Here is a 72089-nt window from a genome sequence, read left to right on the forward strand (position 1 = left end):
ACTTTCATGAAGAAACAAACCAAAATTATGCCACTAACCAAGTCATTTGGCCACCCCAAGTTGGTGACCCAAAACTGCCAACACCAAAAATTGCCCAGAATTCTGGGTTGAGTCCAATCCGGCAACTATGGTTCAAATGGCTATAACTTGAGCTAAAAAAGTCTAATTGGAGTGATTCAAAAAGGAGAATAAACTTAAGACAATAGGAAACATTTTCTATGAAGGAAGTTTTACCAAATTCTAACAGTAAAGTGACCAATGGAATAGTGCAACTTAGGACACCAAAACTGAAAAATTGCAAATTTGCCTAAAAGACTTAGAATTTGAGTAAACAACCAAATCCAACAAATTTAGTGACCAAAATGTGGTATGTGGGTGAAGTTGAAGTTCCCATACCTATTAAGCCTTAGAAAGTCAACAAATTGACTTGAATAGTACCATGAATAGTAACTCCCAAATGAAAATTTTCAAGAATGTTAGTTTAAGCATATTTGGGCTAGAATTAAGTATTTATGAATTAATTATTGGATTTACTATGAAATAAGGTACTGAAACATTATAAATTTTGTGTTTCAGCTGAAAAAGACCCGAAAGGCTTAGAGGCGATTAAGTCCAGGTTTGTGCACAATAACTTTAAATTATTGTTTTCCCACTGAAAACTTGATTTATATGTGTAACAGCCCGATCCTTCTCCAGTTAGTATTGTCCGCTTTGGCCCATGGGCCTCACGGATTTGTCCCTTGGGAGGTTTCATTCCCAAAAGCGTGCTGACTAGGTGAGGAAGGCTCCCACATATATGGCCTAAATCTTTCCTTCCCGTTTCCGATGTGGGACACGAAGTTTCCACCCCAGTGCGTAGCTGGTTGAACAAGCATGTCCCAACCCCATCCCTGGGTCGTGACAAGCCCACCAGCTTCCGCTGGGTGCATCCTCGCACCACACACCGTACTAGAGGGAGTCCAGCTCTGATACCAAATTGTAACAGCCCGATCCTTCTCCAGTTAGTATTGTCCGCTTTGGCCCATGGGCCTCACGGATTTGTCCCTTGGGAGGTTTCATTCCCAAAAGCGCGCTGACTAGGTGAGGAAGGCTCCCACATATATGGCCCAAATCTTTCCTTCCCGTTTCCGATGTGGGACACGAAGTTTTCACTCCAGTGCGTAGCTGGTTGAACAAGCACGTCCCAACCCCATCCCTGGGTCGTGACAAGATGTAATTACAAATGTAATGGCCCGGCCCACTAGTGATATTGTCCGCTCTGGGCCGAAGCCCTCACGGTTTTAAAACGCGTCAATAGGGGTTAGGAACCTCCATCTTATGAACCCAGCATCTCTCCCGTGTTTTGCCGATGTGGGATTTGCCTAGGGTGTTACAATCCACCCCCCTTATGGGACTTAGCGTCCTCGCTGAGGTTTGCCCCACCATCATTCAAGGTTGCACGCGGAGTGGCTCTGATACCACAAATGTAATGGCCCGGCCCACTAGTGATATTGTCCGCTCTGGGCCGAAGCCCTCACGGTTTTAAAATGCGACAATAGGGGTTAGGAACCTCCATCTTATGAACCCAGCATCTCTCCCGTGTTTTGCCGATGTGGGATTTGCCTAGGGTGTTACAGTATGCATTGTGTTAATTATGGGTTTTGAGAACTATGGTGTTGCCACTTGTTGATGGAAATTTGATTTTGAAAATTGATTGTGTTTGTGCACGAAAATTTTTAAATTATAATTTTCATAATGGAAATTGATTTGTTATACATTGTGAATGTTTTTTTTTTTTGTTCATTATGAATTTTGATAATGTTGTGTTGCCTATTTTACAATGAAAATTTGGAATGAAAATTAATTATTGGTTTGTATGAAATATTTGAACAATATGATTTTGAATTTAATTATGGCTTTGAAAATCTTATTTGAAAAATAGTGTATTGCCTACTTTGCAAATGAAAAGTTTGGAATGAAATATGATTTCTGAATTGTATGAAATATTTGAATAACTTGATTTAAATTGTTTTTAATTCACACTTGGCATGGCAATACTAATATGTTCCTCCTCCACTTGTGGGGTGACTATGATATTTGATCATTTTCCTCCCTCTCTGGCTTCCCAGTCTGAGGGGTGAGTGTGGATGAGTACTCATTAGCTAGCTAGCCACCTCCCTCATTGATTTCGATTAGTGAGGGTGTTTGGCTTGTCGTGATGTACACACGACATGTTCGAAAATTTTGTGTCATGGCCTAAGTTGTGTTATTGTTTGGCAGCACTATGTTTATTGAATTATTTGATTAAAGTTGTGTTATATTAAGCTTTGAAAATTATGATTTGTTATAAATGTGATTTGAGAAAAAAAAATTGTGAAATGCGATTATGAGATTTTTGAATGATGATTTGTTCATAAATATTTTATATTATGCATTTTACGCTTTGTGTGCACCATCAGTATTTATATACTCAGATAGCTTTAACTTGTCATGAGATAGAAAAAGACATAGCGCAGAGCGAGTACTCTGATTAGAGAGGAGCATAATTGAAGAATTTTTGTACGGGTATTTGTCTATACCCTGGTAATTTAGTTTGATGTAAATATGATAGTATGCATATGTATCTCTGTAATTTGAGCAGTTGTATAGATAAAATTGTAATAATATTATTTTTGAGATTTTGCATCTGTAAATTAGTTTATGATTGTAAGTTAATGATTTAAAATGCAAAGTGCATGAGTTGTGAAATGTTTTGAAATATTAATTCTTGATTTGAAATTTGGATTTTGAGTTGAAGTGTTGCCATTGTTGTTGATTTGAAGTTTGGTGGTTTGCAAATGGAGTTGTGATTGAGAAATTTATTGGGAGTGTTTCTAATTTCAGGTTTTGAAGAACTGTTTTCTCAAAATATAGAAGGCACTCTGCCGAAATTTTTATAAAAATTGCGGAGATTTTAAATATCCAAAAATTTGATTTTATGTTTGGACTCTAAATGAAGGTTTTTAAAATTGGAAAAATATTTTACCACCAATTCCAAAATGAACGAAAATTGTTTTAAAATCCCTTGTAGTATATTTAATGGGTTACCGGTAGGTGAAGTACGGTAATTTATTAGGTGTACTGTAACACTCCTCACCCGACTACAGTGTAGCCGAGCAAGGCGTGCTACAATCGGTGCCGAAGCACCCTAACTTATCTTACTTTATTTTTTTAATAATTTTGAACTCGTTTAATTTAATATTAATTATTTTTCGATGGAGAAACCAGTGGAGTTTCCCCTATTTTATTATCGTTTCGCGTATTTCAATATTAACCTGTTTGAAATTCAACAATATTTTAAAATAAAAAAAAATATCATCCATGCTAATCATAATTATCTCATCAATCATTCTCATAGTTTTCTCATATTTCAAATCTCATCCATACATTTTAATTTCATAATCATTTCCATACTCATATCATCATTTGAAAAATCATTATGTAATTCAAATCTATACTCACTTGTACAAATTCATTCATGCTCCATTCTTATAGCAAAATTCTCAAATTTGCATTAATTTACATCATATGCAATAATTAAATAGATCCTTAATTTACATGATATACAAACTAATTACAATTTGCTAATTTATATTACAATATAAGAAATAAATAACATACACAAAATACATGATATGCTTAATGTGAGCCCTATCTACATGCATTGCTGAGGAGGTGACAACCTTGAACGCTCTGCAGATCGATCAGAACTCCAAAATCTCTGTTTAGTATTCGCTGGGCTTTAACTTCAGTACCTGCGCGAGGAAACAATTCCATCGCTCTAAGCATTGCTGCTTAGTGGTGCAATAATATAACAAGGAAATAATATACAAATAATTATAGAAACAAAATTCGGATAATTAAGATTTATTTATACTTCACATGCGATTTCTAAAATTTAATATATTTTATCCTAATTGAGTTTTCTTTGGAAGTGTTTATTTTGCAATGTACAGTAATAATGTACCAAGAAAAATGATCTAAAAATAATAAATTTATGCTTATATTATTATATAAGTCACATTTGCAATATTTATTTATGTTATAATTTTCTTTGCTAATCTTTTAGCATTTTCTTAATACTTGCTAGGTTGTCTCAGATTATCTCATAATAAGTAAATTTTAATATCGGTCCAGTTCATTTCGATTCTTTCTAATAAATAACTATTCCAATTTATTTTAGGTCATCATACTCATTTATTTTATTTAATTTCTAATATTTTTAATTACTAGTATTCTTAACTTATTTCAATAAATTTCACTGCCCAAGTAACCTATGACAGGCTGACTAAACTGGATAACGGGTCGTTGGCACTGGACACCGCGGTGTCTCGGGCCGTCATACAATGGGATGCAGAACGTCAACCACGTATGCAGTCAATATGGCTAAAAAGCCATGATAACACACATGAATGTTGGCATAAAGCCATGAATGCGGGCATAAAGCCATGAATACGGGCACAAAGCCATGAATACAGGCATAAAGCCTTTCGCAGTACTGCTAAAACAATACCCTATTGGCATGCCAAACTATCCAATCTGACACACATGTCTAGGCAATACAAGGGCACATAATATCATTAAATATTAATATATTGTGTTTTATGAGTTTATTATTTCATGATAAATTTCAATTATAATTCATACATTCATTTGATCATTTATATGATCACAATTCACATTAATTATCCTTTTTATATCATTGTGCTCAAAATACTTCTCCTCTCTACAATAATGAGAACTAATGTCTTATTCATACATTAATATGGTTCATTTATTCATTCATTATGTTATTCATATTGATCACAACTCTAAACAATGGTTCACATGTTCCATTGTATTCAAAACATTTTTCCTTTCTCATTTATACATTCAAGAATCTACTTATGTAATTACAAATTTTATATTTCAAGTTGAGTTACTAATATTTTATGAATTCCATTTGTGATGGGCATATAAGCCCTAACTATCTATTCACATCAATTAGGTGACTTATTTTTCATGTTTCAAGTAATCCATAAACATTTCATGGATTTCAAATTTATGGCCTTAATTCCTTTTTAACAATTTTGACTAGGATGCATAGTCTACATTTGTCATACAATTCTAAGCATTTAAGCTTAGAATTGGTTCTAGGTTTTCATCTTAATTTACTAATCATTTTGATTACTATTCACCTTAATAGTCAACCAAAATGTTGACTTTTTCATACTTAGTGGATATATTAATTCTAATTACACCAAGATCCCACATTTTGAGTTTTACATTTGCTAGTATTAATTGCCAATTGCAATTTAAAGTCCCCTAGATGCATTTCTAATTTCAAATTTTGAATTTCAAGTTTTGGTGTCACTATTCACCTCATTGGTCAACAAAAATGTTGACTTTTGGATAGAAAATAGGTACATTGGTTTTAGCACCCCCAATGTACCACATTTTACATTTAAAACTTGTTGGAATTAACCACCAAATCCATTTCCAAACCTAAAACCAAGAGAGCAGAATTTTCAGTTTTTGTGACCCAACTTTACTGTTCCATTGGGTCCTGTTTCAGTGGGAATTTGAGGAAATGGTAAACATGAAAGTTGTTCCTTATTTTGTCTAGCTAAATTTCCTTTTTTGAATCACTCCATTTGGAGTTTTGTAGCTCCAGATATGGTCCAAAAACCACAGCTGGCCGGATTTCAATTCTGCAGAATTTACCAAATCTACAGTACCATGAACAGTGACTGCCACTGTCTTGTTGGATAGGTTTTGGTCATAATTTGGGGTAGGTTTCTTCATGAAAGTTGTTTTTCTATGTCTTAACTTGTTGCTGTAAACATTTCAGGTCAATTGACCATTTCTACAGTGAGTTATGGCCAAATGAACAGTTACTGTTCATTTGGTCATTTTGCAGTTTCTGGGTGCAGGGTATCCGGATTGGGGCCAACTTTTGGTCCTCTTGCTTTAGTCTTTTGGGCATGGTTTCTTCAGAAAAAATGTGCCATTATAAGTCTAGTTTCATGTCCAATTGGCCAAACACCAATTGGACCTACACAGCCAAAGTTATGGCTGTCTAAGTGGGTTGGAATCACAGCCACCCTACTGGTTACCCTAGGCAGCATACCAAACCAGTTTGCAATGCTATAATTCAATCTAAGTCATGGTCAATTTACCTCAAATAGTCACTAATTGACCATTAAAATGTTCATTCACCATTACCTAAGCAAGGTCTAAGTTTCTCTCTAAAACCCTAACCCTAATTGACCAAGCCTCCAATTCATGCATCCCACTCCTAATTTGCTATACTAATCATATAATTTATAAGAGGGGCAGCAATATGTCACTTTAAACCAAAGATTTCTCCTAACCCTAACTCATGTCAAGGCTGCCAAAACTTCATGGAATATAACCATGCTTCATTAATTCAATTTTTGTCAAATTTTTAACTTAACTTAGCTCAAATTCATGATTAGAAAGATGTAAAAGCAAAGGTTATGGCACTAACCTCTTTGGTGATTTTCTAAGCTTGTTCACACCTCACTTTCTTCCACTTTCTCTTCTTCTAATTGCTACCCAAGTCTTGCTCTAGTGGTAAGGGAAATTTTTAGTGAAGGGAGGACAAGGTTTTGAGGTGGTTTGAAGTGGGAAATGAAGCTTAAGGGAGCTTTAATGGTGGAACCTCTTCTCTCTCTCTCTCTCAACGTTTTTTAGGCTGCCCAAAGGTTGAAGATGCAGATTGGTTTTTCAAATTTTTGGTCACTTTTATCTTTTTTAATGAGTTTAACAAATTGTGATTGGTGGATAGGTTTTTAATGACATCATATGATGTCATTATTAGGTATTTTCTTTCATTTTTTTTCTTTTCATCTCTACTCATTTTCAATTTAATTTTTAGTAATGTTTATTCACATTTTGTGTCATAATAATTATTTACTTAACTGGACAAGTTGGCCAAAAATTGTCTCTGAAGGCGAAATGACCAAAATGCCCTCCGTTTGGCTTAACGGGTCAAAATTGTCTGTACCGATTGGAAAATTTTTCTAAATATTTTCTTGGCATTCTAATGCCATAGGAACCTCAATGACCCTTCTCTGGAGTCCCAAAAATTATTTTATGAATTTTTCCCTGGGTCTAGGGCTCCTCGTTGCGAGAACCGCAACTTCCCTCTGGTTACCCATCGCTTGGGCACCGGCTCGTTTAACTTGGTTGTATTTTATTTCTAAAATTTTTCCTAAATTTTTCTTATTAATATTTGAGTTAATTATGGTTTCTGACTTTAGTTTAAATATTTTTCCGGACGTTCTAGCTGTCTGGACCGACACCGGTCACCGGAACAGTAGAATGTACGGAGTTGCTACCGGGAGGGTGTTACATGTACTACAGGAACATGTTACATCTTACGAGGTGTAGGGTGTGACATGTTTTAGTGGTATCTGAGCAAGGTTTTAAAATAAATTTTGAACTGTGAATTTGAAATATTTTGTCAGTAAATACAACTGCTCAAATGTTTGATATATATGACATATTTACATCATGAATATGCACTAACGGAGGTCAACCCCCCTTTGTTTGTTATCAGAGAGTAGAAAATTTCTGGAAAACGGAATGGAAGAGGGAGATCATTCCATAGAGCAATCTGTTGAGGCTGAGGTCGAAGGAGAAGCCCCAGCACTCTAGAATGTGAGTGGGTCAGCCGCTCTAGCTCTTCCTCAAGCACCGCAGTTCCCTGTTCAGTTTGCACAGCAGATGGCTGCGTTTTTTCAACAAATGGCGGGAAATGTGCCACCTCAAGCTCAGACACAAGCACCTATAGCACAATCACAGCCTTCGGCTCGGCAATATGAGAAATTAAGGAAATTTGGGGCTACAAAATTCAAAGGAACAATGGTTAGAGAGGATGGAACAGGTTTTCAGAAAACTACTGTGTGCTGAAGAGTTGAAGTTCAAATATTCAGTATCACTTCTCCAAGGGGATGCATATGAGTGGTGGAAGACCATCCCCTACAGTCTGGTAGAGCCACCAGTCCTCACATGGACAGACTTTTTAAGGGAATTTCAGCAAAAGTGGGTCCCCGATACTTATGTAGACATGAAGCTGTAAGAGTTTTTAAGGTTGAAGCAAGGGGATAGAACTATAGTAGAGTATGTGCGGGACTTTTCAAGGTTAAGCCATTACGGTGGAAGCTTAGTCTCCACCCCCAGAAACCGGTGTAAAAGGTTTGAGGCTGGGTTGAGGCCTGGCTTGAGAATGTAAGTGGTAGGGTTCTGACACCAGAATTTTTCTGAATTGATTTCACAAGCCCTGGAACTGGAAAGGATAGAATCATAATGGGTAGTGAAAAAGAGTACACAAAAGAAAGAGAAAACTGAAAAGGTAACTGGTCAAGCTACAGAGAGTGGCTCTAGGAAAAGAAAACATTTTGGAGGATCTAGTTCGCGGGAATTGGGTAGAGGTAGATCTTCTAGACAGAAACCATCCCAATCTGATCAGCATACTCAACAGACAAGCAGAAAAACGCTGTTGGATTGACTTTGTGAGACTTGTGGTAAACCACATAGTGGAGTATGTTATAGAGCTATAGGAGCATGTTTCAATTGTGGAGGGACTGGTCATTTTGCTAAGGATTGTGTAAGTCCACGTCGTTATGGATCATTTACCACGGCAGAAGGATAAGCCCAAGTCTCTACCCCGAAGAGTTTACCAATTATTGGTAGAGGTAGAGGCAGAGGTAGGGGTAGTACACTTGGAAGTCAGAGTATTGTGAATCAACTAGGACAAGGTGATGCTCCAGTGAGAGTATACACTATGCAACAGAGGAACAAGGATGAAACTTCTGACATGGTTCCTGGTATTTTCTCGATTCTTAACTAAGATATGAATATGTATAACAAAAAAAAAAAATTTATGTTAGTGACTAGTCTTTTTAAAATTAAATTTGGAAGAGTTTGTCAGTGAAAAGTATTTACTAGCACACAAGAATTTGTAAAGTTAATTAATAAGCCTAATTATGTAAGGGAAGAGAACCTAAAAGTAAGTTATAGTAATATAGCTACCTTAGATACGGGTAAGGGTATTACTGCTGATAGATGTCAGTGGGTACCATAATCAAAATAAGTTCAAGATATTAGTGAATTTAGAAGAAATAAGATATAGGGAAGTTTTTCTATTAGGATGTATCGTAGTAACTATGCAATATTCTTGATGTTTGTGCTGTAAGCTGCAGATTATAGTACTGACTTGGGATTTATTGTGTAGAGCTACGTACTACCCAATAGTATACAAGGATAAGAATAGTTACAAATGATATCTGTTTTGGTACAGTTATGATAAGATAAAGTTTTCTTATTGGAAAGGAGTTTGAAAATCCTAACCTGGGATTTAAAACTCTAAAGTTAGAATATTGAAAGGTTATAGTTCAATATAAAAGAAAATAATGACTACACATCATTGCAAAATAAGCTATAGAATATCGCTAGATAAGAATAAATAGAATAGTAAGAAATGAGAAAAATACTAGATGAGGAATTGCTACCAAGGCAAGCAATTTACTTAAGATGCGTAATGATATTCCGAACTATTTTATCAATAAAGAAATAAGTTAAACCAAAGCAAACAAGATAGTGCAAAATGACACATAGGCCTTGGTCATAAATGGAGATGGTAAGATAATGGTTATGGACCTATGGCCAAGAAAGAAAAGACTACAAAAGAAAATAATTGCTAAAACAACAACAAGAAAAGACTAAAATATCCTAAACTAAACTGAAAGTTACATCAAATGATTAAGAGATTTGATAAGAAAAGAGTAAAACTAAGTTCTCACCCATAGGATCACACGAGGTTCTAGAAAAGTGGATCCACTAGCACATAGATTTGCTTACCTCTGAAATTGAAATGAATTTGAATCTAACTTATGACAGAAACTCATAAGGAACATGACACACGAGGTAAGCAATCGATGAGTAAATAGTGTTGGTTAAAGTGCTATGGACCATTATTCCGATTATAAAGTTATGTAGAAATGTGAGAAAAATATGAGAAAATAACATGAATAACTATTTGAGGACAGACAGTGGACATAATTTCGAGGACAAAATTATTTTAAGCAGGGGAGAATTGTAACACCCCTATTTGTATAGCTAGGTATATTTCACTGTTCCGGTGACCGGAGTCGGTCCGGACAAATAAGGAGATTAGAACCACACTTAAGACAACTAGATAAGCCATAAACACAAATAATTAGTAATTGTCAATTAGTTAAGTATAAATAAGAAAAACAAAACACAAGAAGTTAAACGAGCCAAGAGTCACAACGATGGGTGACCTTCTCGGGAACGACTGCGAAGTCAATTTGAACTCAAATGTCGAACCGTAAAATGTGACGCCGCAGTCCTTAGGACCATTACAAACACAGTGGAAAAGAGAAAATCATGGAAAAAGGTTGTTAAGCCAGCCAAATAATTAGGTCAGGGGGCCGGAAGAAATATTGAATTATTTACAAACCGGGTTGAACCGGCGAGAGGCAATTTAGTTAATTGACCCCGAGAGCTGACTCCTGACCTAACTATCAAATAAAATCAGAGAAAAGAAAATTTTGAAGTCGGGAATTAAATTAAAGAACTAATAGAAAAATTTAAAAAAAGAAAGAAAATGAAAAAGGTGTAGGGAGATGACATCATGCATGACATCATGCATGATGCCATAAATATTATAATTAATAAATTTAATTATATAGATTTTTGGTCTTCCATAAGATAAAGACATAAAGAAAAGAAAAGAAAAAAAAATAAAACAAAGTCTTCTTCTACCCAAGGTTGCCGCCTCTCTATTCTCTCCCTCACAAAACCTCCATTCAAGCTCTATTGTGAGCTTGAAGAACCAAAAATCCCACCATAAAAAATTAGTCTACCATAGATAAAACTTTTTTGGGCAACTAGAAAAGAAAAGAAAACTTGAAGGAAAGGAAGAAGAAAATTATGCACACAAGGTTAGTAAACTAAACTTGATTTGTTAGTTGATTTAGTTATGTTTATAGCTTAACTAACTTAAAAATATGCTTAAAATGAAATGAAACAAATTGTTGAGGGACTAAACTGAAATTTCAGCCAGCATGATGGGGAGTGTGTTTTGCATGGTTTGATGGATTTGAATGAGTATATGAATCCCAATTAGCTTAGTGATTATAGTTAAAAGCATTAAATGTTGTTAAATGCAACAGTTTAGTAAGTTAGGGTTTTGGGACTTAGGGTTTAGAGACCAAAAATGTGAGAAACTTGTAAATGATGTCTTTGACCTAATTTGAAGTGAGAAATGGTCATTTGGGACCAAATGAAGTGTGTTGGAATGGTTGGAGTTAAGGTCAAATTCGGACTCAATCTGGTCATGCTACTGGTAGCATGACCAAGTCAAATTTGAAGGACCAAAAATGAAATTTTACAAGTCCAATTGGTATGAGACCAATTGAGAATGAAAATAGACACTAAATGACACAATTTTCATTTAGGAAGCATGCCCAAAAAGTGACCAAAACCTAGTGAATAAATTGACTAAATTCTGAAAATCTCAGTCTGTCCCCATACAAACTGACCAAATGAACAATATTTGTTCATTTGGTCATAACTTTAGCTAGATAGGTCAAAATGAGCTGAAATTTTACCAGTGGTTAGATGAGATATAGACCTAAAACTTTCATGAAGAAAACAAACCACAATTATGCCATTAACCAAGTCATTTGGCCACCCCAATTCGGTGACCCAAAACTGCCAGCACCAAAAATTGCCCAGAATTCTGGGTTGAGTCCAATCCGGCAGCCATGGTTCAAATGGCTATAACTTGAGCTACAAAACTTTAATTGGAGTGATTCAAAAAGGAGAATAAACTTAAGACAATAGGAAACATTTTCTATGGAGGAAGTTTTGCCAAATTCTAACAGTAAAGTGACCAATGGAACAGTGCAACTTAGGACACCAAAACTGAAAAATTGCAAATTTGCCTAAAAGACTCAGATTAAACAACCAAATCCAACAAATTAAGTGACCAAAATGTGGTATGTGGGTGAAGTTCAAGTTCCCATACCTATTAAGCCTTAGAAATTCAACAAATTGACTTGAATAGTATCATGAATAGTAACTCCAAAATGAAAATTTTCAAGAATGTTAGTTTAAACATATTTGGGCAAGAATTAAGTATTTATGAATTAATTATTGAATTTACTATGAAATAAGATACTAAAACATTATAAATTTTGTGTTTCAGCTGAAAAAGACCCGAAAAGCTAAGAGGCGATTAAGTCCAGGTTTGTGCACAATAACTTTAAATTATTGTTTTCTCACTAAAAGCTTGATTTGTATGCATTGTGTTAATTATGGGTTTTGAGAACTATGGTGTTGCCACTTGTTAATGGAAATTTGATTTTGAAAATTGATTGTGTTTGTGCAAGAAAATTTTTAAATTATAATTTTCATAATGGAAATTGATTTGTTATACATTGTGAATGTTTTTTTTTTATTCATTATGAATTTTGATAATGCTGTGTTGCCTATTTTACAATGAAAATTTGGAATGATAATTAATTATTGATTTGTATGAAATATTTGAACAATATGGTTTTGAATTTAGTTATGGCTTTCAAAATCTTTTTTGAAAAATAGTGTGTTGCCTACTTTGCAAATGAAAAGTTTGGAATGAAATATAATTTGTGAATTGTATGAAATATTTGAATAACTTGATTTAAATTGTTTTTAATTCACACTTGGCATGGCAATACTAATATGTTCCTCCTCCACTTGTGGGGTGACTATGATATTTGATCATTTTCCTCCCTCTCTGGCTTCCTAGTCTGAGGGGTGAGTGTGAATGAGTACTCATTAGCTAGCTAGCCAGCTCCCTCATTGATTTCGATAAGTGAGGGTGTTTGCCTTGTCGTGATGTACACACGGCATGTTCGAAAATTTTGTGTCATGGCCTAAGTTGTGTTATTGTTTGGCAACACTATGATTATTGAATTATTTGATCAAAGTTGTGTTATATTAAGCTTTGAAAATTATGATTTGTTATAAATGTGATTTGAGAAAAAAAAATTTTGTGAAATGCGATTATGAGATTTTTGAATGATGATTTGTTCATAAATGTTTTATATTATGTGTTTTCTGCTTTATTGTGCACCACTGAATATTTATATACTCAGCGATAGCTTTAACTTGCTGTCGCAGATAGAAAAAAAGACATAGCAGCAGAGCGAGCTGCTACAGTTAGAGAGGAGCATAATTGAAGAATTTTTGTACGGATATTTGTCTATACCCTGGTAGTTTAGTTTGATGTAAATATGATAGTATGCATATGTATCTCTGTAATTTGAGCAGTTGTATAGATAAAATTGTAATAATATTATTTTTGAGATTTTGCATCTGTAAATTAGTTTATGATTGTAAATTAATGATTTAAAATGCAAAGTGCATGAGTTATGAAATGTTTTGAAATATTAATTCTTGATTTGAAATTTGGATTTTGAGTTGAAGTGTTGCATTGTTGTTGATTTGAAGTTTGGTGGTTGCAAATGGAGTTGTGATTGAGAAATTTATTGGGAGTGTCTCTAATTTCAGGTTTTGAAGAACTATTTTCTCAAAATACAAATGGTACTCTACCGAAATTTTTATAAAAATTGTGGAGATTTTAAATATCCAAAAATTTGATTTTATGTTTGGACTCTAAATGAAGGTCTTTAAAATTTGAAAAAAATTTTACCCACAAATTCCAAAATGAATGAAAATTGTTTTAAAATCCATTGTAGTATATTTAATGGGTTACCTATAGGTGAAGTACAGTAATTCATTAGATGTACTACGGAAACATGTTACATCTTATGAGGAGTAGGGTGTGACAAATAAACTATAAATGAACTGAGAATGTCTAGGGTAATCAAATCACTAATCGTTTGATATCAAGCACCAGTCCTCCGCAACGACGCTAAAAACTTGTTTGCTGATTTTTCAACCACCGCAAGTGCACGGATCACTAACAAGTAATAAAGTGATGAGTAGAGTATAGTTCTCACGAGGACCGTGTTGAGTACCAAACTATAGTGATTTTAATTATCTAGACGATCAAATTATAGAGAAATAATAATTATATCTAAATTGAAAGAAATAAAATCTAAATAATTAACTAAAATAAAATACTAATGGACAAAGGCATTCTATAGCTAGGGGTTCACACTTCAATCAATTATAAAATCAATATAATTCATTCAATAATTGGGAGATTATTACTTTGATGGAAATTAATCCTAGGTAATCTTAAGTCCTCTCTCAAGGCACTCAAGGTGTATTTTAAGTAACCTAAACCCTACTTTCGTGGTGATTAAATTAATTAAAACCCTTTAAGATCCTTGATTAATTTTGGACTCCACAGAGGTCATCAGCCTATCTCTAGGTCAGATTTCCTAAGTTCAAAATCCCAATTTTCTAGTATTAACCTTCACATTTTAGTCGTTTAATTAATATTTGTAATCAATACTAAGTGGGTACCAATACATAGCATGCATTAAGATCACAAGAGATTGAATCAAAAAATAAAATACCCAATGTATTAAATAAAATCAAACCAGATCCATAATGAAATTGAGAGTCCTACACCCTAACCCTAGAATAAAGAACCTACTCACCCATGGTGAGCTTTACAATCAAGTTTATAAAAAGATAAAAAGAAGAAATGCGAAGAAAATAGAGTGAAAGAACCCAGAAAGAGAGTTGCAGCCTTGGACTTTTAGAACTTCAGTTGAAAATCCCTTCTAGCAATCTTGCAGATCTTGTTTCTCCTTTGCTTCCCTTGAAGTTGAGGTGCATCCTTGAATGTAAATCGGCTCTTGAATGTTAATTCTCTCTCCCTTCAATTCTTGACTTGTTATATTTATATCTGGTGTAAAAATCCTAATTTCAGAGTCCTAGAAGCATTAGGAGTCCATCCGGGTCAAGTTGGAATCAAGAAAAGTCGTATCTGAATTGCTATCAGGGGACTTTACACAGGCTGTGTAGTGATACACGCCTCATGCAAATTTCTGCCACTTCATTTTTTCACATTTCTTCAGTCCAGAGAGTTGCACGGGGTCCAGGAAGTTACATGGGGTAGGTTACATGTTACGCTGGTTTTACAACCCCGCAAGTGCATGGATCACTAACAAGTAATAAAGTGATGAGTAGAGTATCGTTCCCACGAGGAATTTGATTAGTAAATACCAATCTACACAATAATTTTGACTATCTAGGCTATCGAATACTTAGGGAATGAAATTTGTTAACCTTAAACACTAGAATGGTAAACTTAAAATGAAATGATTTATTTGAAACAATTCTGAAATTAAGATTTCACACTTGAATCTTACTAGGGATGTTATCTCATTTATTTACTAAATTGAGGATCATTTTCCTTAATGGAAATCAGTTCTAAGTTATCCTAAATTCTCTCTCAAGGCATCTAGGGTGTATTCTAATTAACTCAAACCCGACTTTCATGGTGATCAAATTAATTAAAATCCTTTAAGATCTTTGACCAATTTTGAAGTTCCATAAAGGTATCAGCCTATGTCTAGGTTAGAATTTCTAGGTTCAAGATCTTGATTTTCTAATATTAATCTTCACCTTTCAGTCCTTCAATTAACATCTACAATCATGGCTAAGTGGGTATCAGCACATAGCATGCATTAAGATCACAAGAAATTAAATCAAGAAACGAATCTCAAATCCAATAAATAAAACTTAGTGTTCATCCATAATAATAATTACAAGCATTACTCTCCCAAATTGTAACACCCCTATTTGCCTAGACTAGTAAATTATACTGTTCCATTAGAATTACATTTAAAACACCTAGATAAACCCTGAACACAAATAATTAGTAATTGTCAAATAGTTAAGTATAAAGAAGAAAAACAAAGCATAAGAAGTTAAATGAGCCAAGAGTCAAAGTGATGGATGACCTTCTCGAGAATGACTGCGAGGTCAGTCTAAGCTCAAATTTTGAACCGTAAAATGTAACGCTACTGTCCTTAGGACTATTGCTAACATAGTGGAAAAGAGAAAATCACATAAAAGAGTTGTTAAGCAGGTCAAATAATTAGGTCAGAGATCCAAAAAAAATATCGAATAACTTGCAAACCGGATTGAACCGGTGAGGGGCAATTTGGTCAATTCACCTATAGAGCTGACTTCTGATCTAACTGTCCAATAAAATTGGAGAAAAGAAAATTTTGGGATCAAGAATTAAATTAAAGAACTAAGGAAAAAAAAAAGAGAAGAAATTGAAAAAGTTTTATTACATCATGTGAGGACATCAATTATGATGTCAAAATTAATTTACTTTTTCCTACAAATTTGGACTAAGTCAAATGGCTAATTTAAAGAGATAAATGACATACAAAAAAAACAAAAGAAAATCATTTCTTCTTCAAAAAAAAAGTCCCCATCTCTCTGTCACTTCTCTCTCCCAAAAACTCCATTGAAACCCCATTTCCAAGCTTGCATAACTTGATTTTAACCTCCCAAAGTGAACCCTAAACCATAAAAACCTTGCTATCTCAACTAGACAAGAGGATTGAACAAGAACAACGGAGGAGAAAAGGAAAGAATTGAGGAAGTGGAACATCAAAGTTGAGGTTAGTAGTTTAATTTGAAATTCTAGTTTAATACTTGTGCTTTTAGTTCACTTAATTTAGAAATCAACTTAAAATCAAACAAAAATAATTGTTGAGGGACCAAACATGAAATTCATCCAGCTAGCGTTAGGGTTTGATATGAATGAGTTTGATAGATTTGAATGGTTATTTGAAGTGAATTAAGTGTAAAAATCATGAATATACACTTTAAATTTGCATTAGAGTTGAAATGTATGTAATTAGGGTTTGGAGATTTTGAAAAATTGAAGAAATATTTGAGAATTGGACAAATGATGTTATTGACCTTATTTGAGTTTAGAAATGGTCAATTGTGACCATTTGGTGTGTATGAATTATTGGAACCAAGTTCCAATTCGGATTAGTGAAGTTCAATCTGCAGGCAGCTTAACCTAGGTCCCTTTTAGGGACCAAAACTGAAAATTACCAACCCAATTGGTGTGAGGCCAATTGGGAATGAAATTAGAAATAAAATGGCACATTTTTCATTTGGGAATCATGCCCAGAAAGTGACCATAACTTAGTGAACAATTAGGCCAAATCCGAAATTGGCAAATTGACCTAAACAAAAATGACTAAATAAACAGTGATTACATAAATGACCATAACTTGGTCTAGGAAGGTCCAAATGACCTAAATTTTATACCGATCGAAATATGAGACATAGCCCTACAACTTTCATGAAGAAAACAAACTCAAATTTTGACTATAACATGTTTGAAAAGCCACCTGTAATCAACCTACAAAAACTGTCATTATCCAGTGAATGCCCAGAATTCTGGGTAAAACCAAATCCGATCAGCTATGTTCAAATGGCTATAACTTAGGCTACAAAACTCCAAATGGAGTGATTCAAAAAGGGAAATAAATTTAAGACAATAAGGAACAACTTCTATGAAGAAAACTTAGCCAAATTTCTACAGCAACGTGACCAATGGAACAGTACAAAACAGAACATCAAATCTGAAAAATTGAAATTTGTACTTAGGAGACCTAAAATTTGAAGGAACAACTAAAACCAACAAAATTGGTAACCAAAATGTGGTATATGGGTATAATTGGATTTTCTATACCTATTAAGCATTAGAAAGTCAATAAATTGACTTGAATAGTGCCATAAATAATAACCCCAACATGAAAATTTCTAAGAACGTAAGTTTAAGCATATTGGGGCGATAATTGAGCATATATGAATTTAATTATTGGATTTATTATGAGACAAGATACTAAAACACTATCAATTGTGTGTTTCAGCTGAAATTATGTAATTATTTTCTAAGTGAAAATTTGGCTTGTTATGCTTTATGAAAACGCTGTATTATTTATAAATTGTGTTGCCACTTTGTGACTGCAAAAAAAAATGATTTTTTACTGAAATTGTTTGGGATCTTTCCTAAATTATTTCAGTACATTGTTTTGAATTGATTTGTGTTCACACTTAGCATGACAGTACCACATTATTCCTCCTCCATCTATGGGGTTGAGATCATTTATTTTTCTTCCTCTCTGGCTTACCAGTTGAGGTTGTAGATTGGAAGAGTACTCATTATCTAGCTAGCCACCTTCCTATTTGATTTCGATTAGTGGGGTTGTTGATCGCTTTGTCATGGTGTACAACGCGGCATTAATCGGAAATTTTGTGTCATGGCTTAAGTTGTGTATGAATTGGCAACACTGTATTTATTAAATTGTTTGAACAAAATTGTGCTATAATGGGTTTTGATAATTTGCGAAATATTTAAATTTTGATTTATCAATGAATGTTTTATGTAATACATTTCGAATTTTTATTGTGCACCACTGAGTATTTTTATACTTAGTGATAGCTTATTTTGCTGTCGCAGATAAGAGCAAGGAGAAAGCAGCAGAGTGAGCTGCTATTGAGATAGAGGACTACATAGACCTCTTTGTACGGGTGTTTATTTACACCCTTCCAGTTATTTTGATGTAAATATTATAAAATCACATGTATTAATGTAAAGTTGAGCAGTTGTATAGTAAACTGTAATAATATTATTTTGAATTTTCTTTTTGTAAATTAAGACCTGTATATGTAAATTAAATTTTAAATGCAATGTGAATGAAATTATGAAATATTTTGAGATGACAAACTTTGATTGAATTGTGGAATTGATTTGAGTTATATTGAACTGAGTTATTTTGGTGGTTGGGAGTTGTGAAAACAATTATTGGCAGTGTTTTCTATAGGTAAAAATTTTTTAGTTTTTACAAATACAACCGGCACTCTGCCGAAATTTTTTTTTCCAAAGTTTGTGGAAAAATACAAATGGATAAAAATTTTAACTAGTTTTGAAACTTCAATTAAATGTTTTTAACTTCTACCAAAAATGCTCATCACTTCCAAAAAGTAAGAAAATGATTTTAAAATCCCTTGTAGTGTACTTAATGAGTTATCGGAAGGTGAAGTTCTGTAATTCAATAGGTATTCTACGGGATCATGTTATGCCTCACAGAGGGGTAAGGTGTGACACAAATCCAAAATAAGAAACTACTCACTCATGGTGAGTTCAGCAAACATCATGATAAAAGGTAAAAATAGTAAAAAGAAAATCATGTAGAAGAAATAAAATAATAAAAATCTGTCTAGGGAGATGAAACGAAGGAACCGAAGAGAGTTTGCAGCTTTGATCTTGTAGAGCTTCAGCAGGAAAACTCCTTTTGGTACTGATGTTTCTCTCCTCGAGATGGCTGGAGAGAGTGCAGAGTGTGGATTTCTTTCCTTCAAAACTCCTCAAAAGTGCTGTCAAAGGATAAAAGAGAGCCTCCCTTTTCTAATTTTTTTCTTTTCTATTTATAATGGTTGCTCTAGGGTTAGGTCATTTTGAGTCCAAAAGGCTTTAAGAGTCTCATTTGAATAAGAAAACAAGAGCGGGAATTCGAGTTATAAAACTGACTATCGCATAGTACATGGCCCATGTGTCACTACACTTGCTAGAGTGGAACTGCGGAGTCTTGCATTGGCACAGAGAGTTACACGGGTCTGCGCCAACTACACGGGCCTGGTTACACGGGCCATGTACTATTGTTCCCATAAGGTTCTTTAAGCTTGTCCCTGACAGAGACTTACATGGGTCCCTATAGATTATGCGGGTCTAATTACATGACCCGTGTACTTTTGTTTCTCCATTGTCTATCTGGCTTTCTTCTGGCAGAAGGTTACACGGGTCTGAGGCTTGGCTTACACGACTCGTGTACTTTGTATCAATAGCAATACTCAGTCTCTTGACCTCTCTAAGCTTCCTTTTGCACTCTTATACTGTGGGGCTTCACCCAAACACCTGAAATGATGCAAAAAACATGGAATTAAGGGCTTGATAATAGAAATTACAAAAACTAATGAAATCAACTACTATACATGAAAATACTTGCCTAAATGCTATGAGATAGTATACAAATATGCTTAAAAACATCTATACAATTCAAGTGTATCATTACATGGCCCGTGTAATGTTTCTAGCCCTGTATTCTTTATTTTTTGACCTCTAAATCTCTTCCAAACCCATCTTTGATTCTAGAACCACATAAAGTACCTGATAAAATATAAAAATTAATGAACTGAGTTGGATTAACATGTTTTCTAAGATAATAATGAAAACACATAAAAATAAACATATAAAGAGACTAAATGCTAACAAAATGCAATGAATGTTAACCTTAAATGTCTATATAATTTGATGTAATCACAAAGTAAATGACATGTTGGAAATATTATATTTTGCTTAAACCACTAGTGAGAAAAATTTTTACTTAGTAAATCTGGATTGTTCATATGCACTTTAAATATAGTCCTTCTTACAGGTTGTGTGAATTACAGTTAACGCTCTTGGTTCAACCGTCATGCTGCTGGATCGGGGGTTGTTACATACATTGATTTAGACCCTATGGCTGAGACTATAACAGTTGCTCCATTATCAATCCAAAGTCTAACATCATGTGCCTCCAAGCACTCACTGATTGTTAGTTCCTGCATATCAAAACATATCTGAGTACTTGCACTAGCATTTAAAATCCAAGCTATAGATAAACTATGAGTATTATCTGAATCTAAATAACAAGATATGGACAAACCTTTTGAAGGCTTATCCTTCTTGTCCTTCAAAGACGCCAAATACTCAGGGCAATTCCTTTTCCAATGCCCTTCATTCTGATAGTGGAAATACTTTTCCTTATCAAAAACAACTCAGATTTCTTTTTTTTTTTTTGTGATTGGTTTTTGGCCACCCTTGTCACACTTTACCCTTCTGTAAGATATGACATGATCCCGTAGTATACCTAATAAATTATCAAACTTCACCTACCAATAATCTTTTAATAATACTATAAGGGATTTTAACAAAACAAATTCATTTTTAAGTTTAAATATGGTGGTAAAAGAATTATTTAAGTGTTTTCAATTTAAGTGCATGCCATAAAACTTATTTAGAAATAAATAAATATTTTTAAAATTTTACAAAAAATTCGCGTGATTGTGGCTGTAATTTTATTAAATCACAATTTTAAAACCTGTTGAATTCACCTGTGGCAATTATATAACATAATTAAAAAAAAATCATTATTCAAAAATTTTCTTTCTTTCATCCACGAACCAAAAAGTATGAAGCTTTTACGTTTACAATACAAGAAACATTTGATTATGAATTGACATCCATTGAAATTAAGGAAATTAGTATCACAAAACTTAGAAATGATCAAAGTCACAAGAATAATATTATAATAATTTACATTTGATTAAGGTCTCAAAAATAATATTACAAAGCTCTGTACAACTGCTCGAATGAAATTACATACATATAGCTACATAATTACATCAAAACTTATGTACAAGGGTATACCTATGATATACCCAGAGACAACTCCAACTCAGCTTCAAGTCACAGCTTCACGTAGGCTCACTCAACTGCTCTATCTTTTCTTTCACCTGCGACAGCATACAAAGCTATCGTTAAGCGGTGAACTCAGTGGTGTTTAACTAATAATTTAAAACTAAATACAAAACATGCTCTGTCAAATCATAACAAAGAGCTTGAAATATTCAAATTCTTCGTAATTCATAAAACCAAGGTTAATATTTTCAATCATGCAAATCATTTGTTTGAATGGCATTTTGATCAAGTAATCACAATTTACCAAATCATAATCAAGCATTTAAAATATTCACATTTTTCTTAAACCATGAAAGCAATAAAATATTTTTAACCATTAACAAATATTTGTTTCATTCACCTTTTATCAAGTATGCATAATTTAAGGGACTTGTCAACAATTCACACTGTTGGGCCCATGACACAAAATTTCTAATAGATGTCATGTTGTACACCATGACAAAGCACACTGCCCCCAATAACCGAGGCTAAAAGGAGGCACCAAAGGCTAGCTAGCTAATGAGTACTCATCCGAACTCAACCTCAACTGGCAAGCCAGAGAGGGAGGAAACTCAGCCCTAACAAGTGGAGGAGATCACATTAAATATCATCTCATTAGACAAGCTAATGAGGAATACAAATCACATTGCCATGTCAACTGTGGTTTCAAAACATATTTAAAATAATTTCCATTTATAAAACGCATTTACAAATCAATAAACATATTTAATTATTATAAATTCATGCACATGATTAGCAACACATCAAGTTCACAAAAACACTTTAAAACGCATTCAAATACCGGCCCACCCCCTTACGACATTGAAATTAAGGGCCAACATTTGCCTTTCCATAATATAAATTCATTTCACAATTCACAATCTTCAAAACAATGTAAATAATTCTTAGATGCATAAGAAAAATCATATTTGACTCATAAAAATTCATTCAACAAATTAACGTTCTCAATTGCAAAGGAAAATCATAACTCATTCATATAAAATTCATTCAAATCAATTACAAATTTAAAAACATAGGAAAAGGCTAGTTGTGCACAAATCTTTAATGAATCTTCTTTTTCTTTACTTATTTCTCCTTGTCCTTTAAAGCCTCTTTTTCGACTAAACATACACAAGTAGAATGTCTCAACACTTATTCCAACTATTGCCAATAACTAATCAATTAAATGTCTAATGAATCCCTAAGTTAACTTTGTAATTTCAATGAGTTTTGAGTTCTGGGCAGTTTTGTACCCTGACTTTTGAACCCAATTTCAACCTAGTTTCAGCCATAATTTGATGAGGTGTTCTTCATGAAAATTGTTTCTCTATGTCTTAATTTTATTTTAATTTTTGAATCACTCAATTTGGAGTTCTGGATCTCTAGTTATGGCTAAATTACTAAACACTATTCTAGGTGTCATATTCTAAAATTCTAGATTTTCCAGATTTGTATCTTAAATTTATATTCAATATCTGGGCATCTTAAGCTAATAATTTGGCCTAGTTCCTAAAACAATGTTTTAGGTCTCTGTCTTAGGTTTCCAAATCATTTTGAATCACTTTATTTGGAGTTATGTAGAGGAAGTTATGATCTGTTAACCATTCAGAGGTTACAGGATACTTTTGTTAAAGTGCAGGATTTCCATATTTGGCATTCCTGACTTACCCCAACATTCCCCCTACTTTGCCCTAAGAACTGGATTTAGGTCCAAACATTACATTTTTAATTTTATGTTTTATGAGTATTTTGGCTTTAGAATCACCTAATTTTCATTTAGATAGCTCTAGTTATGGCCATTTTGCCAAAACTATTTGGATGCCTAATCCTTCACATTTTCCAGGTTTAGTCCAGAATCTAGATAGGTTTTCTGGACCAATTTTCTCTTGCAATTTAGTTGAGTTAGGGTCATAATTTGGCTTTAAGTTCTCCATTTGAATTGTCTCCTATGTCTTAGAATTCCATAAGTTTAAGAATCACCTAAATTAGAGTTTCCTAGAGTTCCTAAAGTGAATTATGCCTAATTGAATAAGTACTGTTCATATAGTCATTTTCTCTAGGTCCAGAATTGGTAATCCGAATTCAAGCCTAATTTGAGGTATACTATGGTCATTTTCTGGGCAGATTCTCTCATAAAAGTTAGAGCATTATGTCTTAGATTTTATTTCCCATTAGTTTCACACCAATTGGAGTTGTGTAGCTCAACTTATGAGCAATTAAGTGCATTAGACACAAGCTGTCCAGCTTACAACACATTAACACCTCACCATTCCATTAATTTCTTTCATCAAATCAACACCAAATCACCTTAATTGCACATCAATGACCTTAATTTGGTATCAAAAACCCTAATTGCACTTCATAGTACCAAAACCCTAATTTTTCCAAAACCTTAATTGTTCATTTTCCAAATTCATACAATTTCATGCTAAATCAACACACAAATCTTGTATACACCTGCACACAAGCTTGAATTCAAGTTTAATTTCATCAAATCACTCAAAACCCTAGGTTACCCAAGCTGACTGAATTTCACTCTTCAATATTCAAACATGATTTCATTCATTTTCGTGTATATTGCATTTTCTTGCGATTTGCTGGATTCCGGGATACTAGTTTGACCTAGCCGGACGACCTAGTTCCCTCGATTTTCGGATTTCAGTCAAAACTACAAACTTGTAGATCTATGTCTTATGGAACACGTGGCAAAACTTCAGGTCATTCTGAGTTATGTAGGCCAAGTTATGGTCATTTTACTATTGCTGGTCAAATTGCATCAAAATTGGTCACTTTAGGTCATTTTAGGTCATTTTAGGTTCAGCCAGTTTTTGGACCGAACTTGTGAAAGTTGTTTGACTTGCTTATGGTCATTTCTGGGCTTTGGTGTCTTCATAGGAATTTTAGACATGGGTCTTAACTATTCATGGTTAAAATTTCAGGTCAATTGGACCTGTTTTGAGTGAGTTATGGCCTAAACACTAATTGCTGCCCAAATGGTCAATTTTCAGGCCTCATTTGCACTTAATCCGGATTTGGTCATTTTTCAAGCTACCTTGCAAGCAGAATTTTGGCAAGCTTCCTTCATGAAAGTTGGCACATTTTGTGCCTAGTTTCACCTGCAATTGGTCTCATACCAATTGGAGCCACACACTTAAAGTTATAGGCCTAAAATACAAACTGCCTTATTGCAATTCTTGCATACATATCAAACATCACTTTTAACACTCACCAAACTTAACATTCAAACTAATTCTGGTTGTACCATGACCTCAACATAATTCACAACACATTATAGGTCATTTTGGCAGCTTACAATTACATTCAATGTGCACCAACAAGTGCAGAATTTGCCCAACTCAATTTACAACAATTTAACTCCATAACCAAGCTCATTCACATATACAACCTTCACACCACTATACATACATTCAAACTGCCATAACAACCAACACATTTTAACATCATTATTCCATAAACCAAGCATGAATTCCAGCATTCTTCAAGAGTTAACAAACTGCCACAATGGTACACTTACATTCCATTACTTTCCAAGCTTTAAATCTCATTTTACATTTACATATACTAAGTATACATTACCCAAACAATTTCCTACACAATATACATTTAATCAATCATTTAATTCACCATTTACAAGCACAATTAAACTGCCTTCAAGGTGTTTCCATGGCTGCCAAAAGTGCACATTCCCATTCAACATCAAAACTCAAAAATTTCTCCATAAATCAAACACCCATAACACCCTTACAAACTTTAACAAAGCAACAATCAAAAACTCAAACTTACCTATGGATGAGACTTCTTAAATCTTCACCAAAACTTGCTCTTCTTGCTGCCAATCTACTGCCCAAGTGGTGTAGACTAACTTTGATGAAGGAAGGTAGAAGGAAAGAAGCTTGAATCTCATATGCATGGAGCTTCAACCATGCGTCAATGGAGTTTTTTGGGAGCAAATTTTCTGCTGGTTCTAAGGTTGAAGATGAAGATGTATATTCTGCCCAAATGAAGCTTTAGTGGTCCACTTAAATGAGTTAGTGGACCACTATGTAAGAATTAAATCATTGTTTATTCTAAGGTTCCATTTTTTCACATTTAACTCCCAATTTTTGCTATTTACATTAGGTACCACCAATTTAATTTTTCATGACATTTTCCAAGTGTAATATTATTTATTTTTAATGGACATTTAGGTCAAAAGACAACTCGGGGTGTCAAATGACCACAATGCTCCTGTTCGGGTTGCATTCCCGATTTTTCGGTAACACCGGGTTTTGTCCGTTTTTCGATTTCTCGCTTTTCTTTGTACTAATTATTTAATTTTTTTTTTGATATTTCTAATGATATTTCTACTCCAATTGATGTCTCTTTAACTCCTAAAAATATTTTTCAGGGTTTCCCGTGGTCCAGGGCTAGTCAACGGTCCACGCCGTGACTTCCTAGTGCGGTCACCCATCGCTAGGGTTCTCGGCTGGCTTAACTTAGTTGCATTTATTTACTATTATTTTTCCTTTATTTTTCTTGTATTTTCTTTTCTTGTATTTCATTATTTAATGTCTCCTCACTCATATCGAAGTGTAGTTCTAGGCATTCTAGCTGTCCAGACAACACTGGTCACCAGAACAGTAGAACGCACTACCAAACTTAGGAGTGTTACAAAATATCATTAGAAATATCAAAGAAAAATCAATTAATCAGTACAAAGAAAAACGAAAAATCGAGAAAACGACAAAATTCGGTGTTATCGAAAAATCAGGAATGCAATCCGAATAGGGGCATTGTGGTCATTTGACACCCCGAGTTGCCTTTTGACATAAATTTCCATTAAAAATAAATGATATTAAACTTTGAAAATACCATGAAAATTAAAATGGTGGTCCATTAGGTAAATAGTGAAAAAAATTGAGGTAAATGTGAGAATTTAAAAACTTGGAATAAGTAACCATTTTATTTCTTTAGTGCTCCACTAACCTTAACTTTGGGACACCTTAAGGGACACTTGGAATGCTGAAAACCCATCTTCAGCCTCACTTTGCAAAACTAGTTGAAACCTTTCTCCCAAGGTCCATCCATGGCGTCCACACTCCAAGTTCACCATGTTCTAGCCATTTTTTCCACTAAGTTCCTTCATTAACTTTGCTCCTCACCTTGCAAGGGAGAGTTTGATAGCAATTTTAAGAAGTTTAGTGAGATTTTGATCAAGCTTCAAAAGTGGTAAGTGAGTGTTTTTAATTCTTGTTTCATTAAAAGTGTAACCAAGGTTGTGGGTAGTTGATTTATGAAAGAATTTTTAAAGTTTGATGTTTTAATAGAGATGTACATTTTGGCAGCCATGGAAATTCAGTATATGTAGCTTGCTTTTACTTGTTTATGGTTGTTTAAGATGTTGTTATTGATGGCAGTATGGATATGTGTATAATGGTTTGGAATTGGGTATGTAAATGGGGTATGTTCATGTGGTTAAATGATGTAAATGGACTTTGAAAAATTATGTATTATAGTGTGCATATTGAGAATGGTTATAGGCTATCCAAAATGACCAAAAATGTTTTGTTAAAGGTGTTAATGGTAAGGTACAAACCAAAATTGGCATGAAGGAAGTAAGTTGGTAAGTGTTGAATATGTAATTGGTAAATGATGAGGAGTGTGTAGTAGGGCAGTGTATATTTTGGCTTAGAACCTTAAGTGTGTGACTCCAATTGGTATGAGACCAATTGAGGTGAAACTAGGCATAAAATGTGCCAACTTTCATGAAGGAAGCTTACCTAAATTCTGCCTAGAAGGTAACTTGAAAAATGACCAAATCCGGATTAGTGACTTGAAAGCCTGAAAATTGACCAATTGGGCAGTAGTTAGTATTTTGACCATAACTTACTCAAAACAGGTCCAATTGACCTGAAATTTTTACCATGAATATTTTAGACATAGATTTACAATTCTTATGAAGACACCAAAGCCCAGAAATGGCCAGAACCAAGCCAAATAGCTTGCACAAGTTCAGATCCAAAAACTGGCCAAACCAAAAGTGACCTAAAAATGACCTAAAGTTACCATTTTGGTGCATTCTGTCTAGCATTGGTAAATTGACCATAACTTGGTCTACACAACTCAGAATGACTTGAAATTTTACCCCGCGTGCAATAAGACATAGACCTACAAGTTTGTAGTATGGACTGAAACCCGAAAACTGAGGGAACTAGGTCATCCAGCTAGGTCAAATTAGTATACTGAAATCCAGCAAATTGCAATAAAATACAAAATACTTGAAAGTGAATTTGGTAACATGTACCAACACTAAAAGGCTATAAAATATGACATATTGGTAACATTAAACCAAATCCACTTAGAGTGCATCAAGGGTCAACATTTTAGATTGACTAAGAAAAATAATAAAATTCAATAAATTAATTATTAAGCCTTTTTGTTAGAGACAATTTAAATGAGTACTAAAATACTTCAAATTGTATGTTTCAGTTAGCAAAGACTCAGGGAAGGGAAAGGAAACACTGAGTCAGAGCCAAGAGGCATTTATCAGAGGTTTGTGCACAACTAGTTTTTAACTGATTTTGTTCTGAATATTTCATATGATTAAATGACATATTTTTCTTATGTATTATGTTTAACAAGCATTAGATTTAATTCAATGATTATTGAAATTGTTATAGTATGTATGAATTTAGCTTTGTGAAATGGTATTTTCACAAGTATTAAGCATTTTTGTGAATTGAATAAATTATGTTTTGGAAAATTGTGATAGAACATGTTTTGAATTGTGATGGGCAATTTGCATGGAAAAATACAAATTTATTATTTGAATTGTGATGAGCATAAAAATTATTGAATATTGGAATTGACTTTGAATCGAATTGTATTGTGATTTATGCTCACTAAAAGGATTGTGATATCATTTTATATCTCACTATAGATGCTTAACTAGGTTATTACCCATCTCTCTCATTTGTTGAGAAGACAATGGAGTTAGTTGTATTTTGATTACCATGGTACATGCACAGGCTTAGATTCTCCTCTTATTAGAGTTTAGATCTAAGTTTTATGTTATGGCCCTTTCAAAAGATTCATTATTGTGAAGTGTACTGTGCACGCTGATTCGACCTCCCCGACCATAGGGAGTTAGAATCACCCTGAAGATGGCCCTTGCGGATTAGTTTTACATAGTTAGTGAGACAAAGAATGGTTTTTGAGATAAAGAATGGCTTTTGAGATAAATTTCGCAAAGGTGTTTTGCGGTCACCTGGACGAACACTCACCGAAGTGGGAAAGAGTGAGGAGTCGCCACTCTAATTTTGAGGGAAATTAAAGAAAACCATTTGTGAAAATAAATTAAAATGAAACCACTTCAAAAATAGAGATTCTAGGTTCGGGGTCCGTAAACGGGTGGGGAAGGTGTTAGGCACCCCACCTCGTCCCTCAATGAGGGTGAGCAGATTTAACCTTACGCTTTTTATAAATTAAAATCGATAGTTAGGGGGGTGTTCGAATGGAGATGTTAATCCTCTTGAGAAAAGGGAATATTTGATTTTTCACTAATTCGGATTACCCAGATATATAAGTAAATGAGACAACCTTAGTGAATTGGTGTTGTGTTGCGGTTTTCATTTGTGGGATTACTTTGCGTGTTTATTAAAATTTGGTCATGACAATCGGATAAGAACTCTCCTCCGATCTCTATGTATTTAGTAAAATTTGATTCGAGAATCGGATAAGAACTCTCCTCCGATCTCTTTTAAATATTTATTAAAATTTTGGTTGAGAATTGGATAAGAACTCTCCTCCGATCTCTTTTACTTGTATGGGAGTCGGATAAGGACTTTTTCGACCTCTTAAAATCTGATTATATCTACACATCATAAGAGCCTAAGACTAAGGGTTCTGGCATTCAAAGATGCCGGGGACCTGAATAAGGCTTCTTTTAACTCATTGATACCTCGTGACTAGATAGGGGATACCAGACTGAATTTTACCGACCTCCTATGTGATCGCCTTCCAATACCTTTCAGCAGGCAACATTTGCTCTATTTCATTTACTATTCCGAAAATCAATTTTACTCCGACCTCCCCCACCTTTACCCAGTCATATTCTCAAGCTAGTCTAGTGGTTTGACTTCATAACTCTCTGATTTATTATCCAAATGTTTATTTTTAAAAAAAAAATTGTTATGTTAAGACAATGTTACCAACATTTTATCAAACTACCTGTACCTTACCCGTAAACAGAACACCTACATTAGGAAATAATAAAAGACCAAGAACAAATAAATAACATGAACTGATATCAAAGATAAACTCTAAAATAACCACCCACGTGGGACCTTCTAACATAAAACAAACTTTAACGAAAATTACGAGCGTAAAAAGAAAATAAAGAAGAACACTGGATAAGGCAACGGTTCAAACACTCACCTGCAGGAAGTTGAACCTATTGAACTAACTATGGAGTCACGAATGTTGCAAAGTAATGCTTGCCTTGAAATGACGAATGCCTAGTTAGTATATAATCGAACTGGAATGATAATGAATGAGATTGAACTCAGAAAATAAAAGTGGGTATAAAGGTGGTGAAAACAGAACTGAAACTTAAGAAAGGGTATCACAGAGCAATGAACAAACTGAAAATCAAGAGTTCCAGTGTCCAACACTTCTTTAAAGAAAATACTTTAGAAAACCGGTTTCTAAACTCTTTCTAGCTTAAAAATAGTAGAGTAGCAAAACTGAATTAATTTTCAGAGCCTTTCCACTATAATCACCACCCTTTTCTTCGTCCTCCCCTTCAACAATTTTCATGCAAGTATTTATAGGGAACGGATGTTCCTAATGAAGGGTCAGGATTCCCTTTGAGGGAAATGTAAGGTTTGGATTTTAAAGGACACGATCTGATGGTTGGGAATTAAAGAGAATCAAAACGAACGACCAAGATCCTTTTCTGCATATTTATCCTTTCTCCTTTCTAATCTGACGGCTCAGAATTTTCTTGTCAAGAGCGATCTGAAGGCTGAGAATAAAGGGCGCCGGTCTTATCGTCTTGTTCTTTGACCCAAGGGCTCTGGACTTGTCCTTACAAGCAAGATCAACGGTGGAGATTGGGATGTACAGCACTGTCATGACATACTGTGGCACCTGTCAATAATGTGGGCGATTCTGTGGCATGCGGTGGAGATTTCGTCTGCAACGCTTTAACTGCCTCGGCTCTGATTATGACGACAGTTAGTGAAAGTTGTCTTATTCTCTTTGTTTTCTAACCTCCCCTCCCTTCCGATCTTTCTAACACGATCCTTTTCCGATCTCTCATGCTGGGCTCCCCTCTTCCGACCTCTCCTACTCCGGTCTTCTCCTTTGTCTGGGTCGGTTCAGTCAAGGCATTTATTCTTTCAATTTCCCAGGCGTCTGCTTCATTTTCTGCTAGCCATAAATGCTCAGACCTTCTCTATATATATACCCTCATCAGTAAATCCTCCCGCATTCCATTTTCTCCTCTTTCTCACTTTTCCTGTTCTAACTGCTCCGGTAACAATCCCGACCATGATAGCTGCTTTTGATCTTTTCCCAGCTGTTCACCTTGTTCACCGATTGACAATTTTCGACCCTGGTGATCAGAAAATCATTATGGCTATATTTGATGACAGTGAGAGAACCGAACTAATTCACCGATCCAGATCGAGAATATCGATTGCGTTGACCCCGAATCGATCGACCGATGAACCGATTTCGGGTGAGAAGACTGCTAATTTCCCTCCGATCTTTGGTGACTACCCTTCGAAGTTCATTTGGCTTCTCACCACATTGGGTGTCCCGACAGCGGCACAGTTCCGAGCAATAATATTGATGGTGATCTCTCTTATCCTCATGAGAGTCATAGTCACCCCATATGAGCTGTACATCTATCCGATGTCAATGTCCGGTCTCCTGATCAAACACATCTTTTGATTCAGCCACGAGACTAGACTTTGACATAGGCCTTCGCTAGATAGGATGTACTACCGATCTCTAGAGATCGTCCAAATGATGTAATTTCCCCTTTAATGTAATCCGATCTCTAAAGATCGCCCAAATGATGTATTCTTCCTTTTAATGTAATCCGATCTCTAGAGATCACTCAAATGATGTATTCTCCCTTTTTTTTTAATGACTGAATGAGATCGGAAAGTATCTAAGTTGCATGAGCGCCTGATTGTCTGAACATATTAGAACAACTTGAAAGCAATTATTAACCTATGTATGAGAGATCGGTAAAACTTTGTAGACATGAGATCGGCCTAAACTGAGAACAAACACTGAACGGAACTTAAGATTATTAAAACTGGAAACCTGATCTGAACACTTAAGATCGGAAGCACCATTAAGCTGGATTAAAACTTTAACTTTATTGAACAGCTATCCACAATATTTATGAATGGAGAATCGGATGGCATGAAGAGTTAATGTTGGTCCAATTTCATTTGACAAGAGAGATCGGAAATGTGATTGACCGGCCAAAAAACTTGGTAATTGATTCGAGAGATCGGATAGGATTTAAATGATATGGAGACTTAGTACTAATTTGATTCCTTTTGCAGAGAGATCGGAAATGTGATTAACTGGAAAAGAGAGGCTTGGTGCTGGGGATCGATTTCAAAGTTTATTGACTCCGGGGATCGGCCAAAATATGGTGTCAACAGCTGCCCCTCTTTACATAATTTCTATTAAAGGGAAAAATTTTCCCGTGTAGGAATTATGTAAAGATTCAGACCCCTATTTTAGGCGATTGGGTATTGAAATGTTGAGACTCAAAACTAAAGCCCACTTAGGTTAGCGACCTAGAGATTGGTAACAGGAATTTAAAATGCTAGAAAATTAAAATCAACTTGGATCAAGGAACCAGAGGTTGATAACAAGAAATTTAAAATGTTGAAAAATTAAAGTCAACTTAGATCAAGGAACTAGAGGTTGATAAACAGGGAATTTAATGCTGGAAAATTAAAACCAACTTAGATCAAGAAACCAGAAGTTGATTAACAGGAAATTTAAAATGCTTGAAAATTAAAATCAACTTAGATCAAGGAACCAGAGGTTGATTAACAGGAAATTTAAATGCTGAAAATTAAAATCAACTTAGATCAAGGAACGAGAGGTTGATTAACAGGAAATTTAAATGCTGAAAAATTAAAATCAACTTAGATCAAGGAACCAGAGGTTGATTAACAGATTAAAATCAACTTAGATCAAGGACCCAAAGGTTGATTAACAGGAAATTTAAATGCTGAAAAATTAAAATCAACTTAGATCAAGGAACCAGAGGTTGATTAATAGGAAATTTAAATGCTGAAAAATTAAAATCAACTTAGATCAAGGAACCAGAGGTTGATTAACAGGAAATTTAAAATGCTTGAAAATTAAAATCAACTTAGATCAAGGAACCAGAGGTTGATTAACAGGAAATTTAAATGCTGAAAAATTGAAATCAACTTAGATCAAGGAACCAGAGGTTGATTAACAGGAAATTTAAATGCTGAAAAATTAAAATCAACTTAGATCAAGGAACCAGAGGTTGATTAACAAGAAATTTAAATGCTAAAAAATTAAAATCAACTTAGATCAAGGAACCAGAGGTTGATTAACAGGAAATTTAAAATGCTTGAAAATTAAAATCAACTTAGATCAAGGAACTAGAGGTTGATTAATTGGAAATTTAAATGCTGAAAATTAAAATCAACTTACAAAGCAAGTCTAATCTCGACACGAGAAGTTCCTCCACGACGAAGTGTACTTAACAGAATTGCGAAGATAGACGATTAATGGAGGATGACTTGCAAGACTTAACCCATCGTCCTTGGTTACTTACTTCCCACAGTTCCCCTTCTGCCCTTGACTTCCTTATTTTGCGAAAAGTGCCCTTGCGGGTTTTCACTTTCCCTTTTGTCCATCTGACTAGAAGCGCCCTTCCAGGTTTTCACTTCTAGTGTTTTTTTTTTTTTTTTTTTGGGGGGGGGGGGGCATTCCCTGCAAATCTCATAGTAAAGTACATGAGGTTATCAATATTCAAATCCTAATCTTATGGCAAAACTTTAATAGATTAATAGAGCAGAGAAAACAGTATTAGAATGTGAGTATATGAGAAAGATAAAACAAAAAGACAAATTAAAATGTGAAGAAGATAGATTGAAGTGAAAGAATGACTTTATTAAGGCTTTAAGAAACAAAGGTATAGTTTCAAAGAAAAAGGGTACAAGGATAGATCTTACATATTCCTTGTAGTTAGCTTTGAAGTCTCTTAACTGCCATTATTTCGAGTATTCTGTTAATGAAGATTCATGCCTTGACGGTTTATTTCCATCCTCGGTTTTATGCCCCCTTCCTTATTTCTCCTTTTTTGGTTCTTGGGATGCCCTTTCGGGTTTTCACCCCTAGATTTTTTTTTTTTTTTTTTTTAGGCTTGCTCTTTCAAAACGCCCTTTCGGGTTTTCATCCCTCACTCATTTTACAGAAAGCGCCCTTCCAGGGTTTTCGCCTTCTTTAGCACATTTTGCTAGGAGCGCCCTTTCGGGTTTTCACCCCTACTCTCCTTTTTTTTTTTTTTTTTAGGCATAGTATCTTTTGACGGTGTTGGCATTCACAGGTCTTGGAAATTCTTCACCGTCCATATGGGTCAAGATCAAGGCCCCACCAGAAAATGCTTTTTTAACCACATAGGGTCCCTCATAGGTTGGTGACCATTTACCCCGGGGATCATTTTGATTCGGAAGCAGCTTCTTCAGGACTAGGTCCCCTGGTTGAAATCCACGTGGGCGAACACCTTTGTTAAATGCCCTGGCCATTCTTCTTTGGTATAACTGCCCATAACATGCCGCTGCTAGCCTTTTCTCATCTAGCAAATTTAATTGGCCCAACCTTGACTGGATCCATTCCGACTCATCAATCCCTGATTCTTTCAGAATTCTTAGAGAAGGAATTTCTACCTCATTAGGTAGTACAGCTTCCATCCCATAAACCAGTGAGTATGGGGTTGCCCCAGTTGATGTCCTTACAGAAGTCCGGTATGCGTGAAGGGCGTAGGGAAGCATATCATGCCAATTCTTATAAGTGACTGTCATTTTCCGGATTATTCTCTTGAGATTTTTGTTTGTAGCTTCCACTACTCCGTTCATCTGGGGATGGTATGGTGATGAATTGAGATGTCGGATTTTGTATTGATCACATAATCTTTGGATCTTCGGACCATTCAAATTCTTGGAGTTGTCAGTGACGATTTCATTGGGGAGGCCATACTGGCAGATAATATTATTTCTGAGGAATTCGAGAAATGTGTTCTGCGTAATGTGAGCATATGATGTCTGTAATGGCCCGGCCCACTAGTAATATTGTCCGCTCTGGACTGAAGCCCTCATGGTTTTAAAACGCGTCAATAGGGGTTAGGAACCTCCATCTTATGAACCCAGCATCTCTCCCATGTTTTGTCGATGTGGGATTTGCCTAGGGTGTTACAATCCACCCCCCTTATGGGACTCAGCGTCCTTGCTGAGGTTTGCCCCACCATCGCTCAAGGTTGCACGCGGAGCGGCTCTGATACCACAAATGTAATGGCCCGGCCCACTAGTGATATTGTCCGCTCTGGGCCAAAACCCTCACGGTTTTAAAACGCTTCAATAGGGGTTAGGAACCTCCATCTTATGAATCAGCATCTCTCCCGTGTTTTGTCGATGTGGGATTTGCCTAGGGTGTTACAATGTCGCTTCGACCCATTTAGAGAAATAATCGATAGCCACCAGGATAAATCTATGCCCATTGGATGCCTTAGGGTTGATGGGACCAATCACATCGATGCCCCACATTGCGAAAGGCCATGGTGAGACGAGGTTGAACAATTGGTGAGGCGGAACATTTATCGGATCCGCATAGATTTGACACTTATGGCACTTTCGGAAATACTCGACGCAATCCTTTTCCATGGTAGTCCAAAAATATCCCCGTCTCATGATTTGCTTAGCCATCATATGCCCATTGGCATGGGTTGCACAATTTCCCTCATGAGTCTCGAAAAGGATCCTCTTCGCTTCTTTTGCATCCACACATCTCAACAATTCGCCTTTGGAGCTCCTTTTGTATAGAATTTCTCCACTGGGGAAGTATCCCAATGCTAATCTCCGAATCATCCTCTTTTCGTTTTTGCTCGCCCCTGAGGGGAATTCTCTGGTTCTGATGTAAAGCAAGATGTCATGATACTAAGGTTTACCATCAGGTTCTTCCTCGATCATGAAGCAGTATGCCGGCTCACTCCTTGCTTTAATCTTTAATACCTGAGTCGTCTGTCCTTCTTCCATTTGAGCCATAACAGCTAGGGTGGCTAAGGCATCTTCAAATTGATTCTTGTCTCAACCAAGGTGAGTGAAAGAGATTTCTTCAAATTTCTTAATCAGCTCCAGTAAGTACTTCTGATATGGGATTAACTTCGGATCCTTAGTTTGCCATTCTCCCTTGACTTGATAAATGATCAGGGCTGAGTCTCCATATACATCTAACTTCCTGACTTTCATTTCGATGGCAGCCTGTAGACCCATCACACAAGCTTCATATTCTGCGACGTTGTTGGTGCAGTCAAATCTCAACTTGATAGCTATCGGGAAGTGTTTCCCATCCTGGGATACCAATACAGCTCCGATTCCACTACTGGACAAATTGACAGCTCCGTCGAAATACATTTCCCATACATTAGCTAGCTCTTTTTCTCCACCGTCTACTTCGTTAATATGCTCATCAAGGAACTCAAAATCCAGAGCTTCATAATCCTGGATAGGGTTTTCTGCTAGGAGATCAGCGATCACGCTACCTTTCACTGCTTTCTGGGTCGTTAAGACAATGTCATATTGGTAGAGTATGACCTGCCATTTGGCTATCCTCCCTGGCACGAATGGGCTTTCGAATACATACTTAATAGGATCCATCCTGGAGATGAGCCATGTCTTATGATTCAACATGTAGTGTTTGAGGCGATTTGCTGTCCAGGCTAACGCGCAACAAGTTTTCTCTAGGAAATAGTATCTCGACTCGTAATCATTGAACTTCTTACTCAAGTAGTAGATGGCCCTCTCTTTTTGGCTGGTATCATCATGTTGCCCCAAAACACATTCCATTGAGCTTTGTTAGACTGCCATATACAGAATCAGCGGCCTTCCTACCACCGACGGAACCAATATTGGTGGGTTTGACAGGTACTGCTTGATTTTCTCGAAAGCCTCTTGATAGACTGAATCCCATCGAGTAGTGTTGTTCTTTCGGAGTAGTCTAAAAATTGGCTCGGCTTTTGCAGTGAGGTTACAAATAAATCTCGAGATGTAGTTCAACTTCCCCAGGAAACTGCGCACCTCCCTTTCTGTTTTTGGGGATGGCATCTCTTGAATAGCTAGAACTTTGTCTGGATCTATTTCTATTCCCTTCTCACTCACTATGAATCCTAACAATTTCCCAGATCTAGCTCCGAATATGCATTTGGCAAGTTTTAGTTTCAACTGATATTTCCTGAGTCTCTCGAATACTTTCCTCATCACCTGCACATGGCTTTCTCCTCCCCTGGACTTGATGATCATATCATCCACGTATACCTCCACTTCTTTATGCATCATATCGTGGAATAATGTGACCATAGCACGCTGGTAGGTGGCGCTAGCATTCTTTAGCCCAAAAGGCATGACCCGGTAACAAAATACCCCCCATTGAGTGATAAAAGCAGTTTTTTCCTTGTCTTCCTCATCCATTGGGATTTGGTTGTACCCAGATGCCCCATCGATACACGAACACCTGCCCAATCCCGCAGCATTGTCTACTAACACATCTATGTGAGGGAGAGGGAAATCACCTTTCAAGCTTGCCTTATTAAGATCCCTGTAATCAATGCACACCCTGACTCTCCCGTCCTTTTTCATCACGGGGACAACGTTAGCTATCCATTGGGGAAATTTGACCACTTCTAGAAACCCAGCATCATACTGCTTTTTGACTTCATCCCTGACTTTGAGCAGTGTGTCAGGGTTCATTCTTCTTAGTTTCTGCTTTATTGGGATTGCCCCGAGAATTAAGGGAATTTTGTGCGTCACTATATGAGGGTCTAAGCCAGTCATATCGTCATAGCTCCATGAAAATACATCCAGGAATTCTTTGAGCAAACTGATCATATCTTCTAATTCTTCACTCTCCATAACCTTAAGTTCCCTTTTTACTTCTTCCATGCCTAAGTTTACGGTGTGCGTTTCGTCCCCACAAGGCACTAGGGAAGGTTCATCTCTTTCATCCCTTTCTTTTGTGAGTTCCACCTCAGAATCACTTGAAGTAATGGCAGTTATGGGGATTTCAAAATTAACCAGAGGAATTTCTGAGTCTATTGAATTATTAGGTGTTAATTGATGAATGGTCCTAAAGAAACGAAAATGGAATATATTATAAGAATGGATTTCAAAAAGGAAAGAAAAAGAGAATTGGATATAAAATGCGCTATTAATTCATTAATATTTATATCATAAGAAAAGGGTCCATTTACAGTATTACACTTGCCACCATGGACAAAATGATCAAGTGTAGATAACCAAAGATACTTTACTCGAAATTGAGTACAGGGATGTCCTCTGCTGTCCAGTTGTCTAGTTCTTGCCCTTCAGCCATTGGCGAGACTAGAGCTTCATACAAGGAATCGAGATGGATGATGTCAATGGATGGTTCATCGGGTGATTCTTCGATTTCCGCCAGGTTTTCAATAACCGGCTTGGTGAAGACCTCTGTGATTTTCGGGACTACTTTCATTTTTTGATTTTCTGATCAAACCTTTGATCCTGAAGCATACTCCTCATCTAGAATCGTCCATCCATGAGGGCGTCTTCCTCATAACCCAAACCGCAATGGCCAACCTTCTGGATAGCCGGTATAGGTTCAACAATCCCTTGCAATGCGGCGCCTAACCCCTTACCCTCTTCATACCCATTCCTCAACATCACCTTGGCTACCATAGCCATAGCCCCTTCATTTCTTGAGATGGTTTCTTGTAATTCGAGAGCCTGGAAAGAGCTTTCCAATAACTCCTCACAGCTTTCACATAAGGAAGTGATTGCGGCTTGGTAACCAGCATGGCTTCCTCCCCTTTCACGGTGATAATTTTGTCGTCCATAATGTATTTGATTTTTTGGTGCAAAGTCGAAGGAACGGCATTCGCTGAATGGATCCAAGGCCTCCCCAGCAACATAGTGTACGCAGGTTTGATGTTCATCACTTGGAATGTGACGTTGAAGGTGCATGCGCCAATTTGGAGGGGCAAGTCAATGTCTCCCAGCACTTCTCTTCTTGTACCGTCAAAGGCTCTTACCACCATAGCACTTTGATGTATATTTGAACTGTCAATCGGCAGCCTAACCAAGGTGGCATTAGGCAGTACATTGAGCATGGATCCATTATCAATAAGGACCTTGGCCACTATACAACCTTTACACTTAACTGTCACATGTAGGGCCTTAGTGTGCGCTAAGCCTGCAGGGTCTATCTCTTCTTCTGAGAAAGTGACAAAACTGGATGCCTAAATTTGTCCTACTATCTTCTCGAACTGCTCCGGTGTGATGTCAGGGTTCACGAAGGCCTGATCCAGAATTTTCTGTAGGGCTTAACGGTGCACCTCTGAGGTCAGAATTAGGGACAATAGTGAAATTCGAGCAGGCGTCTTCCTTAACTGTTCCACCACATCGTACTCACTTTGCTTCATTATTTGAAGCAATAGTTCCTCCTATTCTTTTGGACTGGCAGGTTCTTCCTTCTCCGCTTTCTCAGCCTCTTCTTCCGTATTTTCCTGTGGCTCTCCCATTTTTGCTTTCCCTCTCTTCTTTTCCTTTTCTTCATTCCTGTAACACCTCCCACTTCTGGTTATAAACTCAACTTCTTGCTCATGTGAGGAGAACTTTGTGATAGTGACTGGCTGAGGGTTAGATTGAGGAGTAGTATTATCAGAAGGTCCTGTGTAGGTCATCTTGAAGTGCTCGTGAGGAGCGAAGCACGGTTTAGAAGGTACTGAAGGTGAGGCAAGTCTAGGAGCCGGTGTACTGCTTGATGCTCCTTGAGTGAAGACTTGGAAATTATAGTTCCAAAGTACGGCATGGGTGTTTGTGATGGGCAGCTAAGGCGGGGTTCGGATAATTATTACTGGTGATGACGAAGCTGGGGCTGAAAAGGTGATTCTGTGTTTAGAGGTGGAGGCATTTTGGCCGAATCAGGCTGTGTTTACTCCCCCCTCCATCTTTGACCTCGTTTGGCATCTTAAGACTTTGAGGGACAGTAATTTCTGAACCTCTTGCTTAAATTCTTCACAATTTTGCAGCTCGTGGTTAACTACCCTTCCATGATAGGGGCATTCCGCCTTATCCTCAGGTTCTGGTGCTTGAGGGTAGAGGTAACCTTCCTTCACTGCCATTCTAAAAATTTCCTCAAAGTGAGGAATCAGTTCATCTACCTCCGGGTTGACCCTTCTCCTTCTAACTCTATCATGTTCACACCGTTGCCCGTACCATGATTGGGCAATGGGTTTGAGGTAACATTGGGGAGGGAACCATTCCCTTCAATCTTCAACCACCCATTCCTGATTAGGGCATGCACTCTCCCTCTGAGTGCCCCGCAATTGTCAGTCGAGTGTCCCTGTGCCCCTCCATGATACTCACACCCAGCAGTGGCATCATACCACCTAGGGCACGGCCGCTGAATTGGGTCAAGGGGAATTGGCATTATTTGGTTTATACCGATAAGGTATCGGTATATTTCGCTAAGTGGCAAGGGAAGAGGTGGATCAGGATTTCTTGGTGGTCTCGGATTATTTTGAGGTGGTTTGGGTTGAGTAGGTGGAGGAGGTGGTCTGGGTTGGTAGTTTGTCGATGGTGGATACTGTGGGCGTGGGTGAGGATAATTTGGGAAAGGGGGTGGAATGTTTGCAATGGTTTGGCTATGAGGGGGAGGATATGCCCAGTAGTTATTCTAAGGAAGTGGGGAGTGATTGTTCTGCCGGGTGATTGAATGCACATCACCCTCCTTCTTTTTGCCAAAGCTGGCATTTTTCTTGGCAGGGTTCTCAGTCAACTCCTGCAGTCGTCCCATTCTTAAGTTGACTTCTATTCTCTCACCATCTTGGATGATGTCCGAGAAACTATTGGAAGTGTTTCCAATCATCAGATTGAAGTATGGAGCCTTTAATGTCTCAATTAACAGGGAGTAAAGCTCGTTATCAGTAATCGGAGGATATACTTCTGCCGCTTTCTCTCTCCATCTCTGGGCATATTCTTTGAAGCTTTCCCTGTCCCTCTGCACTAAGTTTTGGAGATCTCTCATTGTAGGGGCCACGTCGCAGTTGAACTTGTATTGCTTCAGGAAAGCATCTGCTAAATCTTTCCAGGAGCGCAATTTGCTCCTGTCCAACTAAATACACCATCTCAGGGCGGCCCCGGAGAGACTCTCATGAAAGAAGTGAACTAGGAGTCGATCGTCCTCTGCCAGGGTGGACATTTTGGCAATATAAGTGGCCAAGTGAATGCGAGGGTCTGAATTCCCAGTGTATTTGTCGAAGTCCGGGACCTTGAACTTAGGCGGCCCCACCACATCAACTGAACCATACATGTTCAGTCCCTCTATTGCTCTTAGTCTCTCTTCTAAAGCGGATAGCTTCTCATTTTCTCTCTTCTTATTTTCTCCTCCCACTGCAAGAGATACTCCCCCAGTTGGGAAATGAGGGGTGGAATGAATTGGAGGGATCAGGACTGAAGGGTATGGTTCGGTATTCGAAAGAGCCGGATAATAGGAGAAAGGTGGGTCATTATTCAGTGGAGCCGAATTGACGGTGATTGTCGGATCCGAGATCGATGGCTGAAAGGTGAAAGAGGTTGAAGCATGATGAGAATCAATCGTTGTAGGAGGTGGAGGAGGTAGTGGTAAGTTAGGCTCTGAAGTAGGCTTATTATGGGACATTTCCCTCATTAGTCTCATGAGCTCCGAGACTTGGTCTTTCAATTCGGAAACCTGTCCTTGTAGGTTCTGGACTTGTTCCTGGTCTTCTATTAGCCATCTTGTTCGTGATCTTGTTAAGTACACTCGTCTGGGGTTGAACTGCATGTCTGGTCAGGCTTGTTTTGTTTAAAGCAATATTGATTTTCTGCAGGAAGTAAAAAAAAGGAAAATTTTCAATGAATTTTGAATTAAAAATTAAAAGGGTCCTGGTGTGGACAAAGGATACAGTGGCATCTAAAAGCCAAGAGTGAAATCTGCAGAAGAATAATTGCATCAGTTTTATCATAGCATCGTTCGATAGTCCGATGGTGAATGACTGGATTGAATGCGCATTTATGGTACTTGTCCATATGGCTCATCCAATTTTTCGCATAACCCTAGCGAGAGAGTTCCTACGGGAGTCATACTATTCATTCACAATTTTGCTAAACAATGGCCCAAAGTTGTTCCATTAATTGAATAATTCATACATGGCATACTTTACATTGGCCTAGGCTCAGGAAGGTTCTTTATAATGTAATGACACTTCCTGAGATATTCATAGAGCCTTTCTTCTTATGTCAGCGAGGTCGAACATTTTCAGGGCATATTCGGATTCAGGTAAGAGTTCTTGTTTCCCTGGTGCTATCATTCTCTCCAGCTGGTTAACATTCTCTTTTAGCTCTTGATAGAGAGCGGCTTGTCTTTCTTTTTCCTTTCTTTCTTTAGCACATTCTTTCAGAATATCGTTGATAAGCTGTGCCTGCTCCTTCAGTTCAAGCTTCTTCTTTTTGCTTTCTTGTTTATACTCTTCCATGAGTATCTCCTAATATTTCATTTTCTCCTAAAGCTTGCTATTCTGTACTTCTGCTTCTTTCACTGTAGCCTGGAGAGAGCTCTTTTCCCTTTCCCATCGTATTTCTTGCTCTTCAAACCCTATCTTTTCGGTCTTCGCCTCTATGAGCCTTCTCACTTTTCTTTTGAGGATCTGCTGTTGGTCCTCTAACTGTTTTATTTGCTCTTGTAATTGCGAGTTTTCGGTGTTTGCCTTTTATAGGGAGTCGGCCAAATGAGTGCTAGCTTCTTTTGAAAAGATGTCTTGACAGAGGTCGCTGCCTTCGAATTTGGTTGGATCCGTAGTTAGGTGTCCTTGATCCCTGCCAACCCTCCATTTAAGATAATTGCCCGTGACACTTAGACCTTTAGGCGACCTTTCCATCATAGTGATTTTTTCCCAGGATCTGCGAGCTATTTTCAATCCTTCCTCATCATTGAGCTCATGGTAGAAATGACCTCGGTGGTATTCTTCAATGTAGATTCTGAATTGTGTTGAGCCGAACTGTCTCATTACTAATGCTGGAGTGTAACTTGTGTATCCAGTCACTCCGATTAGGGATACTGATTGATTACCCTCGGTGCTGACCAAAATGGATTGACCCGACGTCCACAATTTCCTCCAATAGTAGTCATGGCTATTGAAGCTCAAAATCCATTCTTACCACTGCGGCTCATCCTTTGGGCTGATTACTAATCTGGTCATCTTCTCGATGAGAGGCTGGTCAAGATACCATGTTAACCTTTTTGTCTCCACAGGACACATATGACTGATGATCCAGAGGTGCAACAATTGAGAACAGCACTTAATGGATCCCTTGCCTTGTTGTCTGCAGTAAGTAAGGGTCAACAAAGTCTCTACAAGAATTGCCGGTACCGGGTTGACTTTCTGTTTTTCTACTGTCCAGAATATTTCCACAATGTTGCAGGTTATAATTCCTAGAGGCCCAGGGAATAATATCAAGCCATAAATCCCCAAAGCAAGTGCTAATAAAGCTTGCTCCCATTGTTCATTATGGATGTATTGATCTAACCACTTCTTGAGGTAAGTCCAATACCATCCATGCGTGTTTCCTTTGACCGTTTCTCTTGCCTTTGCTTCTTCTGGGGGAATTCCTAACATATGTGCGAACCGTTTCTAGGTCTGCCTATGCTCAAGGTGTAGGTAGATCCGATTCTACGCTGCATAAGGAATTTCTAGCAATGCCTGATATTCTTCCATAGTGGGAGCAGTATCGATATCGTTGAAAGAGAACACCCCATACTTAGGATTCCAAACTGACAGCATGGCCTTTAATGCCGGGACTTGGACTTTGACTCGTATCAAGGTTGCAATCCTCCCATATTTCTCCTCAAATTATGCCTTGACTTGATCGGGAAATGACCTCCAACCATTAGATAGACCCTCGAGACTGTTCATTCTGACCTTAACTTTGCTCAGGTCCAATGGAGGTAATAAGCTAGTATCACTTTGTGAGGGCACTGAACTATGAGGCGGTTCGGGCCATGGTTTAGCATTCTGTTCTAGTCTAAGAACTTCTTCTGCCGACTGACTCGAGGATGCCATGTTAAAAATAATGCTTATCCTTTTACAGACCTTAATTTGGTGATGCCTGTGAGAAAAACTTGTTAACAGGATAAATTCAGGTAGTCTTTAATTATATTATTGGCAGAGTGACACCTACACATTTATCAAAGTAGGAAAGTGTGTAGGTTTTTTTAATAGTATGATTCAAGATTACCCTCTAAAATAAGAACAAAATAAAACACAAGCAGAATAGAGTAAGAGTAAGTATGCCCCTTTTGTCCTAAAATAAAGAGAGTCCTAGTACCGGCTAGGTGCTACCTAATTGGATAGTTCTATCTTATAAGGTAGCTTGCTACGGCTTCCAGCCATCGTGATAGTTTAGCTCAAGGTTTATTTTTCTAAAAGCCGCAGGTTCCCAAATTGCCCCTACTGTAAATAGTAGAGCCCCATTCTATCCCCCATGATACTGTCGGGAAAGTTCCACGGGTATCACAGTAAATAGAACGATTCAATCTGAGCAGAAGCCTTCATGGATACTAACAGGGTAAAACCCACGGGTACCACTACATGACCCCCTCCTATTTTCCTAAAAGGGTAAGAAAGCCCGGGTATAGGGCTGGAGTGTGTGAGGACATCGTGTAAGTGTTCAGTGTGTGAAGGGACACCTTTACCTCTTCCCAATATGGGGGAGTTTTTTAAGATGAAAAATGTTGTAGAATATAAAACAAAAATAAACAAAGCGGTTAGCGGAAATAACAAACACCAATAGATTAAGGTTTTCGAATTTCGTAAATTAAACCCATCTAACTATAATTCTAGTTTATAGGAGCATAAAATTAAATCTGCTTTTGGACCTCTGGGCCGGGGTTGAAGGAAAAATGACATCCCCAGTGGAGCCGCCAAGCTGTCGCAAAGGTGTTTTACGGTCGCCTGGACGAACACTCACCGAAGTGGGAAAGAGTGAGGAGTCGCCACTTTAATTTTGAGAGAAATTAAAGAAAACCATTTGTGAAAATAAATTAAAATGAAACCACTTCAAAAACAGAGATTCTAGGTTCGGGGTCCGTAAACGGGTGGGGAAGGTGCTAGGCACCCCACCTCATCTCTCAATGAGGGTGAGCATATTTAACCTTATGCTTTTTATAAATTAAAATCGATAGTTAGGGGGGTGTTCGAATGGAGATGCTAATCCTCTTGATAAAAGGGAATATTTGATTTTTCACTAATTCGGATTACCCTGATACATAAGTAAATGAGACAACCTTAGTGAATTGGTGTTGTGTTGTGGTTTTTGTTTGTGGGATTACTTTGCGTGTTTATTAAAATTTGGTCATGAGAATCAGATAAGAACTCTCCTCTGATTTCTGTGTATTTAGTAAAATTTGATTCGAGAATCGGATAAGAACTCTCCTCCAATCTCTTTTAAATATTTATTAAAATTTTGGTTGAGAATCGGATAAGAACTCTCCTCCGATCTCTTTTAAATATTTATTAAAATTTTGGCTGAGAATCGGATAAGAACTCTCCTCCGATCTCTTTTACTTGAATGGGAGTCGGATAAGGACTTTTCCGACCTCTTGAAATCTGATTATATCTACACATCATAAGAGCCTAAGACTAAGGCTTCTGGCATTCAAAGATGCCGGGGACCTGAATAAGGCTTCTTTTAACTCATTGGTACCTCATGACTAGATAGAGGATACCAGACTGAATTTTACCGACCTCCTATGTGATCGCCTTCCAATACCTTTCGGCAGGCAACATTTGCTCTATTTCATTTGCTATTCCGAAACTCAATTTTACTCCAACCTCCCCCACCTTTACCCAGTCATATTCTCGAGCTAGTCTAGTGGTTCGACTTCATAACTCTCTGATTTATTATCCGAACGTTTATTTTAAAAAAAACTCTTATGTTAAGACACTGTTACCAACGTTTGATCAAACTACCTGTACATTACCCGTAAATAGAACACCTCTATTAGGAGATAATAAAAGACCAAGAACAAATAAATAACATGAACTGATATCAAAGATAAACTAGAGAATAACCACCCACGTGGGACCTTCTAACATAAAACAAACTTTAACGAAAATTACGAGCGTAAAAAGAAAATAAAGAAGAACACTGGATAAGGCAACGGTTCAAACACTCAACTGCAGGAAGTTGAACCTATTGAACTAACTATGGAGTCACGAATGTTGCAGAGTTTCGGGCTAATAGTCTGGGGACTAATGCTTGCCTTGAAATGACGAATGCCTAGTTAGTATATAATCGAACCGGAATGATAATGAATGAGATTGAACTCAGAAAATAAAAGTGGGTATAAAGGTGGTGAAAACAGAACTGAAACTTAAGAAAGGGTATCACAGAGCAATGAACAAACTGAAAATCAGGAGTTCCAGTGTCCAACACTTCTTTAAAGAAAATACTTTAGAAAACTGGTTTCTAAGCTCTTTCTAGCTTAAAAATAGCAGAGTTGTAACACCCCTAAGTTCGGTAGTGCGTTCTACTGCTCCGGTGACCAGTGTTGTCCGGACAGCTAGGATGCCTAGAACCATACTTCAATATGAGTGAGGAGACATAAAATAATGAAATACAAGAAAAGAAAAACAAAGGAAAAATCATAGCAAAGAAATGTAACCGAGTAAGTGAGCCGGGAAACCTAGCGATGGGTGACCGCACCGGGAAGTCACGGCGTGGACCGTTGACTAGCGGGAACCACAGGAAACATTTTTAGGACTTAAATAGACCATTGTTGAAGAGTAAATATCATTAGAAAGATCAAAGAAAAAATTAAATAATTAGTACAAAGAAAAGTGAGAAATCGAAAAAGCAGGACAAAATACGATTATTCTGAAAAATCGGAAAGCCACGAGCAGGCATTATGGTCATTTGACATCCCGAATTGTCTTTTGACCTAAATGTCCATTAAAAATAAATAGTATTACACTTAGAAAATGAAATGAAAAATTAATTTGATGGTACCTAAAATAAATAGTGGAAATAATGGGTTAAATGTGGATTAATTGAAAGTTAACTTATAATATGTTTTAATTTTAGTTAGTGGACCACTATAGGATTAATTTATCATTGAAATATGGCTGATATGGTCCACTCACCATCTGAAATTCCATCTTCCTCAAAATTCTCTCAAATGGCCGAATTGAAGAAACCTTGAAACTCCATTGACGTTTTTCTTTGAGCTTCATTCCTCTCTCCATTTCAACTCCATTCTCTTAGGTTCTTTCATGAAAAATGGTCTACACACCACAAGGAAGATATTGATACTAATTTTGAGAAGTTTGGTGAAGGTTTAGCAAGTTACAAATAAAGGTAAGTTTGCATTTTTAAGAAATCCTTTGTTAAAGTTTTTATGCATGTTATGGGTATTGGTTTGGTGAAGGAAAATTTTGAGTTTGAAGGGTTATTGTTGTTGCCATTTTGGACAGCCATGGGTCACGTTTTTGATGAGGTATTTGTGTATATAATTGATGAGAAATAATGTTAATCATGGTGATTTAGTAACCTAGTGATTTAATGCATGTATATATGGTGAATGATGCACTTTGATGGGAATTGGCATATGGTACGGCAATGTGATGTTGATGAATGAATTGTGGCAGCTTGTGGACACTTGAATAATGGTGTATATTGAGGGGAGTGTTGGCAGAATTGTGGCATTAAGGAATGAAGGATATGTGTATGAAATTATTGTGTAAAGTGTATGTGAGAATTAGTGGTGTTTAGGTGTGTATGTAATGGTATTGAGATATTGTAAATGTGAATTATATTTGGTGTGTTGAGGGTAATGGTAATCTACCCAAAATAATGTTAATGTAAAGTAGATTATACTGTGGTTAATGTACCAAAACAGATTGGTAGGGAAGTGAACCAAATTGCAAGGTATATGTGTGTTTGAAGTGGGGTGTGAAATGCATATTGAGGGCAGTGTACATTTTAGCCCATAACCTGAAATGTGTAACCTCAATTGGTATGAGACCAATTTGAGGTGAAACTAGGCACAAAATGTGCCAACTTTCATTGAGAAACCATACCAAAATTCTGCTTACAAGTTGATGTGAAAAATGACCAATTCGGATTAGGTACACTTGAGACCTAAAAACTGACCATTTGGGCAGCAGTGAGTTTTTAGGCCATAACTCACTCAAAACAGGTCCAATTGACCTGAAATTTTAACCATGAATAGTTAAGACCCATACCTACAAGTCTTATGAAGACACCAAAGCCCAGAAATGACCATAAGCAAGTCAAACAACTTGCACAAGTTCGGGTCCAAAAACTGGCCGAACCAAAGTTGACCAAATTGACCCAAAAAAATGACCTAATTGATGCCATTTGACCAGCAATAGTATAATGACCATAACTTGGTCTACTTAACTCGGATTGACCTGAAATTTTTCCCCGCGTGCAATAAGACCTAGATCTACATGTTTGTAGTTTCGACCGAGACTCGAAAACCGAGGGAACTAGGCCGTCCGGCTAGGTCAAACCAGTATCCCGGAATCCAACAATTTGCATTAAAGTGCACTAAGCAAGGAAATGACTTTGGTAAAACATACCAAACCTAAAACCCTATCGAATGTGACATATTAACGACACTAAAACCTAATTTACCTAAAACGCAATGAGGGTCGGTATATTAGGTGATTAAGTGAATAATTGAGTTCAGTGCATTATTTACCAAACCCCATCGATAGAGACAGTTTAATTTGGTACTGAAACACTTCAAATTGTGTTTCGATTAACAAGGACTCAAGAAAGGGAAAGAAATCGAGTCAAGACCAGGAGACAAATATCAGAGGTTTGTGCACAACAACTGTTTCTTTTGAATTATTTTCAATGGAAATAAATATTGACTATTTGCATATCATTGTTTTAAATTGTGGAAATGTGTTTGGTGGACACTTATTGATTGAAAAACATTGTGAATGGTTTGAAACTGTGAAAAATTGTTTGAATGGTATTTGATGGATACTTATTGATTGAAAAGCATCGTAAATGGTTTTGTGTATATTGAATTGAATTTCGAATTGTTGTGCCATTTTGTGAATGAATTTATATCTTTGGTAATTTATTGGATTCTTACGGATCATTTGATTATAATGTTTGGATTTGTTTTGACTCACAATTGGCATGACATCGATAATATGTTCCTCCTCCATTAATGGGGTGAGTGTGATTATTCCTCCTCTTTGACTTATTAGTCAGGGTGAGTATGATTATGTTCCTCCTGTTTGACTTCCCACCGAGGTGAGTATGGATGAGTTCTCATTATATAGCTAGCTTCCTCCCTCATTGATTTCGATTATTGGGGTGAGCATGTCTTGTCGTGGTGTACAACCACGGCATATATGGAAAAATTGTGTCATGGCCTAAATTGTGTTATAGATTGGCAACACGTATTCTTGATTATTTGATCGAATTGTGTTATTATGTATTGTGAGATTGTGAAATTGATTTAAACTCTTATTGACATATACTGTCTATTGAATTCAACCATGATCTGACTTATTGAAAATTATTGTGATATTAACAAATGGAGTTTAAATTCTTGTTGACATTTATTGTCTTGAATTTAACTATGGTTTTAAGTATCCACTATTGATATGATTTATGAATTGTGATTTAAAATTTGTATTTGGTTAATGTTGTGCACCACTGAGACATTGTCTCGATAGCTTTATTCTTTATGCAGTAGAGAGACAGAGCAGTTAGGCTCGCTAGTATCGCCAATGAGAGATTTTTGGGTATAGTGAGTATACCACATGTGGCATTTTGTATCAGAATGTATATTCACTGTATGTATATTTTGTTCTTGGTTTTGAGCAGTTGTAAATTTAAGTTGTACAGTAAAGTTATAAAATAATTATGAGTTATTTGGCTTGTAAAAATTGTGTTATATTTTTGTATCTCTCTCTTTGAAAATCACTGTGGATTTGACTTGAGAAATGTGTTGTGTTGATAAAAATGTTGGAGTTGAGATTTGAAAATATATTGAAGTGCTTTTTACAGGTTTTCTGAAGAACTGTTTTGTCCAAAATACAAATGGCACCTTGCCAAAATTTTTACAGATATTCCAAATAAATCAAATGAGTTAGTTGTTTCACTTCAGTTCACCAAAGTCTTTCACACCTGTAAATAGTGCTCACCACTGTAAAAGAAGTAAGAAAAGTTTTTAAAATCCCTTGTAGTGTATTTAATGGATTATCAGTAGACGGAGTTGGTAATTCATTAGGTATACTACGGGATCATGTTATGCCTTACAGAGGGGTAGGGTGTGACAAGAGTAGCAAAACTGAATTAATTTTCAGAGCCTTTCCGCTATAATCACCACCCTTTTCTTCGTCCTCCCCTTCAACAATTTTCATGCAAGTATTTATAGGGAACGGATGTTCCTAATGAAGGGTCAGGATTCCCGTTGAGGGAAATGGAAGGTTTGGATTTTAAAGGACACGATCTGATGGTTGGGAATTAAAGAGAATCAAAACGAATGACCAAGATCCTTTTTTGCATATTTGTCCTTTCTCCTTTCTAATCTGACGGCTCAGAATTTTCTTGTCAAGGGCGATCCGAAGGCTGAGAATAAAGAGCGCCGGTCTTGTCATCTTGTTCTTCGATCCAAGGGCTCTGGACTTGTCCTTACAAGCAAGATCAATGGTGGAGATTGGGATGTACAGCACTGTCATGACATACTCTGGCACCTGTCAGTAATGTGGGCGATTCTGAGACGTGCGGTGGAGATTTCGTCTGTAATGCTTTAACTACCTCGACTCTGATTATGACGACAGTTAGCGGAAGTTGTCTTATTCTCTTTGTTTTCTGACCTCCCCTCCCTTCTGATCTTTCTAACATGATCCTTTTCTGATCTCTCATGCTGGGCTCCCCTCTTCCGACCTCTCCTACTCCGGTCTTCTCCTTTGTCCGGGTCGGTTCAGTCAAGGCATTTATTCTTTCAATTTCCGAGGCGTCCACTTCGTTTTCCACTAGCCATAAATGCTCAGACCTTCTCTATATATATACCCTTATCAGTAAATCCTCCTGCATTCCATTTTCTCCTCTTTCTCACTTTTCCTGTTCTAACTACTCCGGTAACAATCCTGGCCATGATAGCTGCTTTTGATCTTTTCTCGACTGTTCACCTTGTTCACCGACTCACAATTTTTGAACCTGGTGATCTGAAAATCATTATGGCCATATTTGATGACAGTGAGAGAACCGGACTAATTCACCGATCCAAATCAAGAATATCGATTGCGTTGACCCCGAATCGATCCAATCGGTGAACCGATTTCGGGCGAGAAGACTGCTAATTTCCCTCCGATCTTTGGTGACTGCCCTTCGACGTTCATTTGGCTTCTCACCACATTGGGTGTCCCGACAGCGGCTCGGTTCCAAGCGATAATATTGATGGTGATCTCTCTTATCCTCATGAGAGTCATAGTCACCCCCATCTGAGCTGTACATTTATCCGATGTCGATGGCCGGTCTCCTGATCAAACACATCTTTTGATTCAACCACGAGACTAGGCTTTGACAAAAGCCTTCGCTAGATATGATGTACTGCCGATCTCTAGAGATCGCCCAAATGATGTAATTTCCCCTTTAATGTAATCCTATCTCTAGAGATCGCCCAAATGATGTATTCTTCCTTTTAATGTAATCCGATCTCTAGAGATCGCTCAAATGATGTATTCTCCCTTTTTTTTTAATGACTAAATGAGATCGGAAAGTATCTAAGTTGCATGAGCGCCTGATTGTCTGAACATATTAGAACAACTTGAAAGCAATTATTAACCTATATATGAGAGATCGGTAAAACTTTGTAGACATGAGATCGGCCTAAACCGAGAACAAACACTGAACGGAACTTAAGATTATTAAAACTGGAAACCTGATCTGAACACTTAAGATTGGAAGCACCGTTAAGCTGGATTAAAACTTTAACTTTATTGAATAGCTATCCACAACATTTATGAATGGAGAATCGGATGGCATGAAGAGTTAATGTTGGTCCAATTTCGTTTGACAAGAGAGATCAGAAATGTGATTGACCAGTCAAAAAACTTGGTAATTGATTCGAGAGATCGGATAGGATTTAAATGATATGGAGACTTAGTACTAATTTGATTCCTTTTGCAGAGAGATAAGAGATGTGATTAACTGGCAAAGAGAGGCTTGGTGCTAGGGATTGGTTTCAAAGTTTATTGATTCCGGGGATCAGCCAAAATATGGTGTCGACAATAAAGAATGGCTTTTGAGATAAAGAATGGTTTGAATAGTAAAGAATTGTGATTTCAATTATGATTTATGTATAATTGATTTTGTTGGAATTACCTTAAATGTTTGGTTGTGATTTAATAAATTGAATTTCATGATCAAAGTCCTTTCATACAAATGATTATGTTATTGGCAATGAATAATTTGATTTTTGGAATTTGATGAGTATCTAGATTTTCAAATTAATTGCTGTAATTTTTGTTAAGGTATATTGTACTATGTTTTAAATTATAGTTGTGCACCACTGAGTTCACCATTCAGCGATAGCTTTGTATGCTGTTGCAGGTGAAAAGAGCATAGAGCAATTGAGTAAGCATCTTTGAAGAGACATTCATATTAGCTCCAGGTATACCCATGTACACAGGTTTTGATGTATTCATGTAATAATATGTATGTAAATTATTTGAGCAGTTGTATAAAAACTCTTGTAAAATATTTTGGTATGTAATTAAATGTAAATTATTGTAAATGTAAATTTGATGTTTCATTTACCTGAATAGTTTTGTAATATTAATTTTTTAGTCTTATAATCAATGAAATGTTTCTTTTATGATGAGGTTGGTTTGAAAATGAAATGATTGATTATTGAGATTGAATTGTGAGATGAAATGAAGTTTCTTGGAGTTGTATTTGAGAAAACATATTGGGAGTGTTTTTCCTTTTCAAGTTTGAAGAACTGTTTTCTCAAAACACAGCCGGCACTTTGCCAAAATTTTGAAAAAATTTTATAACACCAGATTTTAATCGATGATTTAAATTTTACAAAAATTATTTTAAAATCCCTTGTAGTATATCTAATGGGTTATCGGTAGGCGAAGTACGGTAATTCATTAGGTGTACTACGGGATCGTGTTACATCTTACGGGGGAGTAGGGTGTGACATAAATGACTCAGGAAAAGATTGTAGGATCAAATCCATCTGTAATGTGAAGTCCATTATAAAATCAAGAGCCTCAAGCTGCTCAATGAGCTTAATCATCTTGTGTACATGGGCTCCCATATCCATCCCCTTTGCCATCTTCATTCTAAACAGCCGTTTAGATATCTCATATCTAGTATTTCTATTGTGTTCATCATACAACTCTTGTAGGTGATAGAGAATCTCAGATATAGATTGCATCTTTTCATGTTGCTTCTGTAACTCATTGGTTATAGAAGCCAACATGTAGCACCTAGCTCGCATGTTATGTTCTTTCTATCTATCCAAAGTGTCCTATTCCTCTTGTGTGGCCCCTTTTAATAAAGAACTAGGAACTTTAAAATCTAGAACATATCCAATACACTCTAAATTTAGGACAATCTTCAAATTCCTTAACCAATCAAAAAACTTTGGACCAGTTAGCCTATTGTTACCGAGAATGCCAGCTAAAACATTGGATGCTTGTGTGGTCATTTTATCATATTAAACTGTAGAAAATGATAAAATTCAAATTAGTATGTTGTATTATGTAACTTACCAAAATAATTATGGTCTTTTAATCAAATAGGTCCTCCCACTAATTTGGCAAATCCTACTCTTTCAAAGTAGGAAACCGAAGTCTTAGTTGGGTTGGATTTCTAGTGAGTGATTGATTTCTTATAAATTATCAATCATCCTTAAGTACATCTAGTCTTGGATTAATAACAATTCATAAGTGAGTAACTCTTTACTCATCACATCTCATGTGAGATTCAATCAATTATTTAGCCCTTAATGCTCAAAACCTCAGGTACATCCATTCTTAATTTATCTTGTATTAGTTAAGTTAAGCCCACTAAGTTAGCAAGCATGCGAATTTGAACTTTAATGACCTTAGGTACATCCATTCTTGATCACTAAAGTATTTACATACTTACAACATCTCATGCTTAACAATTATTTCAAAAAGATCTCTTAAACCAAATACATCATTCCTATATAACCATAGCCAACAATGTAAATGTTTAAAACTTCTTAAAAAATTGCCTTAGTGGAGAGCCATAATGCAATTTCCAAAATTATACCATTATCAACTTAATCATTTGTTTGGAAGATTTCCCTGGCTGACATAATTACTATTCGGTCTCACTTTGCACATTAATCATTTTCATGTATATCTCATACACAATCATGAACATACATACATTCATCAATAGTATTCTAAAAAGCATGATCATGGACTATTCTATGGGAATCCAATCCTAGCCACAAGGATTAGATTCAAGGGCATCCTAGGTTATCATTCATCTATTTGAAGCTTTGCTTGACAATCTTCAACTCTTTAAGCTTTGTACTCCCACTGATCTCCATTAATGAATTGAACTCCATTTCTTCTTGTAAATTCCATCAAACCAATTACATAATGTACCCTTGGCATACCAAGGTGAAAAATATAAAAGAATTGAGCATGCAAGCTCAAATAAATAAATTTACAACCTAAGATTAATCATAACAACTTTATGATATGACCCTTTGTAAATAACAAAATCATTATTACAATTCCATAAGAATCAATAAGAAATCAATCACATTGGTCTCCTAAAGTCCATGATCAACCTTCAAGCCATTTTAACACATCCAACACTTGAACACATAATTTAATTATAAATATCTAATATTTAAAATTAAATTTATTTCTCATGAATCTCATTCATAAACATGTTACACTTATGTTGGGACTTAGAATAAACATTTTAATTATCAAAAAAAGCCATAAAATTTTTATTAAACACCTTATTCACAACATGACCGCATGGACACTACCACTTGGCCAATGGTGCTTCAACCAAAATTAATGATTTTTTTGGAGTTACTTGGTTCCAACTTGCATCTCTTGAAGGAGCGAAAGCATGAAAAATATTAGTTTAGATCATTGAATTCAAAATTTTTCATCTAGGGCCTCGTGCATCATGCAAGATTCATTATTTTTTTATTTGATTTCAATGTTCAATAGCATATTAAAACACTTTTAATATGTTTTTGAATCTATATTTTCCATTTAAGATTTTAGAATTAACAGATTAATTCATTAGAACCCTAGATTAATACAAGAACATGTGCACTAACCTTTTGATGCACTATTGATGTGTTTGGTACCTTTAGAAAGCACCTAGGACCCCAAATGTTGTCCCTCTAGCTTGTCCACACCAAGATCACCAATGGCAGCCCCTTTAACAGCTTCTCAAGCCTTTCCAATCAATTAGAAATTAAGGTTTTGCCTTTAGAGATGTTATAGATGTATATATGACACTAGAAACGATTTCTAGCCATTTTAATTCAAGAGAATGTTGGCGATTCTCTTTGAATTTATGAGAGATGAAGAAGCAGAGATGAAGAAGACAACAAGGGTGGTGGCACCTCTTTGATAAAATCAGATTGCATTTTTTGTTCTTTCATCCTTTCTCTTATATAGCTAGGTCAACACTTAAAACCCTTGCCACATGTTATTTTCTGATTGCATCATATTTTAATTTAACCCAATCACATTATGCCAAGTGTCAAAGCTAGATTTAATCTTAACTTTGATCATCTTACATAATTGGAAGACAAATGGCAAGCTTATATGTAGTGTCATGTGTCACTATCTCATGGTGCCACATGTCACCCTGTGAAATGACCAAATTACCCTTGTGTTTCAATTTTGAGTTCTCAACCCAAAATAATTATTTCTCCTCTTCTAATCAATTTATATCAAATATAAATTAATTAATTAATTTCTCATGATTAAATTCATATTTAAATATTTAAATATAAATTTAACTTATACTATACATCTAATAACCTAGATTTGGATTCAAGCCATGCTAGGGACTTTGCAATCTAATTGCAAACTAAACCTATTTAATTAATCACATTTAACTTAATGATTACTTTGTATGTGTGTGACTCACTAGGCTCATTACTAATTTGCAATGAGATATGATATTAACTATTAATATCATCAGAACTCTTTCTTACCGTAAATGATTTCTCTAAATCATTTTATGCACCTCATAGACCATAGTTAACACCTAGCATAGAATGCGATGGCTACCCAATCAGTAATAAGGAATACCTTAAATAAACCTTTTACCATATGTTACCATTCACTAGAATCTTTCTGTTACAAAATTCCAATTCGAGCTGGAGTCATGGTTTATGTCAAACCCCATTTGCTATGAATATTATGTACTCTTTTAATTCCAATTCTTGATTAAAAAGATTTTCTCATCAGAAACTCTTTTCTGATTAAATCTATCTGTCCTAGCCAAGAACTTGAAACATCAAGAATAATTAAATGAATAGAGGATTTTATCCCTATCTACTTAGGGTAACAGATTCCATCTTGATCAACACCTACCTCCATATATAACTAGTAGGAGCCAACACATGGCCATATACCCATACACAGTACAAGTATAAAAGTAGTATCAAACTCAAACCACCTACATACAAGATAATTGTGCTATCTCAGGTCTAAAGATTATATGCACTGATATGATTTATGACAATGCATTGACAAGAGTAAACTCCATGTGCTTGTCATAAATGTCACTAGTTCAGCCTACTTACCATGCATAAGGGACTATCATATTTGTTATATGGCATGAGACTCACCATTCCATCTTATTTACATCTCATATAAATAACTTAGGAACAAACATGATTACAATCTTTCTGGATAAGTCATGTCCTTATTGTGAAGTATCCTCGATTGTGCACCAATTTATGATACCTTGTGCTAAAAATACGGTCACTCATATTTTTAATAACTTAAGAATAGAATTTCTAACAAAACATCAATGGACCTTTTCTATTACATATAAATATATTATGTAAACGAAAAAGTGAAAATGCCTTTTTATTAATAAAACATGTACAAAATACATACTAAATGATATGCCCTAGGGCATACTACAAATAATCTCCCACTAGCACTAGAGCCATTCATTACAATATCTTAGACCCATCTTCTCAAGATGACAGTCTAATTGAGCTTGTAACATTGGCTTAGTGAATGGATCAGCTGGATTTTCAGCTGATGCTATTTTCTGCATGGCTACATCACCTCGCCCAACTATCTCTCTGAAAATATGGTAGCGCCTTTCTATGTGTTTAGATTTCTGGTGAGACCGAGGTTCCTTAGCCTGTATGACTGCTCCATTGTTGTCACAGTAGAGTGGAAGTGCTAACTCAATGGAAGGATGTCACACCCTACCCCACTGTAAAGCATAACATGATCCCGTAGCATACCTAATGAGTTATCAAACTTCGTCTATTGATAACCCATTAAATATACTACAAGGGATTTTAAACCTTTTTTTACTTCTTTTTACAGTGGTGAGCACTATTTACAGGTGTTAAAAAAAATTTTAACTGAAGTGAAACCAGATAATACATTTGAAGAATTAATAATTTTTATAAAATTTTTGGCAGAGTGCCATCTGTATTTTGAACAAAACAGTTCTTTAGAAACCTGTAAAAAAAACATTTCCTATATTTTGTTCAATACCCAAACTCCAATATTCAATCAACACAATATATTTCTCAACATTTGCCAACTCAAATCCATAATAATTTTTCCAATGTTTTCAAAAGCTGAGATAAAAAAAATATATCACAAATTTTACAAGACAAAATAATTTACAATTTATTTACAACTTCAACGTACAATTTTAATTTACAACTGCTCAAAACCAAGAACAATATATATATATACAGTGAACATACATTACAATACAAAATGCAAAATATGGTATACTCAATATACTCGATGATCTCTCAGTGTAGTACTAGTAGCCTAGTCTGCTGCCCTGTCAGTCTGTCTACCTGCGACAGTAATAAAAAGCTATCGCTGAGCCAATGTCTCAGTGGTGCATAACATTAACAAAATACAACTTTAAAACATAAATCATAAGTCATATAAATAGTGGATACTTAAAACCATAGTTAAATTTAAAAGACAGTGAATGTCAATAAGAATTTAAACTCCATTTCACAATATCACAATGAATATCAATAAATCACACACACAGCTTAATCATGTTCCAAAGTCCAATTCATCCCAAGAGCCAATGGCTAATGAGGAATAACATAGCTAGCTAGCAATAATATGAGTACTCATTCTATTCGTCCTCAACAGGCACACACCTCAACACTTCAGCCAAAGAGGGAATTCAAAGTCAATTCATCCCACTAGACAAGCTAACGAGGAATTCAATCAATATATATGATAGCTGTGGTTTCAAACCATTTACAATGCTTTTCAATCAATAAGTATCCATCAAATATCATTCAAACAATTTTTCACAATTTAAAACAATAATATACAAATAGTCATAATTTATTTCAATTGAAAAATTCAAAAGAAATAATTGTTGTGCACAAACCTCTGATAAATGTCTCTTGGCCCTAACTCAGTGTTTCCTTCCCCTTCCCTGAGTCTTTGCTAATTGAAACACACAATTTGAAGTGTTTCAGTACTCATTTAAACTGTCTCTAAGAATAAAGCTTAATAATTAACTTACTGAATTCTATTATTTTCTTAGTCAACCTAAGATGTTGACCCTCGATGCACTCTAGGTAAGTTAGGTTTTAATGTTACCAATATATCACATTTGTAGCCTTTTAGTATTGGTACATGTTATCAAATTCATTTCCAAGTATGTTGCATTTTATTGCAATTTCCCGAATTTCAGTATACTAATTTGACCTAGCCGGATGACCTAGTTCCCTCAGTTTTCGGGTTTTGGTCCGAACTACAAACTTGTAGGTCTATGTCTTATTGCACACGGGGTAAAATTTTAGGTCATTCTGAGTTGTGTAGACCAAGTTATGGTCAATTTACGAATGCTGGACAGAATGCACCAAAATGGTAACTTTATGTCATTTTTAGGTCACTTTTGGTTCGGCCAGTTTTTAAACCCGAACTTGTGCAAGCTATTTTACTTGCTTATGGTCATTTCTGGGTGTTGGTGTCTTCATAAGAATTGTAGATATATGTCTAAACTATTCATGGTAAAAAGTTTAGGTCAATTGGACCTTTTTTTAGTAAGTTATGGTCAAAATACTAACTACTGCCCAAATGGTCAATTTTCAAGTTTTCAAAGCACTAATCCAGATTTGGTTACTTTTCAAGTCACCTTCTAGGCAGAATTTTTATAAGCTTCCTTCATGAAAGTTGGCACATTTTGTGCCTAGTTTCACCTCCAATTGGTCTCATACCAATTGGAGACACACACTTAAGGTTCTAAGCTAAAACATACACTACCCTATTACAATTTGTTCATCCTTTACCAATTACACATCCTATGCTTACCAAGTTCACTCTTCAATGCCAATTCTAGTTTGTACCATAACATTACCACATTTAGCAACACATTTTTGGTCATTTTGGCAGCTTATAACCACTCTCAACATACACACTATAATATAGAATTTTCCAAAGTCCCATTTACCACAATTCAACCACATGAACATACCTCATTTCCATGTCCAAATTCAAACAATTATTTATATACATATGCTGCCATCAATGACAACATAATTGAACAACATTTCATAAACTCAAACACTTCAATCTTCTTCATGAGGCTGCCATAAATTTACACATACCCATCAACCTCCATTTGCAATTTTCAAGCTTACAAATCAAACCTTACTCATGGAATTCCAATACAATACAACCAAACATTTAAATCATCATTCAAACCACTATTTACATGCAAGAACAAACTGTTCATAGTGAAGTTCCATGGCTGCCAAAATATACATTTCCTCTAACTCATCAAACTTCAAAAATTCTTACACAAATCAACTGCCCACAACATCCATTCAAAGTTTAATGAAACAAGAATAAAAAATACATACTTACCACTTTTGAAATTCTTCAAAACCTTACCAAAACTTAACTTTCTTGCTGCCTAAATGTTTCCCAAGATGTGATGTGTAGGCAAAGTTTAGTGAAGGAAAATGCAAGGATCATGGCTTGAAGATGGAAGAATGGAGCTTGTATGCAATTCGGCCATGGAGGTTTCTTTCACTAAGGTTTCGGCTGGTTTTGCAAAGTGAGGAAGATGAAGGCATATTCTACAACAATGATGCTTAATGTTCCACTTTAGTGGTATTAGTGGAGCACTAGTTGAATTAAAAGTATATTTTAATGTTAAACTTTTCAATTTTCCACATTTTCCTCCTATCTTTTGCTATTTAGATTATGTACCACTATTTTAATTCATGACATTTTCCAAGTGTAATATCATTTATTTTTAATGAAAATTTAGGTCAAAAGACAACTTGGGGTGTCAAATGACCACAATGCCTCTGTTCGAATTGCATTCCCGATTTTTCGGTAACACCGAGTTTTGTCATTTTCTCGATTTCTCGTTTTTCTTTGTACTAATTAATTAATTTTTCTTTGATATTTCTAATGATATTTATACTTCAATAAGTCTTTAAAAATATTTTCCAGAGTTTCCCGCGGTCCAGGGCTAGTCAACGGTCCACGCCGCAACTTCCCGGTGCAGTCACCCATCGCTATAGTTCTCAGCTCGTTTAACTTGGTTACATTTCATTGCTATTATTTTTCCTTTATTTTTCTTGTATTTTCTTTTCTTGTATTTCATTATTTTATGTCTCCTCACCCATATCTAAGTGTAGTTCTAGGCATCCTAGCTGTCCGGACAACACTGGTCACTGGAATAGTAGAACGCACTACCGAACATAGGGGTGTTACAAAGGATGTCACACCTTACCCCTCTGTAAGGCATAACGTGATCCCATAGAATACCTAATGAACTATCGAACTTCACCTACCGATAACTCATTAAGTACCCTACAAGGGATTTTAAAACCATTTTCTTACTTTTTAGAAGTGGTGAGCATTTTCTTATATTTAATAGAAGTTTAAAAACTAGTTCAAATTTTTGTCCATTTTATTTTTACGCAAATTTTAGAAAAATTTCGACAGAGTGCCGTCTTTATTTTAAGAAAATAGTTCTTCAAAAACTTGTAAAAATACTTTCAATAATTCTTTTTCATCAAACTCACTACTACCTCAACACAATTCAACATCATTTCTCAAACTCCAAAATTCAAATCAATAATTCACAACTTAATTGTCATCAAAATAGTACTCAATATTTCCATTCATTTTTCATTAAAGTAAAAACAAATTACATTTATCAACCACTTTACATTAGCAAATCCAAAATAATATACAACTGCTCATGACCAGTTATTACATGTACATACATTTACATACATCCAAATAAATATTACAATTAGGGTATAAAATATACCGACAAAACTGCAGGGATGTGGCTCCAAGATCCTCAGCAGCTCACTCTACTGCTCCTCTAGTCTCTATATCCGTGACAGCAATAATAGCCATCGCTAAGTACTATGACTCAGTGGTGCACAACATAGTAAAATAACATTTATGCATAATTTGAAGGAGCGAAAGCATGAAAAACACAAGTTTAAACCATTGAAATTCAAAAATTTTTATCTAGGGTCACATGCATCATGCAAGATTTATTTTTATCTATTTGATTTCAATGATAAACAGCATATTAAAACTCTTTTAATATATTTTTGCATCTACATTTTCCATTTAAGATTTTAGAATTAACAGATTAATCCATTAGAACCCTAGATTAGATCAAGAAGAAGTGCACTAACCTTTTGATGCACTGCAGTATGTTTGGCACCTTTGGGATGCGTCTTTAGGACACCAGATGTTATCCCTCTAGCTTTTCTACACTAAGATCACCTATGGCAGCCCTTGAACAGCTTCTAAAGCTTTTTTTATGAATTAGAAAATTAAGTTTTGCCTTTTGAGAGATTAAAGATGTAAACAGGACACTAGAAACAATTTCTAGTATTTTTAATTCAAGAGATTGTTTGCTAATCTCTTTGAATTAATGAGAGATGAAGAAGAAGAGGGGAGAGGACAGCTAAGGGTGGCAGCACAAAGAGAGAATAGCAGTCCACACATTTTACTCTTTCATAATAACACTTATATAGCTAAGTCATCACTTAAAACCCTTGCCACATGTCACCTTCTGATTGGCTCTAGGTTTAATTGACCCAATCACATTGTGCCAAGTGTCAAACCTATATTTAATCTTGATTTTAATCATCTTACATGATTAAAAGATATATGGCAAGCTTATGTGTAGTGCCATATGTCACCATCTCATGATGCCACATGTCACCCTGTGAAATGACAAAAATACCCTTGTGTCTTAATTTTGAGTTCTCAACCCAAAATAATTATTTCTATTCTTCTAATCAATTTATATCTAATATAAATTAATTAATTAATCTCTATTAATTAATTTCTCATTAATTAAATTCATATTTAAACACTTTAAATATAAATTTAACTTATACTATACATCCAGTAACCTAGATTTGGTTTCAAATCATGCTAGGGACTTTGCAATCTAATTGCAAACCAAACCTATTTAATTAATCAATTAAACTCTTTAATTAATTAATTAAATCATATTTAATTTGGTGATTACTTGTGAATGTGTGTGACTTACTAAGCTCATCACTAATTGGCAATGAGACATGATATCAACTCTTAATATCATCAGAACTCTTTCTTACCATAAATGATTTCTCTAAATCATTTTATGCACCTCATAGACCATGGTTAACACCTAGCATAGCATGCCATGACCACCCAATTAGTAATAAGGTTTACTTTAATTGAACCTATAATCATATATTACCATGCACTAGAATCTCTCTGTTACAAAATCCCAATTCGAGCTGGAGTCATGGTTTATGTCAAACCCTATTTACTATAAATATTATGTTCTCTTTTAACTTCAGTTCTTGATTAAAAGATTTTCTCATCAGAAACTCTTTTCTGATTAAATCTATCTGTCCTGGCTAGGAACTTGAAACATCAAGAATAATTAAATGAACATAGGATTTTATCCCTATTTACTTAGAGGAATAGATTCCATCTTGATCAACACCTACCTCCATATATAACTAGTAGGAGCCAACACATGCCCATATACCCATACACAGTACAAGTATGAAAGCATTATCAAACTCAAACCACCTATATACAAGATAACTGTGCTATCTCAGGTCTAAAAATTATATGCACTAATATGATTTATGACAATGCATTGACAAGAGTAAACTCCATGTGCTTGTCATAAATGTCACTGGTTTGGCCTAGTTATCATGTATAAGTGCCTATCATGTTTGTTATATGGCATGAGACTCACCATTCCATCTTATTTGCATCTCATATAAATAACTTAGGAACAAACATGATTACAATCTTTCTGGATAAGTCATGTCCTTATTGTGAAGTATCCTCAATTATGAACCTATTTATGATACTTTGTGCTAGAAATGCTATCACTCATATTCTTAACAACTTAAGAATAATATTTCTAACAAAATATTAATGTACCTTTTCTATTACACATAAATATATTATGTTAACAGAAAAGTGAAAATGCCTTTTATTAATAAAATATATACAAAATGCATACTAAATGATATGCTCTAGGGCACACTACTAACAATCTCCCACTAGTACTAGAGCCATTCATTACAATACCTTAGACCTATCTTCTCATGATGTTGGTCTAGCTGAGCTTGTGACAAAGGCTTGGTGAATGGATCGGCTGGATTTTTAGTTGATGCTATTTTCTGCATGGCTGTATCGCCTTACCCAACTATTTTTCTGATAATGTGGTAGTGCCTTTCTATTTGTTTGGATTTCTAGTGAGATTGAGATTTCTTATATCCAAACAGCTTCCTTTGCAACATCTGATGCAGCAATATACCCAGCCTCGGTAGTGGAATCTGCAGTCATACTCTGTTTGGAACTCTTCCAACTGACTGCACCTCCATTACAAATAAACACATACCTAAAGGTAGACTTTCTATCATCGATATCTAATTGGAAATCAGAATCAGTATAACCATCCAATTGCAAGTCACCATCTCCATAAATCAAGAATAAATCTTTTTAGTTCTTCTCAAGTACTTAAAGATATTCTTGACAGCTATCCAGTGTTCCAAACCTGGATTGGATTGATACCTACTAGTCAAACTAACAGCATATGTGATATCCGGCCTAGTACACAACATACATTAAACTTCCAATAATCAAAGCATATGGAATCCTGGCCATTTTATCTCTTTCTTCAGGTGTCTTTGGAGACATCTCTTTAGAAAGGTGGATACCATATCTCACTGGTAACAATCCTCTCTTGGAATCAAGCATGTTAAACCTCTTTAACACCTTTTTCAAGTATAGACTTTGGGATAAACCAATTATTCTTTTTGCTCTATCTCTATAGATACGAATCCCAAGAATATAGGTTGCCTCTCCTAAGTCTTTCATGGAGAATGTAGTTGATAACCATATCTTCGTAGTTGTCAACATACCTGTATCATTACCTATCAACAAAATATTATCCATATATAAGACAAGGAAAGTGATCACACTATCACTAACCTTCTTATATAGACATGGCTCATCCTCATTTTTGACAAAACCAAATGACTTACTGGCTTCATCAAAATGGATGTTCCAACTTCTCGAAGCTTGTTTTAACCCATAAATGGATCGCTTTAGCTTGCGCACTTTGGAACCATCTTGGGATTCAAAAACCCCTAAGTTGTTCCATGAAAATGTTTTCTTCAATGTATCCATTGAGAAAAGCTATTTTGACATCCATCTGCCAAATCTCATAATCATAGTATGCAGCTATTGCTAATAGAATCCTAATTGATTTAAGCATAGCAACAGGCGAGAAAGTCTCCTCATAGTTGATTCCTTGCCTTTGGCGAAACCCTTTTGCAACTAGCCTTACTTTATAGGCTCTACCTTTCCATCAGAACCAATTTTCTTCCTGAAAACCCATTTATTCCCTATAGGTACAATACCTTTAGGTGGGTCAACAAGATCCCAAACTTGATTCTTATACATGGAATCAATTAGATTTCAAGCATCAATCCATTTTGAAGAGTCTATATCTGATATAGCTTCTTCATAGGTAAGTGGATCATCTCCATGATCTGCTTCTTCATGGGTAGACAACTCTTGTTCTTCTTCATGAAGAAAACCATATCTCACTGGTGGGTGAGATATCCTGGTTGTTCTACGAGGAATAGCTGTAGATGTTTCATCAATAGGTGTAGATTGACTAGATGGATCTATATCCATCTGATCTATTGGTTGGTCAGAATTCTCCAATTCCAACTCTATTTTCCTTCCTTTGCCTCCTTCTTGAACAAACTGTTGTTCAAGAAATGTGACATCTCTACTCACTATAACCTTTTGTGATGTAGGCAAATAAAAATAATATCCAAAACTGTCTTTTAGATATCCAACAAATCGACCCTTTTCTGATATGGTCTCCAATTTATCAGTGTTCATCTTTTTGATATAAGCTGGATAACCCTAAATCTTAACATGCTTAAGACTTGGTTTTCTTCCATGCCATATCTCATAAGGTGTGGAAGATATTGATTTTAATGGAATCCTATTCAGAATATACAAAGTTGATTCTAATGCAAATCCCTAAAAGGAGATTGGCATATCAGTATAGCTCATCATACTACGTACCGTATCCAATAGGGTACGATTTCTGCCTTCAGATACACCATTCAACTATGGTGTTCCTAGAGGAGTCAACTGAGAAACAATGCCATGCTCTCTCAAGTATTTATCAAATTCAGTACTTAAGTATTCACCTCCACGATCTGATAAAAAAGCTTTAATACTTTTTCCTGTTTGATTTTCTACTTTAGATTTAAGTTCTTTGAACTTTTCAAAGGATTCATGTTTGTATTTCATCAAATACAAATACCCAAAACATGATTTATCATCAGTAAAGATAATAAAATAATGAAAACCGCCTCTAGCCATTTCTTTAAATGGACCACATACATCACTATGTATTAGCTCTAAAATATTTTCAGCTCTTAGTCCTTGTCCAATAAAGGGTGATCTGGTCATTTTCCCTTAAAGGCAGGATTCACAAGTTGGAGTAGGTCCAAAACCTAATGAGGATAAAACCCTCATTTTCTCCAGCTTTTCAATCCTATCTTCTGTAATATAACATAACCTTAAGTGCCAAATATATTTTGAACTTGAGTTTATTTTCATCATGGCATTGCATTCTTTTAGATTGCTTGCATTAGATTTGTATTTAACATTATTATCTAGATAATAAAGTCCATCATACATATAACCCGAACCAACATATTTATTTCCAAAATAAATATTGCAAACATCATTTATGAACTGAAATTCATAACCATCTCTAGTTAAACTAGATATAAAAATGATGTTATTAAAAGGCATCAGGTGCATGCAAAACCTTATTTAAATACAAAACATGTCTACACATGTATAAAGATTTAGATACTATGGTTAAGGCTTCAACAGTTGAGCGATTGCCAACTTGGATACTAATATCTCGTTATTGCAAGCTGGTACTATTGCTATACTCTGGGAAGTTATTGTTACTGTGCCCATTCTTCTAGCAGTGGAAATACTTTCCTTTGCCTCCATCAGCTTTAATCTTCCCTTTCTGTTTAGCTATTTTCTTAGAAGGACCAGTAATTTGAGGTTTCTTTTTCTTATTGCCTTTCTTCTTATTGGATTTTCCAGCAGAAGAAGATGCAATCAAAGCTACTTCTTTTCCTTTATTGCCCGGCATATTCTTTTGGGCAATAACCAGCATGTTGAGCAAACCAGCCAAGGTGCATTCCTGCTTAGTCATATGAAAATTTGTCACAAAATTCCCAAAAGACTCAGGAAGGGACTGAAGGATCAAACCCGTCTGCAGTTGGAAATCCATGTTAAAGTCAAGATGTTCCAGCAACTCAATCAGCCGAATCATCTTATGGACATGATCCCCAACATTTTGTCCCTCAGACATCCTCATACGGAACAGCTGCCTAGATATCTCATACCTAGCATTCCTGCTGTGCTCACCATACAACTATTGTAGGTGAAGGAGGATCTCACTCTCACACTGCATGTTCTCATGCTATTTTTGTAACTCATTACTCATAAAAGCAAGCATGTAACACTTGGCTCTCATATCATGCTCCTTCCACTTGTCCAAAGTTTCATGTTCCTCTTGTGTGGCCTCTGGAGGTAAGGGACCAGGAACATTTAAATCTAGAACATATCCCATATGATCAAGGTTCAGGACAAGTTTCAAATTTCTTCGCCAATCAGATAAATTAGGTCCTGTCAATCTATTGCGATCGAGTATGCTTGCAAGGATATTGGATGTTAGTGGTTGTGGTGTGCTCATTATTATCAGAAAATTAATTGCAAAAAACAACCAGATTAATTAGTAAATGTATCATGTAATTAACCAAAATGATTATGGTCTTTTAATCAAATTGGTCCTTCCACTAACTTATCGAATCCTACACTTCCAAAGTAGAAAACGAAAATCCTAGTTGGATGGATTTCTAGTAGGTGATTAAATTCTTATAATTCTATTGATCATCCTCAGGTACATCTATTATTGGAATTACAATAAACTATAAGTGAGTAACTCCTTGCCCATCACATCTCATATGAGGTTCAATCCATTACCTAGCCCCTGATGCTCAAAATCTCAGGTACATCCAATATTGACTTATCTTGCATTAGTTAAGTTGATCCCATTGAGCCAATGATTATGCAAATAATTTTAATGTCCTCAGGTACATCCAATATTGGCCGCCAAACCATTTACATATTTACAACATCTCATGCTTAACAATTATTCTTAAGAAAATCTCTTAAATTTATTGCATCATATGCAAGTATTTAAAATTTCTTAAAATAATTACCTCAATGGAGGGCCCATGTTATAATTATTTTAATTATAACATATCTAATTTAATCATTTGTTTGGAAGATTTTGTGATCGTCCTAATTACTATTAAGGTCTCACTTTGCACATTATCCAATTAGCATGCATAATCATATACTTGCATACATTCCCATACATCTCATGCATTCATGGATAATAAATAAATATGGTATGATCATGGACTTTTCTAAGGGATTCAATTCTGAGCCACCAAGAAATGAATCAGGGCATTATTAGGTGCATTTCATTCATTCATATTACAAGAGTTGCTGAAGGAGTGCATAATGAACACTTGATATTGAATTCCTCCCACTGGTCCCACCAATGCTCTTGACCTCCTTGATCTTCTTGCAATCCAATTACATAGTAATCCTTGGCATACCAAGGCGAATTTATAAGAACTAAATAAATAAAATTACAACCCAAAATTATTACAACCTTAATAATACATGCCACCAAAATAAATTAAAATAAATTAATTAATTTACAACCCAAAGAAACATAAAAGAAATAAATCCAATCACATTGGTCTTTTATAGTCCATGATCATCCATCATGCATATCACTATTTAACAATTAAATAAACATACCTACTTAAATTAAATTGAATATCTCATATTCAACTTAAAAATCCAGATTTGAATACGATTCAAACAAATTTAACAATTTAGATTTGAATCACATTCAAACAAATTTAAAAATTCATATTTGAATCACATTTAAACAACTTTAAAAATTCAGATTTGAATCACATTCAAATAACTTTTAAAATTCAGATTTGAATCACATTCAAACGACTTTAAAATTTCAAATTTGAATCACATTTAAACAACTTTTAAAATTCAGATTTAAATCACATTCAAAAGACTTTAAAAATTCAAATTTGAATCACATTCAAACAACTTTAAAAATTCAGATTTGAATAACATTCAAATAATTTTTAAAATTCAGATTTGAATCAAAATTTAATTATGTGAATAAACCTCTAATTAAACATTTTAATTAGAGATAAAATGGACATAATTATGAGCATTAGATCATACAGCAATTGCACAAATATTGCCCAAAACCATGAGCACCATAAGGGACGAACAAACCTTGCGCACACATGGTGTCCCATCCAAGCCACCACCTTTTTCATTGCAACCAGCAATGGATCTTTCATCTCATGATCATACCACACAATTAAATCATATAATCAACAATCTAAATGGCAAATATAGTGGCTCTGATACCAATTGAAGGAGCGGAAGCATGAAAAACACAAGTTTAGATCATTGAAATTCAAAATTTTTCATCTAGGGTCACATGCATCATGCAAGATTTATTTTTATCTATTTGATTTCAATGATAAACAGCATATTAAAACTCTTTTAATATATTTTTGGATCTACATTTTCCATTTAAGATTTTAGAATTAACAGATTAATCTATTAGAACCCTAGATTAGATCAAGAACAAGTGCACTAACTTTTTGATGCACTGCAGTGTGTTTGGCACCTTTGCGATGCATCTTTAGGACACTAGATGTTGTCTCTCTAGCTTTTCCACACTAAGATCACCTATGGCCGCCCTTGAACAGCTTCTAAAGCTTTTTCTATTAATTAGAAAATCAAGTTTTTCCTTTCGAGAGATTACAGATGTAAATAGGACACTAGAAATAATTTCTAGTATTTTTAATTCAAGAGATTGTTTGCTAATCTCTTTGAATTAATGAGAGATGAAGAAGAAGAAGGGAGAGGGCAGCCAAGGGTGGCAGCACAAAGAGAGAATAGCAACCCACACATTTTACTCTTTCATAACAACACTTATATAGCTAGGTCATCAATTAAAACCCATGCCACATGTCACCTTCTGACTGGCTCTAGGTTTAATTGACCTAATCACATTGTGCCAAGTGTCAAACCTATATTTAATCTTGATTTTAATCATCTTATATGATTAAAAGACATATGGCAAGCTTATGTGTAGTGCCATGTGTCACCATTTCATGGTGTCACATGTCACCCTGCAAAATGACCAAAATACCCCTGTGTCTTAATTTTGAGTCCTCAACCCAAAATAATTATTTCTCTTCTTCTAATCAATTTATATCAAAAATAAATTAATTAATTAATCTCTATTAATTAATTTCTCATTAATTAAATTCATATTTAAACACTTTAAATATAAATTTAACTTATACTATACATCCAGTAATCTAGATTTCGTTTCAAGCCATGCAAGGGACTTTGCAATCTAATTGCAAACCAAAACTATTTAATTAATCAATTAAACTCTTTAATTAATTAATTAAATCATATTTAATTTCGTGATTACTTGTGTATGTGTGTGACTTACTAGGCTCATCACTAATTGGCAATGAGACATGATATCAACTCTTAATATCATTTGAACTCTTTCTTACCATAAATGATTTCTCTAAATCATTTTATGCACCTCATAGACTATGGTTAACACCTAGCATAGCATGCCATGGCCACCCAATTAGTAATAAGGTTTACCTTAAATGAACCTATAATCATATGTTACCATGCATTAGAATCTCTCTGTTGCAAAATCCTAATTCGAGCTTGAGTCATGGTTTATGTCAAACCCCATTTGCTATGAATATTATGTTCTCTTTTAATTCCAGTTCTTGATTAAAATATTTTCTCATCAGAAACTCTTTTCTGATTAAATCTATCTGTCTTGGCCAGGAACTTGAAACATCAAGAACAATTAAATGAACATAGGATTTTATCCCTATTTACTTAGAGGAACAGATTCCATCTTGATCAACACCTACCTCTATATATAACTAGTAGGAGCCAACACATGCCCATATACCCATACACAGTACAAGTATGAAAGCAGTATCAAACTCAAACCACCTATATACAAGATAACTGTGCTATCTCAGGTTTAAATATTATATGCACTAATATGATTTATGACAATGCATTGACAAGAGTAAACTCCATGTGCTTGTCATAAATGTCACTGGTTCGGCCTAGTTATCATGTGTATGTGCCTATCATGTTTGTTATATGGCATGAGACTCACCATTCCATCTTATTTACATCTCAAATAAATAACTTAGGAACAAACATGATTACAATATTTCTGGATAAGTCATGTCCTTATTGTGAAGTATCCTCAATTGTGAACCTATTTATGATACTTTGTGCTAGAAATACTATCACTCATATTCTTAACAACTTAAGAATAATATTTCTAACAAAATATCAATGGACCTTTTCTATTACACATAAATATATTATGCAAATGGAAAAGTGAAAGTGTCTTTTATTAATAAAATATATACAAGATATATACTAAATGATATGCTCTAGGGCATGCTACTAACATAATTCAAATCACATTTATTCAAATATTGAACTGAATATGAAAAAAAGATACAAAACTTGATTTATAAACTTTTAATTAAAACAATTTCATTTGGGAAATCTCAAAATGAATTTTATTAAAATACACAGTTATATCATGCTATTCGAAACATATTTATCTCAATAGTCGGAGGCTTATGAGAAATTACAAGGCTAGCTAGCTCAAATATATGGATATCCATTCAAATTTCTTCTTCTACTGGCACATAACTCAACACTTCAGCTAGAGAAGGAATTAAAATTCAAAATTGATTTCCCCCACTAGTCATGCTAGTGAGGCATTCAAATATATGGTCATGACACTGTGGTTTCAAAACTGTCTTAACAATTTACTAAACATTTATTGCCATTTTTAACACATATAAGTAAACTTTCAACAATTTAAGTCAAGAGCATAATAACCATTTCAATACAATTGAGTCACAATTTAATATCTCAATTCATTCAAAACAATTTGCAGAAGAAAATTTATAGAAATTCTATGTTGTGAACAAACCTTATACGAGTCGCCTCTTGGCCTTGACTCGATGCTTCGGGTTCTTTCCCGATATTCTTTTCCACTGAAACACATAATTTCACAGTGTTTTAGTATCATAAATTATCATAAGTCCAAAAATAATTTCAAATCTAACTTTAATATGCTTAATTTGACGTTCTTTGAAATTTGTATTTTGG

At 35.5% G+C, this 72089-nt stretch overlaps 1 protein-coding gene across 1 annotated transcript; it reads right to left on the reverse strand.

Moving 5' to 3' along the window:
• Positions 1–20526: 20526 nt before the first annotated feature.
• LOC131172954 (uncharacterized) lies at positions 20527–53398 on the reverse strand. Its single transcript, XM_058134589.1, has 3 exons — positions 53168–53398; positions 20760–20835; positions 20527–20705 (listed from the first exon to the last, which is right to left on the reverse strand). Exons 1-3 carry the CDS (start codon positions 53396–53398, stop codon positions 20527–20529), a joined length of 486 nt encoding a protein of 161 aa, XP_057990572.1.
• Positions 53399–72089: the final 18691 nt, after the last annotated feature.

The sequence above is a fragment of the Hevea brasiliensis genome, chromosome 14, assembly GCF_030052815.1.
Source record: "Hevea brasiliensis isolate MT/VB/25A 57/8 chromosome 14, ASM3005281v1, whole genome shotgun sequence".
Classification (NCBI taxonomy): Eukaryota; Viridiplantae; Streptophyta; class Magnoliopsida; order Malpighiales; family Euphorbiaceae; genus Hevea; species Hevea brasiliensis.

Bases quoted from the DNA above. Each gene is read 5' to 3' on its own strand.
- LOC131172954 (XM_058134589.1), bottom strand. From the start codon at position 53,398: ATGCGAGCTAGGTGCTACATGTTGGCTTCTATAACCAATGAGTTACAG. The intron at 20,836-53,167 runs GCTCTTGATTTT...TTCCACTATCAG, and splicing joins AGCTCATTGAGCAGCTTGAG to AATGAAGGGCATTGGAAAAG. The intron at 20,706-20,759 runs GTTTGTCCATAT...GTTTATCTATAG, and splicing joins GAAGGATAAGCCTTCAAAAG to CTTGGATTTTAAATGCTAGT.